The sequence below is a fragment of the Puma concolor genome, chromosome D2 (assembly GCF_028749965.1).
Source record: "Puma concolor isolate L17-30 chromosome D2, mPumCon1.1.hap2, whole genome shotgun sequence".
In the NCBI taxonomy this organism is placed as follows: Eukaryota; Metazoa; Chordata; class Mammalia; order Carnivora; family Felidae; genus Puma; species Puma concolor.
Window position 1 is genome coordinate 16293291 of NC_141677.1, and position 71937 is coordinate 16365227.

Here is a 71937-nt window from a genome sequence, read left to right on the forward strand (position 1 = left end):
TACAGAAATGTACTCATTTTTGTTCTATCTTAAAATATGTGAAACGAATTCTGCTTTACTGATATCGATGCACCTAGGGACCAGGGTACACATATAAAATGTATTTGGAAACCCTTTTTTTTTTTCATGTTTATTTTTGAGAGAGAGGGGGCAGAGGAGGGGCAGGCACAGAACCCAAAGCAGGCTCCTGGGCTCTGGGCTGACGCAGGGCTCAAACTCGGGAACCGCGAGAGCGTGACCTGAGCCAAAGTCAGACGCTTAACCAACTGAGCCACCCAGGCGCCCCTAAAATGTACTTTAAAATTTGCTCATGGTTTCTTTCCTTTTTCTGATGGAGCCCACAGCGCAAAGACCAGTGGACGCAGAGCAGGGGTCTGGGTCCGACAGCTTGCTTGAGCCCCGGCTCTGCTGTTTCTCGTGCGGGACCCTGGGCCTCAGAGACGCCTCAACACCCTGCTTCCTCGTTTACAGAGTGAACTTGACGGAAGACTCTCCCCCGTAAGGATGGAAAGAAACCAGGCAGCCCGATCAAGGGGCCTGGAGCCCGGGGGACCCTGAGGAAGCTTCCGTTATAATTATCACCGTCCCTGTTCAGGTCCATCCTTGTCAAATGGCAAAAGCCGCAGGCCTCCAGATAGCTCAAGCTCAGTGGGAGTTTCTAACCCTGCCCCTACGTTCTGACCCCAGGGGGCACCCTGCAGACTCCAGAGCTCTCCTGTGTCCCCCCCCACCGTGGTTCAGCCACGTGTCCCCTCTCATGAGCAGCACCTGATGCAGAGACAGATGCGGAGCCTGTGCGGGCAGGGGGGACGGGAGCCATCGTGGGGCTTGCGTGGAAAGGGGGTAGACCTGCGTTCCAGGTGTTGGTGGAGACTTGGGCCCATGCAAACGTGTCCCCGGTCTTCTCCTCCATGGGCTGTGTGGCCTTGGCTAAGTGCCTCCACCTCTCTGTTCCAGCTGGGATAACGTTAGCTGCCATCTAACATTTACTTGGCATCACAGGAGTTTACTTTTCATTTAGATTTGCATCCCACGGCCCGCGTACCCGATTGGAGCACAGCCTCCTCCCACCAGCTCCCGATCTGGGGCCCCCGGCTCCCTCTGTGTGGCCGCCCTGCCGTCCTCTCGGGCCTGAGATTGGTCAGGGTCCGGTGAGCAGATGGGGGGAGTGCGTGGGGAAAGCACGTTTGAGAAATGTCTTCCCTGGCCGGGAAGCCACTGCTCAGCAGTAGTCGAGAAATCTACTCCAGAAGGGGAGGAGGGGGACACAGTTTTGTGGACAGTGAGTTACCCGTCTGCCGCACTTTCTGGGCCACCGTTTCTTCGTCAGGAAACTGAAGAGGAGAACAATGCCTGGCTCCTGTGGCTGGCGTGAGACTGAAAGGTCGTCAGGCAACAATTATTAGCTGCTATTGTTAATACTAGGGAGTAGACCTTTCCATCATTGACCAAAGTTGAAAGGCTTGAGGCCTTGAGGATGAATCCAGATACCGTGGGGCCTGGGCTCTGGGGTTTAAGAAACAATTCAGGCGCAAAGGCCCGGCGGAGAGGTTATTTTGGAATGCAGGGCCTTCAACTGGCCACCCTAGGCCCCTGCTGATTTTTACCCACATGTGCTTGGGGTTGGCATGTCTGCTGTCCCCTTCCCTCCCCTCATCATTGTCCCCTGTGGTTCTCCCATCTGCCCATTGGTGTGTGGGTGTGTGTTTGCCACTATGGCACCCCAGCCCTCATGGCCTTACCTCTAAGCCCACCTAGACAGGGCACTGCCCTCCAGGGACAGACCCTATACCACACGGGTGGCCAGTCTATCAAACTGCCTGAGTCCCCCCCTTCCCCTCCTGCCCGCAGCCACACTTCTGCGGGGGGGTCTGGATCGGGGGAGGACCGTCGGCTCTCCCTTCCTCCTCCCCACCGTCTGCTGGGTCTCTCACCTGTAGAGTTCGTTCAGGAAGGAAGCACTGGGAAAAGGACGAGGGTCCCTTATGGGGCTGGCAGGTGCCACCTCGGGCCGGGACGGCTTACCTGAGCGGCGGGGGCGGGAGAGGAGCGCTGTCTCTCTTGTGGGCACCGGAGAGTGGACCCAGCCAGTGACGTTCGGCAGCAGCTGCAAGGCCCAAAGAGCCCTCACACTCTCTGTGGGGGGCACGGATGGCCCACGCCTGCCTCCTCTCTCCACCCTTCCCTCTGGGCCCCATCTCCTCCCCACCTGCTGCCTACACAGATACTTACCTGGCTAAGGAAAAGTCCAGCTCCTCTTGCGCTATCCCAGTCCCTTCTGTGTCCCGTCCCCCTCCTTTGCTGGGGAGGAGGCACAGCCCCGTGGACTTGGCTTCACAAAGAACCTGATTAGATGAGCCCCGCTCTGCCTCCCCCCGGGACACGGCTACCTGTGAACACCCCGTGCTATCCTGGAAAAGTGACAGGAGGCAATGCAGCTCCATTTTGGCATCCGGAGACCCTCCTGGAACAGGTCTGGCTGGTGCCCGGCCCCCAGCGTGGCCCTACGCTGACCTTTTCTGACCTTCCCTCTGTCTTCCCAGCCAGATTAGCGGGGCTGGCTCCAATCCCTGTCGAAACGAGGGCCAGACAGGCATGTGGACACCCCAGGCAGGCTCGTAACTTGGCACGCCCTCAAGATAAAGCACTTTACATATTTGTTCAATAAAAACTTAGCAGGCCCAAGGAGAAACTGATTTTTCTGCTGACGATCATAGAAACATCTTTCCTCCATCATTCCTTTCCACTGGCCGAGGAATTGATGTTCCAAAGACAATAAAAAGCCACATATCTGGTAAAACACGTCTCATTGTTTTCCGTGAATTCTCCCCTTTTCAATCTTCCCCACAGTTTCTGAAAGGCATAAACAAGATTTACAATGTAAGGAACACAAACACATTTTTAATATCACACCAGGCTTTATTTATTTCCAAGATTTCAACTGACTGTGTCTGTTAGCTTTTGGTTGATGGTGACTGCACCATAATATAAGAGAAAAGGCCGCCTAGATGAGAAATGTGTTTACTTCTTTCTTTTTCTTTTATCTTGGCTTTTTTGTTTTGTTTTGTTTCTTTGTTCGCTTGTTTGTGTTTATTTTTTACATTTATTTATTTATTTTTTTTTTTGAGAGAGAGAGAGAGAGAGAGAACATGAGCAGGAGAGAGGCAGAGAGAGAGAGAAAAAAAGAGAGAGAGAGAGAGAGAGAATCTGAAGCAGGCCCCACACTGTCAGTGCAGAGTTCAATGCAGGGCTTGAACTCACAAACTGCGAGATCATGACCTGAGCCGAAACCAAGAGTCAGACGCTTAACCGACTGAGCCCCCCAGGTGCTCCTGCTTGGTTATGTTTAAATGTCCAGCCCAGCTTAACCCACTGAGGTCAGAGTGAGAGCGACTTACACCCACACAGTTAGGTGAGGCGGGGCTCAGAGGACCTGAGTGTGCCAGGATTTTCCTGAAGATGGCTTTGTGTCCAACGGGCAGGTCCCCTGCTTGAGCTGCTTGACTGGGCCACCAGCCCCGCCAAAGTGAGCACTCTCCAGTCTCCTGGCCCCTCCCACAACCCGGGGGCTTTTCTTCTCTCTCCGGTTCTTGGGTAGCTGTGCACGGTCCAGCCGCCTCTCTCATGATGAGTTTCTGAATCAAATCCGGCTACTTTAAAAACAAATGCAGGAGGGGAAATGATCACCCAGATGCAAACTTGCCTAGCTTGAACCCAGGCCCCGGCCCTTATTAACTACGAGAACTTGGAAAGAAATTCAGCCTCCCTGATCCCAGGCTTAGTCAACTATAGGATCCGGACCTCACCGGATTATCCGCAGGACTCGGCTGGCCCCAAGAGGCCGGCAGCACGCAGATACTACCCCCCTTAGGCTCACTAGCCCTGTGGCTGTCTTCCTGGAAAGCGGTGTCAAAGTCCCTTACACTTCACATAAAGATCTCCGGCTGGTAACTTGTGGCAAAGACCGGAAGGCACCCAGCTGTCGGTTCTGCCCTCCCCCCTTCCGTGTGTGATCCCTTTAGGCGGAAGGAAGTTAAGTGACCACGAGTCAGCATGGAGTTGTTGATGGGGACCCTTCCCTGCACACACCAGCCGGACCCCATCTCCTGCGCATAATGTAATGACGTCAAAGGAGAGAGCTCAGGGAATTGTCACCATCCCAAACTTCGTCCCACTCCAGGGACAAAGGTAAGGACACCTGTCAGTCTCTGCAAAGGACAACTTCCTGTAGCACCGTCCGCTTCCCTGATCTTTTTGTCTTTCCTTTTCCCCATTTCCTTTCATAATTACAGTTGAGCCTTAAGCACCATGGGGGTGAGGCAAAGTAATGGTGACCGAGCCCCCATGTAGTCAAAAACCCCTGAGTAATGTTTGACTCCCTTAAAACTTAGCTACTTTTTTTTTTTTTTTTTTTACTTGACAACCTTTTTATTTTAGCCTTTATATCCCCTTTCCCAGGCTGCCTGGTATCTCTGACCCCACCCGACTCCGGAGGCAGACTGACCCCATCTTGTGCTCTTTTGGGGTGGGGGGGGGCGGGGGAGATAGGCATTGTACTTTTGCAGAGTTGTAAACCTGACCGGGATTGGGGTCAACACATCACCCCACCAGCTGGGTCTGGCCAGGACGTGGTCTCTGGGCAGCTCCTAACATCCCTAGAGACCCAGAACCTATGGACAAGAGCCCTGTCCCCACCCCCACCACTCAGGACTCGGGAAGGAGGTGGATGGGAAGCATCCAAAGACCTAGAGGCACCTGTCAGGAGAGCAGGTCTTGCTGGGGAGAAGGTAGAGAACCTGATGGGATTCTTGAGGTGACTCTGTCTCCAGCCCAGGCTCCCGGACAGGTCCCTTCCCCTCCCCCCAGCCAAGCCCAGAGCTGGGGCACCCCATCCCTTCCCACCAGCCAACAAGAATCAAAACCAATGAAAACACCCAGCTCTGTTGCTGTTGACTAGAAGCCTTACTGATAACATAAACAGTCCACAAACACAAGTGTCGCATGCTCTACGTATTAGACGCTCTATAATGGTGACAGAGTAGAGAGACGGTCCCTGGAGGCACACAAAAGTCGCAAGGCACTGGGGGACCAGAATTGGGCAGACACTTGAAGAAAGAGAGTGGAAAGGCAGAGGTATTTGTCTATATTTCTCTCAGTTGTGCCTTGGAGACACTCAACGTGACGTTGGGTCCTTGTGACCAGGCGAGGGGCAGAGAACACAAGAGACCAGCGCCCACTGTGCCCAGGCCTCGTTCATCTCAGAGTCGGGAGGAAGAGGCTCCGTAAGGTCAAGGCCGGCTATGCCACCACGGAGCAGGGCTGACCTCCCAGGGCCATTGGCCGTCCCGAGAGCCCGGGCGGCATGAGGCAGTGCCACCGAGTTCAACTCCCTGGCGACACAAACCGATGAGAAGACGGCATACGTGTGCCACATTTCAAAGAAGCAAAGAAAGCCACCAGCCCCAGTGAGCGAAGTCTATACTGCCGATTGGAATAATCAAGCGTCAGAAAAATCAATTCTACCAGGAACAGAAGACATAAAGAACCCTGAACTGCCCGCTGTGAGTTGGGGATTGATTCTGCACAGGTTTCCCTGCGAGAGAAATCCGTGCCGGGAATTAGAGGGTGCAGAACAACCATGAGCCAATATAACAGCTTGTGTGCCTCGTGAGGAAGTTGTAAAGACAGCGCTTCTAAAAAGGGTTAAGGAATACAGGCTTTTGGGGCGTTTGGGTGGCTTAGTCAGTTAGGCACCTGACTTCAGCTCGGGTCACGCTCTCATGGTTCGTGAGTTCGAGCCCCGTGTGGGGCTCTGCACTGACAGCTCAGAACCCGGAGCCTCCTTTGGATTCTGTGTCTCCCTCTCTCTCTGTTTAAAAACAAAAAAGTTTTTAAAGAAATTGAAAAAAAAAAAAAGAATACAGGCTTTTTACTAACGCATACTGTCAGCGAATAGAGAAAGTTCTGAAAGAAGTTGCCCAATAGTCTTGGTAGAAACATTCACAGGAGAGGAAAGGAGGGAGGCAGAAGAAATTATGACCCCGGTGGTCACGTCTGATGTCGGCCACAGGGGAAAATCATCACACACATCGAGGGTCGTCTAAATGCCCCAAAGGCTAAATCCCCATCCTGTTTATTTGAATCCAGCTGCGTTAAAAACGTGGCTTCGTGCCCCCTCTCTCCTACCCCAAATGCCCCGCTGGTAAAGAGAAATACTGCTAACTGGATCTGCTTGAACTTTCAGTGTGTTTCTACCTGCACCGCCCACAGAATATACGAGTAGAAGAATGCCAGAACATCCCTCGCGTTCCCACACGAAATCCCTGAGACAGAAGGCCCATCTCGAGGGTCCTACCATTATGACGGCCACCCCCGGGTCCTGGAGCTGCTCCCCAACCAGGGTTTGATAGAATTCTTTTTTACCTCCTTCCTTTGGCTCCCCCTCTTCTCCACTACATGCTGGCACATTTATTGCTCTCGGTGTGCCCTGCCCGGATGCCCAGGCTGTTCACTTCACCGGGCCACCCTTCGTGTCTCTGCAAAGCTGGGCCTTGCTCCAATCTTACGCCCTTAGGACCAAGCTTGCTACAGGGTGACGAACTAAATTAATAGTGGGTTAATGGGGATGGTTTAGGGATGGAGAGTCTGTTGGGAATCTCACATTGGAGACGCTGCCTGTGAGTAAGGTTGACTCAGATGGCAAGTGTTTCTTATGGTTCGACGCAGGGCGAAAGTTGTGGCTTCATTAGCGGCCCCATGTACGTGTATTAGAGACACGAAGGAGGAAGTCTAACTCAATATCTCTATTAGATTCTACTTAATATCTCATTTATCTCATTACTGATCTTTCAAAGGGAGGGATGGCAGTGAATTAAGCTCACTTGTGCGAATCCCTACATATTATCACCCAAAATTATCATGTTGGGTAATACATTTATTTGGCTGTAAATTACGGAATTGATTTTGCTGAAACGTAATTAGGCGTGCCTGTAAAATCCATACACACACTGCAGCTTATGTACTGAGAAAAATTATATGTAATAGGTGTACTCTTGAAAAGTCATATATAAATACAAATAGGTACTGGGTTTTTTTTTCAATTTTTTTTCTTATGTTTTATATTTGAGAAAGAGACAGAGAGCGAGTAGGGGAGAGGCAGAGGGACAGAGACAGAATCTGAAGCAGCCTCCAGGCTCTGAGCTGTCAGCACAGAGCCTGACGTGGGGCTCAAACCCACAAACCGTGAGATCGTGACCTGAGCTGAAGTCAGACGTTTAACGGAGGGAGCCACCCAGGCGTCCCTAAATAGGTCCTGGTTTTAAATGCACTAAGGAATATCACTGTTTAAACAAAGCCTATAATTATGCCTATTAAAGAGTGAGGATCCTTTATAAAATGATTAATCACCTCTAAATTTAGAATCTTGAAGCTGTTATTTATGGTACATTTCACCTAAATGTGCATAAACGCTGTAACTACATACGTATGTGGGCATGTGTATACATACGTACTATGTGATATATGGTAGCTTCAGAGACTTAGGGAAGGGGTGAATTTCTCCCCTCTGGTCCTTGCTTTTTTTTTTTTTTTTTTTTTTTTAATTCCTGCCCTGGGAACCATCCAGGTCCTACTGAAGGCCGGTTTATTTGGCTCCCCAACCTTCCATAAGAAGGATGCTCCCTGGGGACAGGTCACACAAACAAATCAGTCTTGCTCCCCATGGCCGGTAATTACAAAGAAGTAGGACCTCGTGGAAACGGAGTCCTACTGTTATAACATTTCCTTCCCTGCAAATTGTTCTTCTCATTTTGCTTCTGATTTTGTCTGGGATCAGGGAGCCCTGAGCGGACCATTTCAGACCCAAATGCTGCTTGCTCAGCTTGGTTGGGAAAAGGGAGACCTGTAACCTCATCGATTTGACTGCAATTTCCTGCCCAGCTTCCAGAACAGAGGCTTTCAGATTCTTTTAGCCAACTTATTTATTCTTTGGGCTGACGGTATCTGTAGGTCACTGACTGTTACTTTATTGCTGTTTTTATGAGCCAGTCCAAAAACTTCCAGGCTTAAAAATGGGAGACAATTACATCTATAATTTCTGGGCTGGCTGTAACTGCCACATAAGAATATGTTTTAGAAACACTCTTCTAATTAAGACGTCTGATTTACAGGAAATACTGTGCGACAATCGCAAAGTCAGTAGAAAAGGGGGGGGGGGGGCGGAATGGCTAGATTTTTCATTTTATACCTTTTTGACTAAATGATAACATTTTGGCAATGCTTTTTGGCTTTTCTTTGGAAGGAGAGTCTCTGGGCCTTGAGAGATGATCCCTTCCCACTGAATTAAATTCTGTGCCTTGGATGTTGCTTCTTGTCGATTACCAGGAAAGGCCTCTTGGATGTTGTCCTTCACCCCAAATATCTCCTTGCCCTTTCTTGTCTACCTCCATGTGGGTCATTACAACTTCTAACAGTCCTAGTCGTTACCAGTCATAGGAAACCCAGGGAGCTCTTATACACCCTGAGTGGAGATTTGGAAAATGTAATCACGAGATTTGTAAACAAGGAAGCTCCAAGTAAAAACAGTAGCAGAAGAGGTAGAGACTCACCCAGTGTAGAGATACGCAGCTACACGGAATAATGTTCAGTGATGTCAGCTTGCTCGGCACCCCCATCTGTGGCTACCCGGGGGGATGATCACCAGCGACCAGCCCCAACTGACTCTCTTAACCACACTGGGAACAAGCCTGGGGTTACATATTCCTCGGAGCAGGAAAGGAAATGCTGCACCTTCTTGCTGGCACACCCAGAAAAATGCCCTAAAGGCATTTCACATAATATTCTGAATATGGGGGGAGAAGAGCTAATCAGATTTTTGTTCATAAATTGTTGAGCTGGTGCATTTATTTGTACAGTAGAGTTAAAGTGTTAACGATATTCAAAATGGATGGCATGTGATGAATTTATAAATCACCTCATTTATATTTCATAGGCATTGAATTTTGGTCCTTCCTTTCCAACCATCTCTCCTTGATCCAAAAGATCTGTAATGTAATGACACCGGAGGAGCCCAGCATTGCCTACTGTCCGTTCCTTTTTTAGACACATTTATTGATTATTACTCTAATGTGCATTGCCTCCTTTGTAGTATGGGCAATTCTGATGCGGTAGGAGCATTTGGTCATAACGGTGGCATCCAGATGTCTACAGAGCATCTCCTTCTAGATCAGCTGGGTTCTTGTGCTAAAAAGACAATTTTGGATACAGCATATGACAGACGCAGAAAGAATGCTGAATTAAGAGGCAGGAGTCCCGGATTTGAATCCTGGCCCCACCACTAACTAGCTGTGACTCTGGACACAGTCACCTGAGACCCCTCATTTCGCAAATGAAAGGACAAGACTTCCTAGTCCTCATAGAGCCCTTACAGCTCTGAAATGTTATGTTCCTGTGACATGGAAGTTTTAATAATAGGGCACAGGAAAAATCAGTAGTGGCAAAATGTCTCTGATTTCCTTCAGGGGGGTCCGGGAGAGCTGAGTGGGAGAGCCATCTGGCCACGCTGGGAACCCCCTGGAGACGTGTTAAATCAGAAGAGTCACAGATGGGGGGGGGGGGGTCAGGAAACTAGAATTATCACCAAAGGGATCCAAGGTTTTGATGAGAAAATAGTCACGGAGCAGTGCAGCACTGGTGATTTGGGGTGACCCTGGGTTATGGGTCTGAGCTTGTTGACCTCAGGTTGAGGACTGACTCCAGGAGAATGGATCAGAACAGAGACCACAGGTGCTGGGTGTATCCTGGGGCCCCACTCCAGCAGATCCAGGTTGGTTAGCATGGAATGCACATCACTTCTTAATAGAATTGCAGGTGCTATACAACAATACCTTATTTTTTGAAATCCAGAATGACAATGACCACCGGGGCTCCTGGGGACTGTTTTCAGAGCGGTATTTCAGCATCGGAGGCTGGCTGAATCAACCTATTTATGCCACCCAGTTCTCAGTGATGAAGGGCACATCGTTAGCAATTAGTCTTTTGAGGGAAAGACGGATGATTCAATAAATGATGCTAGGATTTTGGAGAGAGGAAGCTAAGCATGTGGGGAAAAAATTAGATTCCTTACTTCATATCCTATGCCAAAATAAATTCCAAAAGAATTAAATATTTAAGTGAAAAAAAGGGCAAAGTGGGAAAAAAATTGAATTATCTCTTAAGACAAAGTTTAATATCTTTATTATATGAAACCTGCTTATAAATAATAAAAGAATTCCCTAATGAAAAAAGAAACAAAAGAACAGAGACAGGCAACTCGTAAATGAAGACATAAAATTGACCAGTAAACAGATGAAAAATGTCCACCCTCATAAAGAGATCAAAGTAAATGCAAATGCAGACGTTTGCAATACCACTTTAGTCCACAAGATTTTACTTTATTTTTTTTTTTAATTTTTTTTTTCAACGTTTTTTATTTTTATTTTTGGGACAGAGAGAGACAGAGCATGAACGGGGGAGGGGCAGAGAGAGAGGGAGACACAGAATCGGAAACAGGCTCCAGGCTCCGAGCCATCAGCCCAGAGCCTGACCCGGGGCTCTAACTCCCGGACTGTGAGACCGTGACCTGGCTGAAGTCGGACGCTTAACTGACTACGCCACCCAGGCACCCCTAATGTTTCTTTTTTTTTAATTTTTTTTTTTTTTTTTTTTGTTCACAAGATTTTACTTTAAATAGTACTAACTGTTGGTAACGATTTGCGGGAAGCACGAACCCCCTGTATGGGAGTCACGGCCCCTGGGTTGCATTCACGTGGAATATACTGGTAGCTGGGGATGGAGACTGGCCAGCTGTTGACCAAACCCATTTTCCTTTCTTCTGGGCTTAGAGCCACTGTCCATTTCTCAGCCTTCCTTGAAGAGAGGTGTGGCCATGCCACTAAATTTTGGTCAAAGGCATGTGGCCAGAAGTGAGGCCCACCAACTTCTAGGCCTACTTGTAGACATCAGACCTGTGACCCCATCCCCTCTTTCTCCCTTGTCTGCTTACCAGAAGCAGAGGACCCAACAGAAAACCCCCAGACCCTAGGAAGCCACAAGATAGAAAATCCCTGAGGAGAACAAGCTCCATCTCATTACCGTTGCACCGTTTTGTTCTTCGTGGACAAGGAATAAAATGCTTCTGTGTTAAAACATTGAGGATGGAGGTTTATTATTACGTAAACTAATAAGCACTGCTTCCAGGGATTTTCTTTTAAATCCTCCAAGTCAGGTGCTGTAATGAAAAACTTAAATACTTGACAATGACTTAGTGGTTGAGTGACAGGTTGAGAAGAAGATTGATGTGGTAGGCCGTGGTAAGATGTGGCCAATATTTAGTGAGTCTGTGGCCTGGAATGTCTTGGAAGGGAGACCTCAGGCCTCCTGAGCTCTCAGTTCCAGAAAAAGTGATGGCGGAAGTTCAAGTCACCTGCTAAATCTGAAGTTGGACAATTTTAATCCAGTGAAGAAATGGGCAGAAGGCATGAATAGACACTTTTCCAAAGGAGATGTCCAGATGGTCAACAGACACATGAAACGATGCTCAATGTCACTCCTCATCAGGGAAATACAAGTCAAAGCCACACTGAGATATCACCTCACACCGGTCAGAGTGGCTAAAATGAACAAATCAGGAGACTATAGATGCTGGCGAGGATGTGGAGAAACGGGAACCCTCTTGCACTGTTGGTGGAAATGCAGGTGCAGCCACTATGCAAAACAGAGTGGAGGTTCCTCAAAAAATTAAAAATAGATCTACCCTACGACCCAGCAATAGCACTACTAGGTATTTATCCAAGCGATGCAGGAGTGCTGATGCATAGGGGCACATATACCCCAATGTTTATAGCAGCACTTTCAACAACAGCCAAATTATGGAAAGAGCCCAAATGTCCATCAGCTGAGGAATGGATAAAGAAGATGCGGTTTATATGTACAATGGAATACTACTTGGCAATGAGAAAGAATGAAATCTGGCCATTTGCAGCAACGTGGATGGAACTGGAGGGTATTATGCTAAGTGAAATAAGTCAGTCAACGAAAGACAGATCCACATGTTTTCACTCATGTGTGGATCTTGAGAAACTTAACAGAAGACCATGGGGTAAGGCAAGGAGGAAAAATAAGTTACAGAGAGGCGGGGAGGCAAACCATAAGAGACTCTTAAATATAGAGAACAAACTTAGGGTGGATGGGTGGTGTGGGAGAGGGGAAAGTGGGTGATGGGCATTGAAGAGGGCACTTGTTGGGATGAGCACTGGGTGTTGTATGGAAGCCAATTTGACAATAAATTACATTAAAAATTAATTAATTTATTAATTAACTAAATTGGATAATTTTTATAAAGTATTATAGGAAAGAGCTGACCTCCAGCAATAATCACTTGGTTTTCCGGCAGAGATAGAAGACATGAGAAACGTCTACAAGTAAAAACTGAAAGGTGGAAAGGCACCTGGGTGGCTCAGTCGGTTAAAAGTCTGACTTCGGCTCAGGTCATGATCTCGCGGTTCATGAGCTCAAGCCCCACATTGGGCTCTGTGTTGACAACTCAGAGCCTGAGCCTGCTTTGGATTCTGTGTATTCCTCTCTCTCTTCCCTTCCTCCACTCTCTCTCTGTCTCTCTCAAAAATAAATAAACATTAAATTTTGTTTTCAAAAACCTGAAAGGTCGAAAAGTTGATATTTCTGGACCCCAAACAATAAGAGATAAGACTGGAAAGTTCTAGTCAGTCTTCCCAGTGAAACGGAGATTTGGATGGTGGCAATGATCCAATCACCCCAAATCACATCCAGGTGGGGTGCCCGGGTGGCTCAGTCAGTTAAGCATCAGATCTCACAGTTCATGAGATCAAGCCCTGTGTCGGGCTCTGTGCTGACAGCATGGAGCCTGCTTCGAATTCTGTGTCTCCCTCTCTCTCTGCCCCTCCCCTGCGTGCGCTGTGTCTCTCAGAAGTAAATAGACATTAAAAAATAAAAATAAAAATAAAAATTACATCTGGGTAGTCATGAGCTTGAGAGTAAAGGAGGCACAGAGAAAAGGTAGACTGGAGGGCTCTTTGAGGAAAGGCCCTCAGTGGGGCTGCTGGTCCATGGAACTGTCTGGAAAAAGAGAGTAAGCAGCCACTAAAGATTTGAGGAAAGTGTCCTACCATAGAAACCAGAAGACTAGACCATAAAGGTCTTTCATTTGAGACCAAAACAACTCTTGAGTCTTCACATTTGCCCTGTCACAGTTGGGTGGTCTCCTATCCTAACCTCGTCTTCTAGTTTCTGTGCTGTGATGCCAACCCAGCAAGGATTGCCCCACCCAGGGTTAGCTGATTGCTGGACACAGTAAACAACTCAAAAGGCTGCCTTTCCAATGCAAGCTAACCAGTCCAGAGCCCATGCCTCCAGCCACCTCCTCTGTCAGGTTTTCACTCTTCGGGACACTATGCCCCCGTCCTAATCGCCCAGGGCCGGGTCCCAGACAACCGGAAACGGCCCACACACCCAGTCTCCTGAAACTATTCCAGCTTGCCCTGCCTCCCCCATTTCTTCTAGTGGAAACCACTGTAAAGGCTCTCGGCCATGTCTCCTCTCACTCCCCCTGCCTCCTGGCTGACCCTGGTGCTTTCCTATGTGTCCCTCCATGGCTTAGTGTGTCCCCTCCTCCTGAGATCTGTGAGCAACAAACTCTCTTTTCAATGGCCGTGGTCTCCTGATCCGTTGGCCTTACTACACCTCAAATTTTCTATCAATACACAGTATCTTACAACAACTCCGGGGAGGCCAACTCATGAATACGAATTTTAGATGTTGCCATGGAGAAAAATGCACCAATGGGTTCCTTCCAACGAACATAACCTGGTGTAATTGAGGAACCTCCCCTGTCCCCAGGGTAGGGTGACTTTATAACGCCCACCTGCTGGGGTTTCAAAATTGCTACGAGCAGGTGGCTGCTCTGTGTGTCCGTGTTCTCCCCTCTGTTGAATGGGAGTTTTACTGTGTTATCCTGTCCCTGGTCCACAATTAGCTATTGGATGTGAGGAGGGGAAGACAACCTGTCTTTTGAATTCACAGGTTTCTGGGGTCATGAGCAGCCGCACAGGGTTCTGCATAGGAGGAGGGCTCATCCTAATCTCCGGCGACTGGGTGGGTCTTTGAGTTGTTCCCCACAGAAAGGTTAAGTTTGTCCCACGTGGAAAAGAAAAAGAGAAGAGAAATAAATCATTGGCGATCAGAAGGGCAGACCATGGCCCAGATGACCAAGTTCTTTTTAAGATTCTTTCCATGTCCTGGCCTCACCACTAATCTATATTTCGGTTTCCATTGGCAACGGTCCGAGCTCAAGCATGCGAGGGGATTGAAAAGATACATGTGAGTCCCAGCCCTGGCCCGGCCTCCTAACTGTCTTTTCCTAAGCAGGAGGTACGTGCAAAGGATCCAGTACAGGAAGCAAAGGCCCTGGAGACACAGAACCACGGGATCGAAGGAGCCTCGGTCCCCATACGACTGAGGCAGAGCCCTCTCAGCTGCCAGCTGACCCTTTATGTGAACAAAAACACTGTTTTCCCCCAAATTTATGTCACATGGTGAGTATGTGGAAACATACCACACAACTCACAGCCTGATAAATGTTTGATCGATTGCAGAGTAGTTAAGATCACAGGCTCTAAAGGCAGGTGTCCTCGGACATATTAGGTCTGCGACCTTGTGTGAGTTACTCAATCACTCTGTGCCTCTGTTTCCTCACTCATATGATAGGTATTCTGATAGGTATCTGTTTCAAAGGGCGGTGGGGAGGATTCAGGGAATTAGTATCTGTGAAGCTTTTAGAACAGTTAGGCTTCAAGATACTATGTAAGTTAACCACTTTTATATTATCCTAAGATCATAGTCATCGATTTTATTTACTTATTCAACAAATGTGTATGGAGCTCTGACCATCTGCCAGACATTCTGATAGGCACTGAGTAATAAACAGTAGTGAAAAACGGATGTGACCAAGGATTTATAAATAAGAATTTTTCTGCTATATTCTTGGTGCCAAGAAAAAAAAAAAAAGAACAACATGGCTATCCCTAAAAAAGAGATTATCAAATAAATTATGTTATATCCACGAAGGGGAATAAAATGTTGACACTGAACGGACCCAACCGAAAAGCTTCAGAATCCATGAAAATACGGAAAATATTCACAATGCAAATGCCTGCCTCAGGGCCTTTTTGTCTACTCGGCTTGCTGGTTGGAAAACTTGAAACAGAGGAATTGCTCCATAAGTCATCATTGAATGGGGCGTCTGGATGGCTCAGTTGGTTAAGCGTCTGACTTCGGCTCAGGTCATGATCTGGCAGTTTGTGAGTTCAAGCCCCGCGTCGGGCTCTGTGCTGACAGCTCGGAGCCCGGAGCCTGCTTCGGATTCTGTGTCTCCCTCTCTCTCTCTCTGCTCCTCCCCCACTTGTCAAAAATAAATAAACATTAAAAGTTTTTTATGTAATTTTTTAATATTTATTTATTTTTGAGAGAGAGAGAGAGTGAGCAGGGGAGGGGCACAGAGAGAAGGAGACAGAGGATCCAAAGCGGGCTCCGTACTGACGGCAGGGAGCCTGATGCAGGGCTCGAACTCATGAAATGTGAGATCATGACCTGGGCCAAAGTCAGCACCTAACTGACCGAGCCACCCAGGGGCTCCCACCATCTACCATTTTAATCATTTTTAAGTGCATAGCTCAGTGGCATGAGGCACATGTACACTGTTCTGTAAACATCATCCTCACCCACCTCCAGAACTTTTCATCTTCCCGGACTTCAACTCTGTCCCCGTTAAACACTAACTCCCCATTCCTCCTGGACTTCAAGCCCCCGGCTGCCACCACCCTACTTCCTGTCTCCACGAATGTGACTCCTCTAAGTACCTCTTGTAAGTGGAATCACAGTATTGGCCCTCTCGTGACTGGCTAATTTCACTTAGCACGTCTTCGGAGTTCATCCATGTTGTAGCCTGCGTCAGAATTTCCTTCCTTTTTATTTTTTTTAATGTCTATTTATTTCTGAGAGAGAGAAAGAGACCGAGTCTGAGCGGGGGAGGGGCAGCGAGAGAGGGAGACACAGAATCCAAAGCAGCTCCAGGCTCTGAGATGTCAGCACAGAGCCTGACGCGGGGCTCGAACCCACAGACCAGGAGATCATGACCTGAGCCGAAGTCCGACGCCCAACGCACTGAGCCACCCAGGCGCCCCGGCTTCCACCTTTTTTTGTTGTAAATAATATTGCTGTGAACATGGATGTGGGGATATGCGTTCAGGTCCCTGCTTTCCATCCTTTGTGCATACAGCCAGAAGAGGCATTGCCGGGTCAGACAGTAACGCTTTTGTAACTTTTTGAGGAATTGACATACTGTTTTCCATAGTGGCTGTTCCAAACCCTAGGACTCCGAGGAAGCCAGTCTGGTGACAGTTTTCTTAGTGCTTCTCCTTTCTGCCTTGGCCTCCCAACACTCCTCGTCTTAGCCCCCCCCCCCCCCCCCCCCCCCCCCCCCCCCCCCCCCGCTTTCCTCCACCCTGTGGAGAGGGCCACACAGGAGAAGCAAAATGGTCTTACAGCTGCAGGAGCGCGGTGTCACATTGAAGGCAAGACACTTTTGTGATTACTCTCTTCCTGCAGGAGGGGGCTAAGACCCTGTGGTTCTTTCTGTGAGTTGTAGGAAAACGAACGGCCGTGGCGTTGGCATCCTAGCCCTGACTCCACAGACTACTAAGAGCATCCCTGAGAAAAGTCAGTAGCTCAGTTTCCCTCTCGATAAAATGCTTTTTCTTTCTGGATCTCCGAACTGGGCTCCCGTTGATGACTCTAGCTCTAAGCATGCTTAGGCAAGAACAAAATGCTGTACAAACTCTTTCCGTTTTGTTAAAACGCTGTCCTGAGCAAGGAGTTCCATCTCACCGTTGCGCTAACGCTCTTGACCACAGATTGCATCCGGTAGGGGGCAGGCGGGTCATAACGCACCCAATGCTCCGTCCCCCTCCACCACCACCAGGGACCGGGGATCTAGGGTGCCACCAACATCCCTTCTCTCCCTTCTGCAGGAAGGTTGCCTCTGTCTGCGGCGCCTCGTCAGATTTTTTATGCTTCGAGGATTAAGCCTCCGAGGTGACACTTGCAATGTAGCTGAATCAGAAAAACAACAGCAACGCCACCGACAGCAGCCAACAAGGGAACTGGAAACTGAAAGGAAAATTGTCTTCTTTGTATCCAATGCCGAGCAGGTTTCTTTCATACTCCATGTATCTCTTCTCCTTTCCTCCCTTCTCAGAGGAAGTGAGGTTACACGCCACCATGTGTAACTGATCCCAGTTACGTGATCACGTGAGCCTCTCTCCCCTGTCCGGGGACTGATGGATTTGCATGAGGTTGGGGGCGGAGCATCCCAAATGACCTCCGCAGTTGGACCCGGGAGATTTCCCAGGGACCGTCCCAACCCCGGCCGGGAACGGATATGTCTGGGCTAGTGATTTCTCTTACAGGCATTTATTTTTCAGATTTACTCGGCTCGATCCTCAGAATGCGCAGCCGCCTGAACCGTGAGCCCCTCCAAGGCTGGGTGTAAACCCGACGACCTCCCCTAATTCTCGACCTCGGATCCACACACTGCCAGAGACACACGGAGCGGTGTGGCGGCCGCCCCCCTCCCACGGCCTTCTGTGGCATTGTCACGACTTGATGCCTTGGCAATAAATGACGTGCCCGCTCAACCCCCTCCCCAGTCAGCCTTCTTTCTGCTCCAGGAACAGAGACGAGTCGGCTGTGGATGGAAACTAATGACCTACAAACCTGGCCCTTGTGGCCACCGGCCTTTACAACTTCATTGCTGAAAACGTTTGCCGACTCCCGATTTTTCTAGGCGACGATGGCCTGATGGCTGAACCTGGACCTGTGGCACTGTTGCATTTTTGTCCCAGTTTACGTTTTTGGCCCCCGCCCCACCCCCACACCAGTTTCCCATTTGACTCGCTGCCGAGATTCTCCAGTGGAGTCTTGTCTTACTCATCTTGGTGGTATGTGATCAGTTGCCCAAGAACGATGGTTGGGAAAAGAAATGAGCGCCCCCGATCCCCACCATGATCTCCGAGCACTGTGGCTCTGGGGGGGGGTCTGGAAGCAGAGGTCCTCATACTAGTGAGCAGGTGCGTCAGGAGTCTGCGAAACGCCATGTGAGTCAGAACCCTCCAGCTGTAGAGTGTGGAAGAGTGGTCTCTCAGGCAGGGGTACTTTCACATTAGCCAAGGGGGACGGAGGGTCTGGCTTACCCCTGTTAATGCTTTCTCCCCGCAAGTTCAGGAGCCTTTGCCAATCTCGTCAAACCCAGCCTTCAGCTTCTCGGCCTTGAAGGCTCCCAGTCTTGCAGGTGGTCTGGCTTCCGGCACAGATGAGGCCGTGCATCGAAATCCCCTTTGGTGTTCTCTACATCCTTTCCGAGCTCAAGAAAATGAACACTAACGTCATCGCTATTTATGTTTTGCAATGCTAATGCCACAGTATGTCATACACAGTGTGAAACAAACGCATTTACCTGTGAGAATGCATTCGCTTAATTTCGATGCTAAATACGAAATGAATAATGTGATAAACACGATGTTGGATGATTAAAATGAATCCGTAATTTCTTGCAAGCGTTCGAGAAGGAAATTACAGGAAAATATTAATGCTTTTTATAATGATTACTTTGCTTGGGGTAAGCAGAAAGCCACTATTTCCTCCTGGGATATCATTTGTTCCAATTCAAAATAATAAATTTAATTGAAGGCCCTCGTGCCATTAAAAGAAAATAAACCATTCTTGGGGCGCCTGGGGGGTTCCGTCGGTTGAGCATCTGACTCAGGGCATTTTCCGGCAGTTCGTGAGCTCGAGCCCCGCATCGGGCTCTCTGCTCTCTGCACAGAGCCTGCTTCAGATCCTCTGTCCCCCCATCTCTCTGCCCCTCCCCTGCTTGCTCTCTCTCAAAAAATAACCACACATAAAAAATAAAACCATTCCTCTCCCCGGTTTTAGCACATGGACAACGTTTTTAGCTTTCATGCGGATCCGTGGAATTTTAGAACTAGAAATAACCGTTGACGTCATATGGTCCGATAGCTTGCAAAGAAGCAGAAACCCCGTCCATTCAATAACTTGTCCGTGGCCCTACAGGTAATTAGTGGCGGAGTAGTGTTCTGGCACATTTTAGGGAGAAATAATGAGAGAATAGATTTCCTTCACTGGTGTGTATGTCACAAAAGGTCTCAGCAATCATAAAAGAAAATGTTTTCTCGGGGTTAATTAATCTCTGGCCAAATGAATGTCTTTAATGTGGTGATACAGAGTGTTTCTCTCTCACGTGGCTTTCCCAAGCTCATTCTCCGCACCAGATCTCTCTCTGACACCCTCAAAGCATGTGAGGTGTGAGACTGCATATACTCTATAGGAAGATTCATCAGGGAAGGACACCAGCAGGTGCCCATGACAGTGTCTCCCACCCTCCTCCACATTATGTGCCATAGAAACCACTTTCCACAGGGGTGCCTGGGTGGCTCAGTCAGTTAACTGCCTGCCTCTTGGTTTCCGCTCAGGTCACGATCTCACAGTTTGCGAGTTCGAGCCCTGCGTCAGGCTCGGTGCTGACCGCGTGGGTCCACTTGGGATTCTGTCTCCCTCTTTCTCTGCCCCGCCCCTGCTTGCTCCCTCTCTCTCTCTCTCTCTCTCAAAAATAAACATTTTTAAAAAAGCTGATGAGGCTGCTCCTGGCTGGGGGAGGCTAATTCTGGAGGTCAGGGTGCCCCAAAGTCCAAGGACTCAGCCCCAAGGACTCAGCCCCAAGGACTCAGAGGATTGACACTTCACAACACCCTACCTGTTCCTGGCTATGCCATAGCTTGGTACAGGTAAGAAATGTGCCTGGACCACTGATGCCCAGTTCTGTGGGGTCATTCCCAAGACCCGCGCCTTGCAGTATATATGTGGTAGGAACGTATTTCCTGTTCCCTCTGTGTTCACATTTAGTGATCAGAAACTGAATTAAGGCTTAGGCATAATCTTTACTTAACCAGAGCCGAGCTGCTGAATACCCTGTGAGGTCACGTACAGAAAATTATTCTGGGGCTGAGTAGATTTAAATATTTCATTATTCACAGTGACCTTGGGCATGTCTCAATGACAGCCAGGTGAGAGCGCCAAAAGAAAAAAAAAAAATTAACCCTGTAGGGGAAGAGTTGGACAAGGAGCTGCCCCAGAAAGGCTTATTTATTTTATTCCTTTCTTGGTTCCCTGGGTAAGATATGTCTTTAAGAATTTTCATAGCCACAAGAGACGGCATTTGTGAAAAACTGCGGTGTGAGACACAGCCCCTAACAAGCGCACTATAGAGGCAACTTCCTTCTTTTCTGTCTGCGTCTTTATATAGTTTTTTTGTTTAGGGGCGCCTGTGTGATTCAGTCGGTTAAGCATCTGACTTGGGCTCAGGTCATGATCTCTCAGCTCGTGAGTTCGAGCCCCGCATCGGGCTCTGTGCTGACAGCTCGGAACCTGGAGCCTGCTTCTGATTCTGTGTCTCCCTCGCTCTCTGCTCCTCTCCCGCTCATGTTCTGTCTGTTATATATATATATATATAGTTTTTGTTTTTACAGACAAATGCATCTTTTGCCTTAAAGCCTTCAGTGATATGAGGAAGGATGTAGCATTAAAATGCGTCAGGTCAGTGAAGTGGGAAAAACAGTATGTAAAAAATGTTAGGGGTCCCTGGGTGACTCAGTCCTTTGAGCATCCAACCCTCGATTTTGGCTCAGGTCGTGATCCCAGGGTGGTGGGATCGAGCCCCTCATCAGGCCGTGCACTGGCCATGGAGCCTGCTTAAGATTCTCTCTCTGTCTCTGCCTCTTTCTCCCTCTGGTTCCCTTCTCTGCTTGTGGTCTCTCTGCCTCCCTAAAATAAAATAAAAACATAAAATGTAAGAATTTATTCAGGGCTTACTTATAGGCTAGCCACTAGTCTAGTTTCTCTGCCCATTGCTACAGATACGGCAAATCGCTGTACTCAATATCTATTCCAACTTTGCTCTGTACTACAGAGGCTGGAAGGCAAGCTGTATTTGCCAAACTTCCTGCCAGGTAAGTCTGGGAGATGGCCATGCACGATGCGAGCAGGGGAAGTTCATTGTCTGCTGGAGCAAACAGACTGTCCTTGGCCGGCATGGCAGAATTTCTGGTGTGCAGTGTGCATCGTCAAATTAGCTGAATGGTGGGAGCTCGTGGTAGTTCTTCCCTGCGAAATCAGTCCTGTGCCACATTGGGGCATTTTTCTTGGCCAGCTATGGTTCTCTGGCACTCCCAGAAATTCTCAAAGCTAATAAATAACTTTAATTTCCCATTTGCTTACAGTAGCTAACATTTATGCTGGGTTTTGTTGTTGTTCTGTTAAAAAAAAACCAAAACCCTAACTAGTGCTACAGTTAGTATCAGAAATGGCTGTAGGTGATAGAGCGCTGAGAAAATGGACATCTAGGATTGGTGACGTAAGGGTCCAGTTGACATCAGAAGGTGAAGCAGTTCATGGGATGCCCTGGTGGAGCATTTTCTTCCATTCTTATCGATGTTCATCTGAAATGAAAAGCCACTGAAGGCAAGCTTCCTGCTGTAGACCAATATGAAGGACAGAAAGGATATTAGAATGTTATGGGGCGCCTGGCTGGCTCAGTCAGTTAAGTGTCCGACTCTGGACTTCAGCTCAGTTCATGATCTCACAGTTCATAGGACTGAACCCCGCATTGGGCTCTCCTCTGGCAAGATGGAACCTGCTTGGGATTCTCTCTCTCCCTTGCTCTCTGCCTCTCTCTCAAAATAAATAAATAAAACTTAAAAAAAAAAAAAGAATATCGGAATGTGAGATAGACTGGTTATTTCTAACCGCTTGAAAGCTTAATGAAAGAAATCAAAAAGCTCAAGGTTTTGAACTCAACTCAACGCATAGTGTGCGGTCGGCTGCCTCCAGGGTGGCCTCACTGATCCTCATCTTCTGATATTCATACCTTGTATGATCCCCTCCCCTTGAGTGTGGGCTGGATTTGTTGACTCATTTCTAATGAATGGAATATGGCAAAGGTGATGGGATGCCACTTCTAAGATGGGGTTATAAAAACATTGTGGCTTCCATTTTGGGTGCAATCTCTTCCTCTCTTGGATGGCTCACCTGGAAGGAGCCGAGCGACATATCATGAGGCAACCCTGTGGAGAGTCCCATGTGTTTAGGGACCAGGTCCTGTCGACAACCACAGGAGTAAGCTTGGATGCAGACTCCTCCCGCCAACCCAAGTGAGTCTTTTGATGAAGGCAGAGCTCGAGCCCACAGCCTGACTGAAATATCACGAAAAACCTTGAGCCAGACACCCTTAGCTGAGCCACTTGGATTCATGACCCACAAGAAAGCTACAAGGTAATAAATATTTGTTGCTTTAGGCCACTGAGTTTTGGGTAATTTGTTACACAGCAATAGATAACTAATACAGATGTCTTTGAAGACGAAGTCGTTTCTTTGGTCGTCTTCAAAGAATCCCTTACTTGTGGTAGCCAGGGGGAGACACAGCTGAAAACTGAATTCTGAATTTGATTTTTCAAGGTGATGGGTTATAAAAGTCCCCCCTGCAGAGGGTCCTTAAATACTCAGGTGGACAAGAGGAATGTCCGCACATCTCTTTGCTCAGCCAATCCAGCGCTCACGCAGTGGGTTCCTGAATCAAGTGGCCATGGAAGCAGGAGGGACAGGGGGTCCCATGGGCTCTAAAACTGAACTGAGCTTTTGGGTTTCCCCAGCTACTTCCCAGCGGGAAGAAAATTGAGTACAACACCTTACCCCACGGGCACCTAGCTAACCTAGAGGCAGGTTTTATTTTTTACCCCTTCTGCCTTTGAGGAAAAAGGGATTCGTTCTAGATTTATATGTATTCTCGACATCTATTCTAGATTTAAATTTGTCTTATTTTCCTGCCGTGCTTCCACGTGGAACACAATCCCGATTATTCACCATGATAGTGTCTTCCACCATATGGCTCCTGTTCGAGGAACTCACTTTACAGCGAGCAATTGAAGGCAGGGAGCTGATACGGATGATGTTTTAAAATGTAGGCTTCGTTATTAGTCAGGGATGGTGAGGCCAACAGATCGGGAGACAATTGCCACCAAAAAGACAGCTTGTTTTCTACAGCCCGCCAAACCATGGGATGCGGATGGGGCGTCACACGGGGATGCACCAGGGTCAGCCAGGAGACAGAGAGCAAGAGCGAAATCATTGTTGACGGTCTTTCTTGTGGCCTCCTGTGAGGCAGGATAAGAGGGCTCACTCAGGATTGGCTGGTTTGAATGATTTCAGCAAGCTCTGAGGTATAGGGATGTCCCTAGTTGTCTGACGCCTGGCTCTGAGATGACCAGGGCAGGGGAAGCTTGGCCTGTAATGGAACAGCCAGATATAAGAGGCGGGGCTTCGGGGGTGGGGGGAATGGAGTGTGGGCTCTGGGTTGGTTGGCTTGCATATGAAAAGTACCTCAGAAACTAGTCTTTTACTATCTCTAAAAACTAGCTAATTTGGCAGGAACAGTCTCTTCGGGGTCAGTAAGACTTCAAACGTCAAAACGTCAGAATACCCAAAATAAAAAAGGCATGACGGGTACAGATAGCAATCTCTGCCCCAGCATGTATCCTTTTCCCTAGACAGTCTTGGAGAACATACAAATTAATGTGTTAAAGACTCAGTTAATTACAGCGCCGGGGAGACATTGCACGAAGTTCAAGTTTCCTCGTATAGGATGTAGTATACGCTTTTTATTGCTATTCTTTTTTTCACAGCCAGAATACAAGAATCCAGAGTGGGGGTGGCTTCTTGTGCTATTACAATTAGTGACTAACTTGCAAAATGTTCAGGTCTTATCTCCAGGACTCTAACCATTCCTGGATTCGAGTTGAAAAAAAAAAAAAGAAAGGAGTTCATTCCCTGGGGTCACGGTGTTCATTCTGTTGATCTGGAAGTTAAGATTGCCACCAAGTTTGTGACCTTCCTCATGCCATGCAATGGAAGGCAATCAATGGCAGGAGGTTGGATTCTGACCATCAAAGGAAAATGAACATGGGTCAGTATGAATGGAGCCAGGCAGTCCCTTAGGAAGCTTCCCTACACTGTCCTGTTGAGCTGTAAAAAACAGAAGGCGTTGGCAACTTATACCACCAAAAAAACAAAAACAAAAACAAAAACAAACCAAGGGGCAAGAGCATTTAGGAAGCAAAGTCTGGGTCACTTAGTAATAGCCTCAGCCAATTGAGGCCATAGCTGAAGGCAGAGAGAAAATGGAGTGAATAGTAGAAAAAGAACTTGTAAATTCCAGCTCGAGGCTTATGACCAGTTGTAGACACGAGGACTATAAAAAAAACTAGCCACCTTGTCTTTCATGCTTTTCCTTCCCATTTCCTCTGCTGTCTCTCAGTAGGATGTCAGTGTTGCCCAGACGCACAAGATATTTTGGAGGGAAAGGTTGGAAGATGGTTTCATTCATATTTAAGGATGGTTAAGTAGGTGCATATTAGCCTGTCATCTTAAGTATGAGAAAAAGAATATGAGAACTACCATTAAGATCCCAAAAGTATGGACTGGGGCACATAAGTATGAGCAGAGGAGGGGCAGAGAGAGAGGGAGACACAGAATCCAAAGCAGGCTCCAGGCTCCAAGCTGTCAGCACAGAGCCTGATGCGGGGCTCGAACTTGTGAACCGTGAGATCGGGACCTGAGCCAAAGTCAGACACTTAACCGACTGAGCCACCCAGGCACCCCCTAGTGAGAATGGATATTTTTCTCCAACAAATGGCTCTATTCCATTCAAACAGATCCTTATAGTAATTCTTTGAGGGATGTTCTATTATCATTGCTGTCATTTTATTACGAAGAAATGGAGGCACAAAATAGCTCAAGGTCCCCAAGCTAGGAAGCAGGAAGGTAGGATCGGAATTTAGGTGATTTAACTTTAAAGCCCATATTATGGTCCTCTGTGTTATGTTACCTCTACAAACCTAGCAGACCAGGAGTAGAAGAGGAGAGGAGAAACAGGTGAAAAAAACAGATGCTCCGAGAGTTTAAAAGATTTATCCACAGCCCAGACTGTAAGTGATAGATACCAGGTTCAAACACAAATTTATCAATTCAAATCCTGTATTCTTTCCACTGCACCACATTCAAGTTACTAATCATGCTTATTTCAAGTTCGGAGCTTAATTTGAAGGGAAGGCTATAGATCAGTTTAAGGGCAGGAGGAATCTTAGCATGGTGGGATCAGCTGGTTACTTCTGATGGTGCTGGAAAGCTTAATGAAAGAAAATAACAAAGTCAAGTTTTAAAGTCTTCACTCAAGGCATGGTTTGAGAACCAGAGAATCGAAAGAGTATTCATTCTCCATCTGGGCACCAATTTGGCAATTAATTTATTAAAGGTATGATTCGTCTGCATTTAAGAATATTAGATGCAATTGAACATGATCTGAATCAGCTCTCTCCACCACCTTTAAACCCATTTCACACCTGCTTTCATATTGCCATGAATTCCACACAGTTTCTGGTCCGTTATTGGGACTTTTTGTGTTTTCTAGAATTGTTATGTTTAATTAAAAAGAAACTACATTCTGTCCTTCAGAATTCTGTTTAATTAAAAAGACACTACATTCTGACCTTCACCTTCATTCAAGGTGAACCTTGAAAAGATAAGGAAATGGATAAGCTCCATCTGCCATCTTATGCTAAAGCATCGTAAGTAGCTTCTTTCTAGTGCAGTCAAGAAAATAAACTTGCCCAGAATACAAATATTTTATTAAAATGCCATGGTTTCTGAGAATGTGAATCAGTGAGATATGTCAGCTAAAAGTATATCTAGTTACTTTTTAAAATAGCAATTTGGGCCCTGGTTATGGGTCATAATCCATTGGCATTCGTTCTTTTTCTCAGATTGTCCCTGATTTGACCATGAAGAGAAACTTGAGGTTGGGTCCTTGTCCTTTTGTTAGGTCCCCGTCATTTCTTCAGATCTTCCTTATTTTCTGCCACTTCAAGACGTTCCAGGCTTCTCTGGTACTTACCCTGCCCTAGGACTGGATCTGAGTGGGACAGAAGTTTGGGGCACTAGAGCTCCTCATTGGTATTGGGGTGCTTTTGTTTCCCCACCCTCGTAGCTAATGGAACTAGGACTACATGCACAGTTCCGAACTGAATAAAGAAACCAGTGCAGGGGCGCCTGGGTGGCGCAGTCGGTTGAGCATCCGACTTCAGCCAGGTCACGATCTCGCGGTCCGGGAGTTCGAGCCCCGCGTCAGGCTCTGGGCTGATGGCTCGGAGCCTGGAGCCTGTTTCCGATTCTGTGTCTCCCTCTCTCTCTGCCCCTCCCCCGTTCATGCTCTGTCTCTCTCTGTCCCCAAAATAAATAAACGTTGAAAAAAAAATTAAAAAAAAAAGAAACCAGTGCAGAAGGGGAAGCTCTTCGTTGAGTGGATATTCAACTAACAAACGTAGAAGAAATGAAGAATGGAAAACCCCTGTTTGGCAAACCCCACAGAGATGATCGCTTCACGGGAGAATCATCAGTGGAGGCTAAAATCAATGGGCAAGAGTATGATGAGAAACAGGAAGTTTACATTACCTCAAGGTGTCTCCCCACAAGCCACTATTACTTACAAAGAGAAAAATAATCTCTTTGCAGTGAAGGGGCTGGCAACTTAACCAAGTGGTCAAAGTCGCCTCACCAGGAGTGGGACAGGCAAATTGATATTGAGCTCTCCCTAACGAGGCACACTAAATACACACGTGACATCTGCGGTGTATCTGCCCAGAGTTCAGAATCTGACTCTGCTTACAAAGAAAAAGCAGGCAAGCCCAAATTGAGGAATATCATCCAAAAGAACTGGCCGGGACTCTTGGAAAGTGTCCCAGTAATACCAAAGGAAGACCAAAGGACTGTTCCAGGGTAAATGACAACCAAACGCAATGGGTGATCCCGAATTGGATCTCAGATTAGAAAAACCTCATGAGATGCTTGGTGAAATTTGAAGAGCGCCTATAGACTAGACGCCAGTAGCGAATCAGTCTCACCTCCTGATTTCGAGAATTATCTTGTGGGTCAAAGAAAATCTTAACGTTTGGGGAATTGGGATAAGGGCTATCCCAAACATTCCCTTACTATTTGCCACCTTTTCTCTAGATCTGAAATCATTTTAAATGAAGCGCTAAAGTATTAAAAACATTTTAAAATGACATCCAGGAAAAACCATACAAGAGGAACCAAATGCCTGTTACGAAACGCTGCTGGCTACGTGGTTGATGGCGGCTCACACCGAGACCAGGGGGACCCGTGAGCTGTTATGTCCGACCCTCACCATTACTCTTACCAGCTACTCTTTTTTTTTATCATTCTTTTTTTTTTAATTAATTTTATTCTTTTAATTTACATCTAAATTAGTTAGCATAGAGGGCAACAATGATTTCAGGAGTAGATTCCTTAATGCCCTTTACCCATTTAGCCCATCCCCCCTCCCACAACCCCCTCCAGTAACCCTCTGTTTGTTCTCCACATTTGTGAGTCTCTTCTGTTTGGTCCCCCTCCCTGCTTTTAATATTATTTTTGTGTCCCTTCCCTTATGTCCATCTGTTCTGTGTCTTAAAGTCCTCATATGTGTGAAGTCATATGATTTTTGTCCTTCTCTAATTTCGCTTAGCATAATACCCTCCAGTTCCATCCACGTAGTTGCAAATGGCAAGATTTCATTCTTTTTGATTGCCGAGTAATACTCCATTGTGTATATATATACCACGTCTTCTTTATCCATTCATCCATCGATGGACATTTGGGCTCTTTCCATACTTTGGCTATTGTCGATAGTGCTGCTATAAACATTTTACCCTCTACTCTTACTTGTGAGTTACACATATTAGCAGCGAAAAGTCAGTCCCTGCATGATCACAGCAGAATCTGGGGGGCTAGACTCTCCAGAAGACCAGGGAGGGGGAGATTTTTACATATCCTCGAGAGTACCCTACGGCATATTTATACTAGAAAAGACAGTCTGAAATGTCTTTTTGTGTCCTTTTTGTCCGACAGTGTTTCAAAATATCATTTTGTTTGAAATACCTTTTTTAAAGTTTTATACTAAAAACAAACGTTAATCCCACCTCCAGCTACCAGAAGACTGCTCGCGACATTATAGATTTTGAGGTCATATTGAAACGCACAATCACTGCCGCTATTTTGATGAGCTATCATGTGTTCATTTTTATTTTATGCAGCTTGGCTGCTATGGCCTGGATACGTGGTAATATCTGAAGTAAGGGATATCTGGCGTAGGTTAGATTTACAATATGAAGAATAAACACTTTTTTTTCAGCGTGAGAAAATGTTTTCTGGGTTCAAGTGCTCGTAATAAAATGCAAAATCAGTGACATGGTGATATTATTATCGAATCCCTGAGGGAAGGGATTTTCAGGACTCGGGCTTTAACCCTGATGTCTTGTACAGAACCAGACTCACGACAGGTCCTCAAGGAGATTTGAAAATGATTTAATATTTGCTTGCCCTCAAAGTTCATTTGTTTTGGAATATTTGCCTCTACGTTGGCTTTTTTTTTTTTTTAACATCTGCCCTGGTTGTTCCTATTGGAATAAATATCTAATGCAACACCAGTAGGAGTCAGTCTTCTTTGAACACTAACTTATTTAATTTAAGTGTCCAAACTTTTTGATTTAACTACCAGACTTTTGGTAGTTTTCAGTGACTGCAACCTCCAGGGAGGGACTCTTGATGAGGTCCTGCTTCTCCGGCCTCTCCTCAAATCCTCCTGGATGGGGCCACGGTTGTCAGACGTTCCCTCTTTCTCCAGTAGCTCTATACACACTCAGACTATCATTTTTTAACCTTTTAAAATAGGGGCCATCTGCCACACTGAGTATACTTAATAAAGTCCGCAAGCCAACTGTTAATCTGTAAGACATAAACAGACATGTTTAAGATATTTTTGTAAATTATAAACCGTATCGCCGATTTAGCATAGGTACATACTCATGCCCGTGTACGTTATGCATACAATTCTGGGTGTATATATGCATACAGCTAGGAACCAAGTGGGGGAAGCTTGCACAGATGACATAGACACTTTGCTGAAATCATAGTGTCTTAGCTGTAATAGGAGCGGTAAAATCCCTGATTGCTCACAAAAGCTCCATTAGAACAAATGTATTTAATAGATTTAAGTGTCTGACACATTTTAACTGTTGGCGACCGGCACTGTGGAATAATGAAAGGCATATTGGATGTGAATTTAAAATACACGAATTCAAATCTGAGTTCTACCACTTTTTTTAATCTTATTTATTTTGGAGAGAAAGAGAGACAGAGCGTGAGTGGGGGAGGGGCAGAGAGAGAGGGAGACAGAATCCCAAGCAGGCTCCGGGCTCTGAGCTGTCAGCACAGAGCCTGATGCGGGGCTCGAACCCATGAATCACCAGATCATCACCTGAGCTGAAGTTGGACGCCTAACCAACTGAGCCACCCAGGCGCCCCATAGCTCGATCACTTTTTAAGGAGTCATTTAACTTTTCTGAGTTCCAGTTTTCTGTATCTATAGGATGAAGTAAATACGCCTGTCTTCCAAGTTCAAGTGCTTTAAAGAGGAAATGGATATAGCGATTTTTTTGTACATGTTTAATTGTCTTATTCAAGCATTCCTTAAAAAGGTATCGAGTGCCTCTACATCAATTGCTGGGGACACAGCCATGGGTAGGTGAGAGATTGTCCTGCCAGATGGATGGGAATCTTCTGGTAGAAGGTAGATATCGAACAAGAAGCTTTTATGAGGAGGACCTAACCTGGCCCAGTCCGGGGAATCAGGAGAAGCTTTTTTGGGTTGGTGCCTATGGGGCCGAGTAAGAATCAGAGATGGGGGTGGGAGGACAGAGGAGAGCATTCCACGCAAAGGGGGACAGCATGTGCAAGGGCCCAGTGCCTTGCCCTCACTGTAGTGACAATGATAATGCATTTATCCTAAACACAATGGGAAGCCAATTGCAATGTCACTGCTGTTGTCTCAACAGACTTTATTTTTTTAGAGCTGTTTTGGGTTCCCAGCAAATCTGAACAAACATTTCAGAGTTTCCAGTTTCCAGCTATTGTGCATTCTATGGGCTTTGATAAATGTATGATGTGTACATTCACCATTACAGTATCACACAGAATAGTTTTCACTGTCCTGATGTTTTGATAAGGGGAGAAACAGGTTCACAATTGCATTTTAACAAGACCTTTCTAATAGCAGTGTGCAGAATGGTTTGAAAATGGCCGAGAGTCAATGCAGGAAGTTGATCCGAAAGAGAGAAAATGTAAAAATAGACATTCACCACCTTGGGGGTTGACGGTGATGAGAAGACAAACCATTAGGACAAGGGAGGGCGACAAGATGAAGGAGAGTAAGACAGGAGCAGAGCCCAACGAGGATGGTGATGGCGGGAGTTGGAGCCCAGCAGGAAGGCAGGCAGGAGGTCCCACGGAGTGAGGTCTTCCTCTAACAGGAAGTTTCATGACTGCCTTCTGGAACGTTCAAATCATGCTGGTAGTTTACAGACCTTGTCTTAGTGGGTACCCTGTGGGTCCACACACTGCGGATTCAGAAGCCCATCGTGCCTGTGAAGACTTGTGTGATAATTTCACCACAGCTCACATACATTTTCTCCTTGTTTGCTTTTAAGACATTTGGAAAGCTCCTCAGCCTTTCTTAGGTTTGACTCTTCCATCTACTCCCCAGGTCCAGAAAACTGGCCTCAAGAATGATTTTCTTCTTTCAGCCTTAGCTTCCCCAGAAAGCCAGGAGGAATGGTAAAGCCCTGCATGAAGGAGGAAGCTCACATTTAACCACGGAGGGAGGGAGAGGATACAACCCAAGACTAGAATTGTCTTCATCTCAAACTTCAGATTTGGTAAGAAAAACCCTAAGGTGGGCAGATAGGTAGAAGGCAACAAATGCAAAGCTTTCGAATAATCCGAAGAACTCCCCGAATCACACACCTGCGATGGTGACCACTCATCTCCAGAAAAAACACATTTAATTATTAGATGTGAAAAACTTGGCTTTCAGAGGAGGTTGTTTGTTTGACAAGTACTTATTGAGCACCTGCAAATTGAAAGTAGACAAATTCTTTCTTCAGTCTTCCCTTTATTAGATTTCCTAAACTGGGAATAAATACTGGAGAGGAGGGGGTCTTTCCTCTTCCTTCCTTCCTTCCTTCCTTCCTTCCTTCCTTCCTTCCTACCTTCCTTCCTTCCTCTTTTCCTCTGTATTTTTTCTCTCTCTTCCTGTCATTTTATGTTATGTTCCCACTCCCCGCAAGGGCCTAGTGCTCTAATGTGTCTCCTACTTGAAAATATTCAACTGCTCTTTTCTCACCCAAAATATTCCAAAAATGGCCTACAAGGGATTAGGCAGAGAGGCCCAGAGGTGAGGTAGAGAAATCTTGAGGGAGTGCTTTCTCAGTGTCCTTGACTTCGTCTCTCCACTCCGCTTTGTCCCAGGTCACCACTGAAAGACCTTTCAGCCTCTCCTTTGTCTTGTGCAGGTGGAGCTATTTGGAAGGGAGGAGGGATCAAGGAGACACGTGTGTCCACCACACTAAATAAATAGGATACGAAGGAAGGATAAAATACTTGCTTTAGCTGTAAAAAGCATGGGACATCAACTAGAAACAGGTTCTGGGGCCCCACTGCTCAATTCAATTCCTGCCTCCTCCAATGATCGACTGTGTGATCTCAGGTACCCCATTTAACTTCCCTGTGCCTCGGATTACCCAAGATGCTTAGAATAAACATGTCGGCCCCATCCGGTTGCAGCAAGGGCAGTGTTGGTCACGTGATAAGTAGACCATCCTCACTGCTGCTGGAGAAGGAGAAGCGGTCTGACCCCTTGAGTGAACTGGCCAAGGCAGCACAAGGCAGAATCAGATGGAGGTGCTATGTCCTCTCTCTAAAAATGCCACGCTCTCCACCGTTTCTGCATGAGTGGAAGCCTCCCTGGGAGAGGCTTGGATTCAGGACTCTGCATTCCCTGCAGAGCTTACGCACAGGTGCACATCTCTCTCTCTCTCTCTCTCTCTCTCTCTCTCCTTTGGACCACCTTTTCCTTATCGTGTTTTACTTCTTTGCTTTCCAAAACTGGAATGTGTTTTCAACCAAAGTTCCCCTCAATTAAAAATACCACACAGCACATTTTCCTGGCTTGTGAGGAGTAATTTATGCCATTCACAGAGTAAGCGAAATATGTGGTTAAAATCTTTGAATGGCTCTGTAAGCAGAGTGTCTGCTCATTAGACAAGCAGATACATCGTGTGTCACTCCTCCTTAATAACTCATTCATTAACCACCAGCTCCAGCAATCTGAAATAATTATTTTTTTAGTTTGAATCTTACAAACAATATTAAGGGACAAGAGGAAGTCATGTTAATGGGCTGGTGACGATAAACGTAATGGAATGCTAGACTACCGTGACACAGTTGTGCAAGGCCCACGTACCAAGGTGAAGTGTAACAAGGTGCCCCACTGGCTCTCGAAGACACAATCAGTACAATCAATTTCACCTCACATTTATCTTGTCTTGACAATTATTGAGTCATTAATCTTCGCAGTGTCGAGGCATTGCCATCAATGGACCCGACTAAATGAGTATCCATGGAGATAGAGTGGAGTACACAACCTTGGCAGTGAGATGCACAACATCGCCTAAGAAATCCATGGGAAATGTAGAGTCAAACCAGTGAGCAGAAAGGAGAGATCAGAAGCTATGGTGCCCCGATCTCATGAGTTCTTCCCACCAAATCAGCTTTGGTTCCTGCTTCTTTCCAAAGCTCCAGCATGATAAGAACTTCTGCTAGATTAACCACAGGGAGGCTAAGCAAATTGACAGCAAATCAGGGACACCAAAACCCGAAAAACCATGAGTCAGTGTTTTGGGAATAAAACTTGATGTAGATTATTAAAAAAACAAACAAACAAACAAAACCCACCTCTAAGTCATCAAATAGAATCACATTCCATTTCTTCCACTATATTCTAATTACAGTTGGGAGGTCGGGGGGTTTGTCACCTTATTTTATGTGCATAGAACCTATGGAAGCTAAACATGGCCCTAGGGAGAATGGAATGGATGTCAGAATGAGCAGAGGGGCAGAGCAATGATGGCCAAGGTTTGAGTGAATACTTAGGATTACTATTGTTCCAAAAGGATATTTATTAAGGCACCAAGCCTGCCGTGTGTTACTATGGTGTCACATCTAATGGGAAGATCCCCATCAGACAGTATTCTAGATATTATTATGAATTGGATCCTCTAAAGACTGGCCGTCTAGACAAGGTCATCCCATCCTTCACTTACAGGCCCCCCAAAGCTGCTCTTTACCCAGAGGTGTATGGTAGGTGGGCCATTTTTCCTGTTCCCTGCCTCCACCCAAAAGGATGAGTTATTTCTAGGCACACAGTCCAAAGCAGTGAACTCCCAACTTTTCTGATTGTGTATCCCTATTAGTAAAAACTGTTTGAGTGTGGGGTCCCCATGTATTACTCTAAATGTAAACAAATATATTATGTTATGGACATTTGTTCAAAAATAGAAAATGTAAACACAACGGGGAAAAAAGAAATGAACCATTTCAACTCCTCCACCTTCTGGTTTAGTTCCTGCAGAGACCACAGAGGCCATAGGTTTGGGGCGGGGGGGGGGTGGGAGTCATCAGACTGGACATGGGGTCTGCTGGGGCTCTCACTGTTTGAAGTCTGGCATTCACCACCTGGGGTAGGAAGGACAGCAGGGAGAGTTGGGGACGAGGGGAGATTGCTGCCAGGGTCCTCCATGGAGCAAGGCCCTAGAAGGGGGGCTGAATGCCTCAAAGCAGATGCATTTAACTGGATCTGGTGTCATCACAGATAATGGGATTTGGGGAGGAGAGACACATAACTTCTGGAAAAATGAATCACATAACCCATGGAAATATTTGCAGACTGATCTCTCTCCACCACGAGATGCTCCTGAAAAGCATTTCCTTTTGCACTGTTAAACTGTCACCTCCACACTGTGCGCACATGCATTCTCCCGTGTGCATGTTTTGTTTTGTTTTAAAAACATAACATCTGGGGCGCCTGGGTGGCGCAGTCGGTTAAGCGGCCGACTTCAGCCAGGTCACGATCTCGCGGTCCGTGAGTTCGAGCCCCGCGTCGGGCTCTGGGCTGATGGCTCAGAGCCTGGAGCCTGTTTCTGATTCTGTGTCTCCCTCTCTCTCTGACCCTCCCCCCTTCATGCTCTGTCTCTCTCTGTCCCAAAAAAATAAATAAACGTTAAAAAAAAAAAATTTTAAAAATAAAAAATAAAAAAAAAAAAAACAAAAAAAAAAAACATAACATCTTACTGACAATGATGTCATCACCAAATATTCCCCAGATTTGGACCACTGGTCTTTTCTTGTAGGTGAAAAATGTCTAACTCACCATTGGACTTTACAACTCCAATCTATTTGCCCTGAGATTACTTATGAACTTTTAAGAGGTGTAAATTATTTTCGTGGTCATTCCCCCACCCCATTACAAAATATTACAATGAGTCTCTTTTCTAAGCCAGTATCTGTGGGACTATTGACAAAGATCTTGCCTTTGCCCAAACTCTAGCCAGGCTCCTCTGAGCTTGTCAAATAGGGCTCAATCTGGGCCTATACAAACATGAATAAAGACGGCTTCTAATAGCTCAAGGCCACATCCATAGGATGACCTTAACCCCCCTTGCAGTGCCTGCCGGAGAAGACTCAAGGTTGCCATAAGACGTTACTATTTGTTCCCTCTAAAACCTGAAGATAGGGCTACTGTCTTCCATTTTCTGTGGGAGGGGAGAGGTCTCGCTCGGTAACTGGCAGTTAGCAAACCCTGATGGGTTTCATATGAACCAACCCCCTCCTGTCAGTTCTTTGTAATTTTTCCTCGCCCTGACTCTACCTCCTGGCCCCCTGTTCAGCCCCACCTCTCTTCCCTCATTTTCCCTTTAGAATACCCAGTTGCCTCTGTACACGTTCAAGTGGAGTTCAGCTCCCTATCACAGTAGTATATTACTGATTAAAATCTGTCCTTACCACTTTAACTAGCATCCGGCTTTGTCTATCTTGGACACTGTTTAAGCCAAAAATAAGTTAACTTCAGTGGATCACAACATAGAAAAAATAAATAAACCCAGGAGATTTCTACCATCCATCCCACTGCCGTGTGGATTTCCAGGGAGGGATAATTGTCTGATACAGACTGAGCCAAGATGCCAATATCGATCTACATATAAAATATCAGTAAGGCTTAATTTCCTCGTTATGTTCATTAGCCAAAAAATTCATGTAAGTTGACCGTCTAGTATTTTCCGTCTGCACTCCCGTGGACCATCTTGCCCATCCACCAGTGCACACACCATACTTTCAGGCCCAGTGGTCTGAAGAGCAAACTTCTGTGCAGAGTAGCCAAATTAACATTCATGCCCCACGGACCACACCTCATAGGAGATGGATTCCATACGGGGTGATTCAGACTTTACCCCAGTTAGCCCTGGCCCAGAAATGCCAAGCTCTTTCACGGGCATGGCATCATCAGTACAGATGGTATTCCCATCTGACAAACAGGGCTTTCTTGGAACCACTGGCACTGTGCCCAGTAGATGAAAAACGCAAGCAGGACAGATTCAAGCCACTGTTGTCTTCTTAAAATAAGCAATTCATTTTTTAGGGAGTGAGAGCTATTTTTAATAGCATGAGTTACTTGGCAGCTGTTTCCAAAATGGCTCCCACAATTCTAAGAAGCTGTGATTCATCCTTTGGCCTGGCAAGGTCCTGGGTACATGGAAATTCCAGCAGGAGTTATAAATGTCACTTTTCATGCTCAGAGCTCACAAAGTCCTCTGTAGAGCCAAGAGTGAGAGTCGGCAAATTCCCTAACAATGGCAAACAAGAGCCAGTATTCAGCTGGGGGCTGGTCAAACACTCTTGTGTTACCCAGTGTCCTGTGGGAATCACAGACGTTAGGGACAGGAAAGCCACTGAGGTCTTTGAGTCCGGTCTCTGTGGTCTGGATAGAACTATTTCCTCACGGCTTGTCTTCTGGCGGGCATTTGTCTTTGCATTGGCTTGCATTACTTTTTTTCTTTTATTTTTAGACATAAACATATTTTAGAAAGTGATACAGCATGGGTAACTTCTTTTGGGGTTTTGAATATTCTGACGATTTTTATTTGTTTTTCATATTTAGCATAAAAATTCTTAAACAGTACAAAAGCATGGAGAGTGGGAAGCAAAAGTCCCCCCCCCCCCCCGCCAACAAAACCTTCCTCCCTCACATTTCGCAGTTATCGCTGCTGTAATTTGTCTTGCTTTGCTTTTTGCGTGTGAGTTCATTATGCCGTATGGAAGACAGATAAGGTGACCATTGTTACCAATTTGTTAGAGATTTTCCAAGCTTGTATATGCATGCACATATATTTGCATATTTAATAGACTTCTGTTTATGTTTTTAATGGGATTATACTCGTGCGTATTGATCTGCAGTTCCTATTTTTAACTTGGCCTTTCTTTCCACGTTGGCACAATTGCCTTTATAAGGGTTGCATAGCATATCTTTTAGGGAGGCATCATAATCTATTTAATGGCCTCCTATTAATGGAAATTCGGGTCGCTCCAGGTTTTGACTGATGACAATGTGGGACAATGCACACCTTAACGCTCAGCAATCTTAGCAGGTTGGTGAATGTCTAGCCAAGGGATCTTTGGCATGAGAACTGTAAGTGCACTAAATCTAAATATCATCCAAAAGCATTTGGAGGAAATTTCACCTTTATGGCCCCACCAACCGTCATCCCTGGGAGCACTGAGAATTATGTTGAATTTGCTTTTAATTTTTAAAACACACATGACAACAAACCCTACCATCGTAAACATTTGTAAGTGCACAGTTCCGTGGCATTAACTACCTCCGTATTGTTGCGCTCCGTCACCACCCTCCATCCACAGAGCTCTTTCGTCTTGCATAAATCAGACTCTAACTACCAAGCATGAACTTCTCATCCCCTCTCCCACAGCTCTTGGCAACTCCCATTCTGCTTTCTGCACCTACGGCTTGTATTCTTCCAGGAACCTCATATGAGAGGAATTGTACAGTATTTGTCTTTTTGTCCCTGGCTTATTTCACTTGGCATCCCTGTCCTCAGAGTTTATCCATGTTGTAGCCTATGTCAGAGTTTCCTTCCTTTTTAAGGCTGAGTAATATTCCATCGGATGGATGTACCAACGTGTTTTCCATTTATCCATCCATGGACACTTGTTTAACGCATTTGAATACTGACTTCACTGGAAAGCATCTGATTCTCGCTTTCAGCTCAGGTCGTGATCTCACGGTTCGTGGTTTCGAGTCCCATGTTGGGCTTCGTGCTGACAGCATGGAGCCTGGTTGGGATTCTCTCCCTTCCTCTCTCTCTGCCCCTTCCCACTCACACGCTCTCACTCTCTCTCAAAATAAATACAAAAACTTAAAAAATAATACTAAGATGGATAGATCTGAGAAAAACATACACCAGGCAATCACAGGTTTATCGTTCCACTGCCTTCCCTAAGCTCCGCCCTTTTCCCATAAAAGTACCTTAGGCAAACTCCTTCCCATTGGAGAGGCCATCACCACCCTCCTCACCGAACAAGGGGATTCTGCCTTCACCTCAGGCCCACGTGGTGGGCATAGCCCCTGCCACTGAGTCAGAGGAATGCATCTGGGACATTGTCAATACGTAATAAGAGGTCACTGAATGGCGTGATTATTCTGGTATTGTATTCTTGTGCATTTCTTTTTAAATTTCCATGAAACTTCGCAGCGCAATGTAAGAAATGCAGTCAAAGGACCTGTAGTTAAATTTGGAGCCCACTGCCTGTCTTCAGAGGGATGCTGTGGGTTTCAGCTACCCATGGCTTTGTCAGGTTAGATTTGGGGAACTCATTTTGTCAAAATTCCTGTGGGATTTTTGTCTGAATAACTCATATTGATTTTTTTTAAGTAAAACCTCCCCTCCCAAATAGTTATAGTTATATAACACAGAATCTTGGTTCCTTCTGACTTAGTGCCCCCAAACTCCCGACCCCACCTCATGGTCAGACTCAGAAATGGCAAAAGTGAGATGAACTATAAATTATAAATGTAACCCAGCTGCCGTGAGATGGAAAACAATAAATCTGACTTTCAAATAAAGCAAAGAACATTATTTTTTAGTTATAACTGAATAGAAATAGAGTGCTACTTAATTATTTTTATTGTCCCGAAAGCTCAGGCTTTTCTGTAGATACTGCCCCCAAGTCCTTTTGTTTATTTTTTAAAAGTTTATTTATTTATTTTGAGAGAGACAGAGACAGAGACGGAGAAGCAGAGAGAGAGGGAGAGAGAATTCCAAGCAGGCTCCGAGCTGTCAGCACAGAGCCCGACACGGGGCTCAAACTCACAAACGGTGAGATCATGACCTGTGCCAAAGTCAGATGCTTAACTGACTGAGCCACCCAGGCACCCCATCCCCAAATTCCTTTTAACAGCACCCTGAAATTAACAAAGTACATTAGGGCTGAGAGGACCATCGAGGCTTTGAGCAGCCTCTGGCACGCTGCATGCAGCCAGTAAATAACTACGTGCTGAAGAAAAAGGTGAAATGTGGACCACGTCATGTTACAAACCACAAAAGCTATTTATTCTGCCACTCTGTAGGAACCTCCATATTTAAAGCCACAGGCTTTCCCACGTATGCATTTTGCCAGAACAGAAGACATTGAAGTAATTACATTAGTTGATCAGAAACAATTTAGAAAAGATATTCATAGGAAAGAGCCCCCCCCCCACTAAAGACATTACTTCATATAGTTTACATACAACTGTTCAGAAATGTATCTAGCACCAAAAACGGTACACAATTACACCGCATTTTCTCACAGATGGTTTCCTGTTCTTTCATAATTTTTTTCCGGTTACCATTTTAATCTCTTATTATAAAGTTTTCTTAGAAAAGCTGACGGCCCTTCTTTCAGGGAAATTAACTTTTTTTTTTAAGGGTACAGGCTAAAGGAAATTAAGAACTTCCTGGTGAAATGACAAGTATTTATTTAGGTCCATGGATCCAAAAGAAATCTGGAAATAACACTGAAAATGGTTTTCAAGGTCCACCAGTGCTGGCCAGCCTGAGGTAGGCAGAAAGCAGACAAAACTGCTGGATAGGAGCCTGCCAAACGATGACTTTGCAAAGTCATCCCAAAGACAGTGGCCCTTGCACACAGAGCAGAGGCAGGAGAGGGGAATGGGGGCAGAATAGAGGCAACAGGACTCGGGCTTCTGTGGCAGCACTCCTACAAGCCAAGTGTTGAAAAGAAAAGAACTCTGCCCAGCCAGCGGATTTTTGGTGGCAAAGGACTCATCAACACAGCAGTGAAATGACCAAGAAATAGGCAGGCGCTGCCCACTTTTATACCCATCTCATTTTGTCTCCATTTCGGAGCAGCTAACATTTTCACCAGTAATCGGTTACAGGCGATTATGAAAATGGACTCATAGGCTTATGTTTTTATATACGTCATGGATGGATCAAGGCACTCTTTAAGACAGAAAGAAGAAATCAAATAAAATAAAACAGGCAGGTAGGTCCTCTTTATCTCCAGAGTAACAGTCTTTGGGGGAACCATAATCCACAAAGAAAGCCCATCACAGTGAAACCTTGGCTTGCGAGCATAATTCGTTCCGGAAACACGCTTCGAATGCAAAACACTTGCATGTCGGGGTGCCTGGGTGGCTCAGTCGGTTAAGTGTCCGACTTCGGCTCAGCTCACCATCTCGTGGTATGTGAGTTCGAGCCCCGCGTCGGGCTCTGTGCTGACTGCTCGGAGCCTGGAGCCTGTTTCAGATTCTGTGCCTCCCTCTCTCTCTGACCCTCCCCCTTTCATGCTCTGTCTCTCTCTGTCTCAAAAATAAATAAAAACGTTAAAAAAAAAATTAAAAAAAAAACACACTCGTATGTCAAAGCGAATGTCCAGAACTGTTGGCTCAGTTGTGATCATGTGATGTTTGGTGTCACGTAGCACTCGTATTACAAGACATCACTCGTTTATCAAGCTAAAATGTATTAGAAATGTTTTCTCAGCTTGCAGAACACTGACAGAACAAGTTACTCCCAATCCAAGGTTTTACGTACATCCCATGAGGACGGTTGGGCGGCGGGGCCCTGCGTGGTCAGCAAAGTCCACTGAGGAGGTCACACAGTGCGTGGAATACCTTCTGTCCCTATGTGGGTCCTTCACGGATGTGGCTCACTCTCTCTGGTTCTCCCAAAGTGAAGGCTTCAGCTACATCTTTGCAAGAAGGGAGAAGTGTTTGTTTTCTTACACCCTTCAGTGTCCTGTGCGTGCATGTGCTTGGGTGTGGGTCTTGCTTCCCTGCTTTCGGGAGACTTGGGCTCACCAGGAGATGGAGGAACAACAGCCCAAGTGGCCCTCGGAGGAACAACAGCCCGACTGGCCCGCGGGGCCAGCCCAAGGAAATAAACATGGCGGCACTTCCGTGCAGTGATCACATCATGATGACGAGACACGGCTCTCCATGGCAATAGCTGAAAATGGCAGGTTTGGGAGGCAAGAGCCCGCACGAGAGGGAGAGAGGTGGGTCTGAAGGCCCAGCATGGCAACCCCGGTGACAGTAATTATGGTTAAGTTCCTCGGAGGGAGAGTGTCACTAATCTAAGTTGCTGGCACAGCAAGTCAGACGCCTGCCTCCCACACCCCTCTTTCTCCCAGGATAATGGGAAGGGATTTCAGTCAGCGCTGGTAGCAAGGCTCGGCTCACGAGGCCTCCTGCGTGCCTCGCAGACGCTTGCCAGCCACCGGGCGTGGGGTCTGGCTGAACAGGGGGAGGAAGGCTCCATCGTGCTGGGCCTTTCGGAAGCTGACCTCCAGAGAGCTCACCCCGCGGGGCAGTCGGCGGCGACTGATGCTGTGGGGCAGCGTGACCCCAAGGCCTGGAAACTGGCTCTGTGTGGATGCTCAGGCCCCCGGCCAGCGCGACGGAGGGGCCTTCTGAATGGTGATCTGTTTCTCTTAAGTTTTTAGTTCCGGATGGCATTTGCATCTCAGAAGCATGTCGTATTAGGTGTTCTGGCATCCGGGGCCGTGTAGACTCCGTTGAGACTGCCCCACCCGGGGTTAGCCGGTTCCTAGGAGGGTAAACAGCTGACCTGGGAGCAAGGGTTTCAAATACAAGCTACCAATTTGTGGTCCACACCCCACCTCCATTCGCTATGGGGCTCTCACTCCGGGCCATAACTCCCCTACCCTAATCGCCCAGAGCCAGGCCCCAGACAATCAAGGGGTGGCCTTACACCCAGGGTCTGCAGAAATTATCCAACGCAACCAATTTTGAGCCTCTACACCTGTCTCACCTGTTCCTTCCCATGGAAACCACACTGTGGGCCCTTGCCCACATTTTACTCCGGCTCACTCTGCCTGCTGTCTGCCCCTGGCGCCTCCCTGTGTGCCCCCGAGGGCCTGGTGTCCAGTGCCCCGTCCACCTAGGAACCGTAACAAACTATCTTTTCTTTTTTACTTTTTTAAAGTGTGTTTCTTGGGAGAGAGAGAGCCTGAGTGAGCGAGGGAGGGGCAGAGAGAGAGGGAGAGAGAGAGAAAGAATTTTAAGCAAGATCCACCCTCAGCCCAGAGCCGGATGCGGGGCTCGATCTCACGAACCAGGAGCTCGTGACCTGAGCTGAAATCAAAAGTTGGACGCTTAACCGGCTGAGCCACCCGGATGTCCCCAAACGATCTTTTCAATGGCATTTATTTCCTGATTCATTGGCCTTGCTGTACCCCATTTTTTAATCAATACACTATATTTTAGAATAAATATCAGCCAAAATATGTCCCTGAGTGTTTCCACAAGAGTTGAGCATAGTCTCGATGTACCTTAGGTTTAAAATCTGGGCTTCCACACAGCCAACAATGGCAAAAATCCAAAACCGAAACAAAACAAACAACAAAAACAAACAAACAAACAACAACAAAACCGGGGCCAGTAATCAAGGCCCAGCACCCAAAAGGGGCCCAGGGCACATCAACGTCCAACCCTGTGAAGGGTGTTCTGTCTCTCCTGCAGGAACCTTTTTACCGATGGGGTCCAGCCTTCTCTTAATGGTCCTGGGCTCCTAAGCAAAATATTCCAACTTTTTTTTTTTTTTTTAGTTGACTTATTTATTTAGAGAGAGACAGTACGAGGGGCAGAGGGAGAGGGAGAGGGAGACAGAATCCCCAGCAGGCTCCACAATGTCAGCGCCGAGCCTGATGTGGGGCTGGAACTCACGAACCATGAGCTCATGACCTGAACTGAAACCAAGAGTCTGACGCTTAACCGACTAAACCACCCAGGTGCCCCAAAGGCTTTTATTTTTAATACTAAAAAGGTATATCATTATTTTCAAATATATTTATATGAATTCGTTGTTTGGTTCACTACTGCTGCTTTGGACGTTTTTCAGTCCATTTGGACGCCCTTGTGATAGTCGCCATGGCTCTTAGTTGGATTTTCAAACCCACCAGACGCGCTACAGAGCTGCCTCCTTCCCTTCTTCCTCCCCCTGCTTTTGCTGTGCTTTCTTCCTCACATTTCTCACATTCTGAAAACTCTAAAAAGTGGGGGAAAGGGCAGAAAATCCTGAAACACACATAGAAGTGGCCCCTTCCTAGAGTAGTTGTTATTAGGTCCCGTGTTTGGTTTTCGTTAAAAAAACAAAAACAGAAGAAATAAAACATTGGCAAGTAAAACTACAGATTCTTCTGTCTCCTCTTCCAGGCCGGTCACCTCCCTTCTTCCTAAAGCTAACCACTGTTTGGTGTCTTTCTAGCCCAGTTTTTATTCCTTTGCATCGCATACACATGAATCCTTGAACAAGATGAGCGTTGTGCTTTAAGCTTTCACATAAATGGTCTCATGCTGCTGGCAGTATTCTGCAGCTTGTTTAGTTGTTAAAGATCTACCCGTCTATCTCATCTCTTTCCGCAGCTTTTGATGATGATACTGTGTTCCAGCAGATGAATTGCCGCATTTATTCAGACAGTCCACTGATTCTGCAAGGAACATCTTTCCGCGTGTCTCACAGGCAGATATGCCGGGGTAACTCTGGCATATTCACAGACCTCGAGTGTGCTGGGTCAGAAATGATGCACGCTGTGAAATTGACAGAAAGCCTGTCAAATTTCTCTCCAAAGGCGTGGTCCGGGTCATGTCTTCGCCCACGGAATCTCGGCAAGATTCTGTCTACTGGGAGCAGGCTGTTGGGCCTCCGAAGTTTGTAGAAAAGCGAGAGAGAAAAACAAATGAGTTTGTTCAACTCCGAAGTTTCATGAAAGAGTGGCACAAACCACGAACAAGTTACTAATAGTACTGTTTCTTACAGAAACTTGTGCCCGGATGCAGTGCCCATCGGGTTTGGAGTTCTACAAACGTTTGGCGCCCACGGCATTGCCTCCAACTTATCCACAACCGTGTCGCTAATGTCTGCCTTTCCATACTTTCTCCTTTCAGGAAAAATCCTTTCTTTTCCATTCTCTATGTCCCCTGTAACATTTGCATGACCTAGTTCTTGCAACTATATACAGCAGTGACTATTTTAACTCCTGGCCACTCAGTGAAGTGGGCATAATAATATCTGGAGTGAATTGATAACTTTTTTGGCATATATGTCTACATGAATTAGATCCAGCCAGAGAGCTTATATTAAAGAGCGTCTTCATAACAAGGGCCGGAAGCTTTTGATCTATGGATCTCTAGCTCTCTGTTTAATAGGTTTTTGTTTGGGTGGGAGGGGTCACCTAGGTGGCTCAGTTTGTTAAGCCTCTGACTTCGGCTCAGGTCATGATCTCACAGTTCATGGGTTCGAGCCCCACATTGGGCTCCGTGCTGACAGCTCAGAGCCTGGAGCCTGCTTCAGATTCTGTGTCTCCTTCTCCCTCTCTGTCTCTCCCCAGCTTGCTCTTTGTCTCTCTCTCTCTCTCTCTCAAAAATAAATAAACATTTAAAAAATTTTAAAAGTAGTTTTCTTTTAATATCTTTACAAGTAGGGGGAGGTGACCAACTTCCCTGTTTTTCCTGGGACTGCAGAGGTTCCTAGGGCACAGGACTTCCAGTTTTAAAACTGTGAAAGTTTCAGGCAAATCAGAATGAGTTGATTACTCTATTCATATGATTGTAAATGCAATTAGAAAGTGTGCTCCCAAGGGGCGCCCGGATGGCTCAGTCTGTTTAAACGTCCGACTTGGGCCCAGGTCATGACCTCGCGGTCTGTGAGTTCGAGCCCCGCGTCGGGCTCTGGGCTGACAGCTCAGAGCCCGGAGCCTGTTTCAGATTCTGCGTCTCCCTCTCTCTCTGCCCCTCCCCCACTCACACTCTGTCTCTGCCTGTCTCTCTCTCGACAATAATTGAACATTAAAAAAAATAAAAAAATAAAAAAATAAAAAACAAAGTGTCCTACCAAGCCCCAAGATAGCTCAACCAGGGGAGGATGGGAGAGAGTAGGTGGTTTTAAGGCTCTCATGGGGATGCTTAGCTGATGATCAGCAGTGGTCAGCAGTCTGGCTGTAAGGTCTAAAGTAAGATCAGAAAGCTCAGGGTATGATTAGTCAAGATGGAGAGGGAATGAGAGTCAAGACCAGACATGAGCCAGCTTCGCCCAAGGTATCAGCAAGAGTCCCAGCATCAAAGATGGCATGATATACGTCCACGTCAAGGTTTCTCTTTTGCTCTTTCTTCTTTCTTTCTTCCCTTGCCTATGGACGTGTTCTCAAACAACCGGAATGGGTAAACCACGTTGGCCAACATGGTAAAGGAAGACTGCTGGGCAAGGGAGATGGGCAAGGAAATGGGTTAAATGGGTGATGGGCATTAAGGAGGGCACTTGTGATGAGCACTGGGTGTTACATATAAGTAACGAATCGCTAAATTATACACGTGAAGCTAATCTCACACTCCGTGTTAAGTACCTAGAATTTAAAGAAAAACTTCAAAAGGGAAAAAAAAAGGAAGATTGCTGGGTGATGATACAGCAACGCTAGGTTGATGTGCTGTATTGTACTGATTCATTCTCAGACGATGAGAACTTATTTCTCGTTTCCAGTTTTTCAAGATTTCGGACATATTGAGGTTAGGACAATTGAGGACTTTACCAACAATTGGTAATATCTTACATTTGCCTAACACTTTTAACTTCTCAAAGTGCTTTACATCTATTTTCTTCTAGTATTTGCTCTCTAGCTCCAGGAAGTAGCTCTTTTTTGTAGATGGACAAAAAGAAGACACAGATGACGATAAACATTATCCAAAACTCAGGGATGCAAACTCAGCCTAGAATCTTCATCTCCTAATTCCTCATGCTCTCCTAAATTGGACTGTGCTCCTGGTAGAAGGTACAGGAAATATTTTTTTTATATCTAATATCTAATTTGATGGTTTCAAACGTTTAAACTTGCAGCATCATATTGTCAAATAAAATCTTATATGGGACTCAAATATGTAAGACTTTTATTTTATTTTATTTTTCAACGTTTTACTTATTTTTGGGACAGAGAGAGACAGAGCATGAACGGGGGAGGGGCAGAGAGAGAGGGAGACACAGAATCGGAAACAGGCTCCAGGCTCTGAGCCATCCGCCCAGAGCCTGACGCGGGGCTCGAACTCACGGACCGCGAGATCGTGACCTGGCTGAAGTCGGACGCTTAACCGACTGCGCCACCCAGGCGCCCCTATGTAAGACTTTTAAAGTAGAAGTATCTCAGATTGGCATACAGTGCCTGAAACTTCCTCCAGTTCTCCCTTCTTCCCATAAACTTCTTCCAAACTCCTTGGAAGTCAGTTTGGAAACCACCAATGAGTTCCATTCCATTCATTTGCCAAATGAGGAAATAGCCAGAGAGAAGTCACTGGGATATGCCTCAGATTGCCCAGCTGAGTACAGGAAGAATTGGCATGAAGTCCTGTGGCTCTGGATTCTAAGTTCATTAGCAAGTCTTTATCATTGCTTGAGTTTTTCATAGTCTTCCATATCAAAACAGCTATCAGAACCTGTGGTCTTGTTTAAATTCTTTTATTCTCCTGGTTTCATTTGTGTTTGGTTTTTTGTTTGTTTGTTTGTTTGCTTGTTTGTTTGTAGAGCAAAGTTGAACATATAAATAAAGCAAATTATTTCACAGTTCACTCTTCTGGTTTGTTGGTAGAATTCTTTTCAAGCATTAAGGCAATCGCATGGGTAAGTTACCGTAGATAATATAAAATACACTTGGCAATATCACGTCTCCCATTTCCCTCGTATTGTGTCACGTCTAGGTCAGGCACAGAGTAAACATAATCTACCTCTTAAAACAATTACCCAAAACCAGGCACTTGCACTAACCATGCACCTTTTCATTTCTGGGGAAGTCTTTCTGGAATTTAGCTTTTGTTTCCATCTTCTTGAATGTTCTCTCTAGACTTTATTGTATAAAAATATATGTTTGCTACAGATTATCAGCAGATTCCCTAACTTTATTGTAACTGGCTTAACACAAGGCAGAATGACCTATGTGGGGAGACCTTGACATGTAGAAGGATTCTTGTGTCTGAACCTGCTTTGCTGCGTGTATTGAGTGTTGAGTTAATGCCATGGCGAGGCAAGGCATAAATTAAATCTTTTCAAATGGTAACTCTTCAATCCCTTTGTGAAACAACTGGTCTTCTCTCATTGTCTCCCCATTAAATGTCATCATCAAATTCAAGATGGTGAAGAAAATCCCTGGCCCGGTAAAGAAGATGCTAAGTCCAAATTGCATTATTTATGGAATGCAAGTATTACATCAGGAGTCAAAAGGATAAGAGTTTACTCAGGAGGTGGTGATGAATAAAAATGCTCAGCAAATTACCTGAGCTCATCAGCTTGGATTGGAATATCTCATAGTAGATAGTAGTCACAATAATGACCGAGTATTAAAGTCTTCCAACATGCTGGGCCCTGGGCTAAACGATTTATTCCATGCACTTGCATCTTATGAAGAAAGAAACAGAAAGGTTAAATTCTTTACTTTTTTGTGGCAGATCCAGGATTTGAACCCAGGTCAGTCTGGCTCCATTGTCTGAATGCTTAACTGTCCCCATGTTCCACAGCCTTTCAAACCATAACATTTCCAACAGCCCCCAGAGAGGTCAGGCATGAAATAGAATGAGATCTTCTCTTTAACCAATTTCAATTTCATTGAAGGAAAGATCATTAGGAACGAAAAGGGTACTTTGTGCAACTAGCTAGAACTTTTAATTTTTTTTTCAACGTTTATTTATTTTTGGGACAGGGAGAGACAGAGCATGAATGGGGGAGGGGCAGAGAGAGAGGGAGACACAGAATCGGAAACAGGCTCCAGGCTCTGAGCCATCAGCCCAGAGCCTGACGCAGGGCTCGAACTCCCGGACCGCGAGATCGTGACCTGGCTGAAGTCGGACGCCTAACCGACTGCGCCACCCAGGCGCCCCTAGCTAGAACTTTTAAAATACCTCTGAGATTCCTCACCAAGCTCCTTACGAGGTATGGATAAAGTTAAAAACAAAATCTTTAACATACTATTAATTGAATCTCACATTTATCAAGGGTTTGACCTTGAAGTGTCCATGCGCCTTATTTCCAGTCACTTTTGAACCATCACCTGCCAGTTTGGGATATATGGTCATATGATGTCTCAGTTGGTTGAAAGGAGAGAGGTCACTTTAGTTTAAGGTTTTACACGTAGCCAGAAGACATCTCACTCCCTGACCCAACTCAGGTAAACGACTTCATCATCAACATCCCACTGTAGCATTTCTTTTATGGAAGCCACTGAAAAGGGGGATTAGTTCTCAATTCAACTCCATTCTAATCCAATCCAATTCAGTAAACACTCACTGTGTTTGACATTCTGTGGGACACACACACAATAAGGAAAAGGTCTCTGCACTCAAAGAACTCACAGGCGAGGGTGCAAGACAATGAGTCTACATGAATTCCACCCCAGGAGACAGAGGCTGACACAGAGGCGGGATGCACAAAGGAAAGAGTGGTTGTTGACTCAACCAGGAAAAAGGGAGGGAATCCCAGAGAAAGCCCTCACTGAGCTGAGTTTTGTAGGATAAGTCAGACCTCATGGATGGATAAGGAGACAATGGCCCTCGGCGGGAATGGAAGGACGGATCGCCAAAACACAGCAGGTTGTTCAAGTAAGTAGTTCTGGAAAGGATCCTATTCACATGGTTTTAACCCATCCCTGTGCCCTTGACTTTGATCTACCCTCTACTGCATCAGGGTGTCCACCTACCCAGAGTCCCCTCCTGGCATAATTTACTCACAACCATTCACACCCAATCATGGTTCAGGGATGGACTGGTAAAGACCCAGGGCTCCCACTGCGGGGCTGGAGAGACTGAGAAAAGCTTTACATTCTATTTTTTTCTGACTGAGGCAAGACAAAAAGTCTTTCCCAGCAAGAGATTGTTATTATTCTTGGACCGTTCTCTATTTTTAAAATTTGGGCCAGAGCATGCCTTTTGCTTTGGAGTTGGGCAACTAAGATCATTCTACTTCCCAGACCACTTTATTTTTAAAATCTCCATCTGTATTGACTTTGAGCTTGAGCAGGATCTGTTTCCGAGATTATCTTGTCATGGTTCACAATGCTCTGGTGCCCTCTTGCTTTATATTGGTTGGCTTATAGGGTGTAGTGGTAGGTTTAAAAGCTACTTTTGAGGACTTTTCATCATTGTGGTTCCTGTCACTAAAACTCAGGACAAACAGGGGTAAAAAAAGAAGCGTCTTGGAGAGAAAGAAGAAAATGAATATTTTCCTCAATGTGTTTAGTCTGATAGCAAATAAATATATTTGGCAGGGTGAGGGTTACGACGTACACAGAGACATCTCGGCCATCTGTCCAAAGCTCTTCGAACGTGGTTACATCACACTGCAATCGATGGCTGGTTTTTGCTCTAAATATTTGGCAGAGGAGGTGATATCCCCCTGGGATGTCACAGCCCATCCACAGCTTCCTGCCTCGTTGCTGCTTACTGGTTCTCTATCAACAATTAGGATTAGTAGAGAACCCCAGGCTTTTGCTGGGTTAGTTTCCAACTCTGTAAGTTAAATCAGCAATTGAGGATGTCTCAAACTAGGAGCCCGCGTGGTTTTAAGGTTTCTTTTCTTAAGGTAGTGGGAAACCAATTCAACCTGAAAACAAAAATGCCCGAGGAAAAACTCAGAAGCATCTTCCCATGACAGCGAATATCCATCATTAGATTCAAGGGTTTACACACCGTGGGCCTCCGTCAGTCTCCTCAGTTTGTTAACAATTAAAGGTCCTTTCCCTCCCACCTGCCTGGAAGAAGAAAGAGTTTGAGTTCTAATCGGATATAGGTTTACATCAAAGAGTTAAGACAGGAAGAGAGCCAGGAGCCAGTCTCTCAGCTTTCCCCCCCTTGAAATTGAAGTCACTTTCTCTGTTCACCACAGAGAGTCTCTGTGATGCTTGTCACTTTCTGTATAGTCTACTGGGCTAAACGCCTCCCCCCTCCCCCAACCCCCCAAACATGAAAGGAAAGCAAATGAGCCTGTAAGCACTCCCGGATAATCACCCATCCTGGCCTGACCTCCTAGCAGCACAGCTCATTTATCTGATCATCTTTATCTCTCCTTTTTTTTTTTTTTATTATTTTTAATGTTTTTTTATTTATTTTTGAGACAGAGATAGAACAAGCGGGGGAGGTACAAGACAGGGAGACACAAAATCCGAAGCAGGCTCCAGGCTCCGAGCTGTCAGCACAGAGCCCAACACAGGGCTCCAACCCACGGACTGTGAGATCGTGACCCGAACTGAAGCTGGACGTTCCACTGACTGAGCCACTGAGGCGCCCCCATCTCTTTATTGACAACTGACCTAATCTGAAACATTTCCCTTAGGTGAACTTTCTTGTACGGAGTCAGTGAAAGGCGTGGGGCAGAATTTCAGCCCCTTCTGAAGCCCCACTGCCCAAATCATTAGGTGACCCCGCATATTCCCCGTTGCGTAGACACAGACACAGCCTGGCGTGGCGTTGTTAAAGTGTCTTTCCTTTCTCACCCCCCTGCTGGGTCTCAGGCTCTTTATCCACAGCTTTCTGCAGCAGGCCAGGGTGATTCTCAGCTAGGACCTGGGGTTGAAAACTGCTCGGATGGCCATGAGGTAAAAGAGCAGGGTTCCCAGATGCCCCGCTTTCCACTCCACTCCTCCTGTTCCACCCCTCTAGGATCTCTCGCCAGCACCAGATTCCTCTGGTGATTGTAGCGGACCGCAGTCAGCGTCGCTGCATATGGGTGACCACACTGAGCCACCGCCAGAGGTGCCGTTGTGAGAGGGACAGTTGGATGGCGATGCTGAAGAGTATTGGCGTTCTCCCCTTAGGAGGGGGAGGGTGTGGCACTGACCCCCACCTCCAAGGGGAACAATCACTGCTGTGGGCCAAGTCCCCTTACTCAAGCTAAGCTGGGGCAAGCTGAGGACTGAGTCCAGTTCAGTCCTGGGGCTACATTATTTCTTTAGCTGCATTTCACACCGGATAGGTCTGAACTATGGGCATCATTCCTTCGGCCCATGTGGGGTCCAGATGTACATGGTCAAAAGGAATTTTTTCTTTCTAGAGACTTTGGAGGGATCAAAAACTGCTGCAGATTCCAGTGTGTTATTTACATGCACTCTTTAGCACTCCATGACCATGTGACAGGTGCCCTGGGATTTGCAAGTGGAGTCTGGAAAGGAGCGGATTCAAGTCACAGAGACAGACTGACAAAAGTTGCAAGGGCCTGACAGAGGGTAGACAAAGAGAAGTAGGAAAGAACCGAGGGCTGACTTTGGTTAGGCCCTTGGTTTGGTCACCTGTTGGTATAATCTGCTCAAAGGGAAGATGGGAAGAAAAATATCCTCTGGACTTGAGAGAACTCCATCACTCCATGTGCACAGCCATCCATCGGCTTCTCCGTGGACAATGGCTGCAACAGAAATGTAAGACAGAAAAGCCTTACGTGTTCTTAGAACTCCTACTTTCAGGCGGTCCTGTCTTCTTGTTTCTGTAGACTTTCATCTGCAGTCTCACTTACCATCTTCTGTTCCCCATCTTCACCTCAGGGCTCGTGGAAAGGCACAGAAGGCAAGGGCTGAGAATCAGAGGGACCGTGGTACGGAGCTCCACTTTGTCACTCTGTACAGTGACAGAGTTGGGGGTTATTACTTAATCTTGACTGTTCTGAGTTTTCTCATCTGTCAAATGCGGGGATAACAACGTGAGGGGGGACAACGATGGAACACCACTGTAATATGTGGTTCATTGTACGTAAAGGTCTTGAGCCTAGTGGTCGGAGCAAAGAGGTCACATTCTTTTGCAACCTGCTTTTCTTTCAGTTTCTATATTATGAGCATCCTTTTTGTGTCCCTCTATACAGATAAACCCCATTCTCACCCTTAATGACTGCACTATTTTCCATCCTCCGGTGTCCCTAATATATTCAACAGGTGCCCCAAATCATATTAAGGTATGTTATGGTCGTTTTAAACATTTCTACCTGTATTTATTGTTTGGGCTGTAACTATATTGGAGAGAGGTCTGAGGTAGCCTCAACTCATTTGGAAACTTGACAATAATTCCTTGAGGCAGGTACCACGATCTCACTTAATAGATGTGGAAACTAAGCTTCAGCGAATAATTTCTTTGCTCAAAGCCACGGAGCTGCAAATGACCAAGCCAGATTCTAAGTCAGCATATGTATGATGCTCAAGCCCAGCCCACTGGGTTAACATTTTGCATGAACCCTCATGAAATTCTGAACCCGGAAAATTATTTCTCATCATATAATCCATTCTCATCCCAAAGTTCTTCCTAAGTATGTAAGGATTCAGACCTTTTGTATCTTGCCCTCCTTTGCGTCTTGCCCTCTGGTGACCGGCCTAGGGCATAGCTCTCCTAAACCTCCCTGAGAGGGGGTTTTGGTGTACCAACGCTTTATTAAAATCACAGATTTCCTCCCGTTCTTCCCACATTTTCACGTGCTGCACAGAGATTTGTCTGAAAGTAGTGCAGTCTGGCCATCTGCAGCAGAAACCAAGCATTCGACGCTCTATTTACAAGGAAAATACACTCTGACTTCATTAGTAGCCTGGCCTCTGAGGCCTTGACCCTGCAGTCTGGGAAGATGCATGTAGAATTGGGTGGGGATGGGGGGGTCTCACCAAACACACCGGCTCAGCTGGACCGCTTCTTCCGTGGGTCCTCTCTAGGCACTGCACCTGCGCGCTCCCCTGTCCAACCTCCCGGACCACCCACAAAGTGCCGTCAGATGAATTATTCCATCTGATGTCAGCCAAAACCATAGATGTGAAAACCGTGGCTAGATGACATCATAACTCGAAATGTGAGCGGGACAAGGTCAATTTTCATCCACGAAATGTCAAGCAACCAGCCTGACTGATTGTTTTTACTGACTTGACGGGATCGATAGGTTGTTAAGTCATTGTGTTGACACTGACTGAATCAATATCCTTTGAGTTGGAGGGAAGAAGGCAGAGAATAGCAACCAACATTTAAGCAGGAAGCATTCGAGGTCTCATGTGTGTGCCCTCCTGCCTTAGATTCCCTTCTGACCTCCACCCTGCGAGGTGGGCACTCTTATTGTCCCCATATCCCACATGAGGAAACCGAGTTTAAGAAAAGTTACGCATCTTGCCCAAGGTCATCCAGGTTAGTGACCTGCCCAACTTTGAGCCTTGTGTGTAACTGTCAGACTCAACGGCTATCACTAATTGCTTGGAAAGCACTGCAGATCCCAGCACTTGGTGTCCCATGCCCCACCAGCCCTCCAGGTAAAGGGCGGAGAAGGAATCAAAACCTTCACTGGGTTCTCTAGTGACAAACAGTCAGCGATGACTTCGTTACACCACATTTGCGGGGCTGGCATAGGGTTTTCTTGCGTGACCTAGTGACAAGAGTATTCTGGAAGTCGCACACAAGCTACAGTGGCTTTATTTATTTGGATTTTCATGGTTCCGTGCTTTGAGGTTGGAGGTGGGGGATAGAAGACCTTAAGCCTTGAAATACTCACTCTGCTGGACGCCTCATGTGCACGGCTCTGCCTGATGTGGGTGTTTGTAGATAGTTATTTCCTCGCCTGTGTCAGAATCATTTGAGCCCCTGTACTTTGTACTTGAAAGGATCTTCAAAGGGTGACATCCTCTCAGAAGTCTGGACTTCAAGCTTCCTTTTGCCTGCTTTCTGCAGTTGCTTAACAACATTGAGGGTTTGGGTGGATCATCTTTTCTCGGCCCCCACAGACTGTGGCCCAGCCTCTCTTGCAGACCCAGAGGGTCCTAGCACCTGCCCCTGGTCAAACTGTCCCCATGTCTAGTTGGCTTTGGCAGGAGAGAAAAGTGGTGTTGAATTTTCAAAACATTTAGGGGTGCCTGAGTAGCTCGGTCAGTTAAGTGACTGACTCTCGATTTCAGCTCACGTCATGATCTTGTGGTTTGTGAGTTCAAACCCCACATCAGGCTCTGCACTGTCACAGTGTGGAGCCTGACTGGAATTCTCTCTCTCTCTCTCTCTCTCTCTCTCTCTCTCTCTCTTCTGCTCCTGTGTGCTCTCTCTCAAAATAAATAAATAAACTTAAACATTTTTTTTAAAGGGACAGTCCCCTGAAATCTGGGAGGACTGCCTGGAGGAAGCCTGCTTTTCTGTACTGCAGTTTTGGAGGGAAAGGCAGCCTAGCCACCTTTGCTGGAAATACAGTGGGATAACCCTTGCCGTCAGCACCAGCACCGTGACCAGGAATAGTGAAGGGTGTGCCAGCTGCGGAGGGCGAGAAGACAGTGGATTGCAGTAGGAAAAGTCATAGACTAGGAGACAAAAGATTTGGATTTTAGTTGGTGCCCAGCAGTTCCCGTGTTAGCTAAATGCATTTGCAAAGCAAAATCAAAGAATGTTACAAGTTTGATAGTTGAAATCTCAAAACAACAACAACAACAAAAAAGAATCAGTTATCACAGGGAAAAAAATAAGAATTTTGTCTCACTTCTTCATGCTTGTTTTCTGGTTTCACATTGCATTTTATTTGCATTCTGGGGACTTGAGTGCTGGTAGGTGGCACACACACTTTTTGATGCCCAGGACATCTAGAGGTCATGTCACCCAGGCTTTATCCGGGAATGTGCCATTATCCATGTAACTCTGGGCAAATCTGTCCATCTCTCCGAGGCTTGGTTTCCTTCTTTGTTGTTGAACAAGGTTTGGTGGGGGTCAGGGGGACAGGTGGAAGTCAGATAAATTTTCAACTTACAAAGTAGGGGACCCCAATTAATTTTGACTCCTGTGTGCTTCCTCCAAGAAAGAAAGATTGCTGATACTCACCTGGTTAAATGAAGAGCCGTATTCTAGAGGACTACATGGAAAAAATTTTCTTCTGGAATCAGTGAACCATCTTAACTTCAGACAGAGGCCACTTCGTTGGAATTTGGATTCCACCAAAACATCAAAAGGGAACAGAATGGACCTAACCTTAGGAACTACTCCCAGACATCAGTTAACACCTGCTGTTGGAGATATGGGAATGACACTGAAATATTTCCAGTGACAACTTCCTTATGGGTTCAGGTCTAGAAAACAAAAGAACACTTGAAGACACAGACCCACAACTGAGCTTCTCAAGCACTTCTGTCCTTGTCAAGCAGTGACTCAGGGGACCTGGGTGTCCCAATCCTTCCTCCATCAAGACAGCTGATCTGAAACCATTCTCCAGAAGAACGTTCTCCTTCTCATGGGCTTTTATTCATATAAAAGATTATGGTGAAGATTGGTAAATCTTCATTCCTTTAAAATATAGCCTCTGAGGTGCCTGGAAGGCTGAGCCAGTTAAGCATCCGACTCTTGATCTCGGCTCAAGTCACGATCTCATAGTTCATGAGATTGAGCCCCGAGTTGGGCTCTGGGCAGACAGCACAGTGCCTGCTTGAGATTCTCTCTCTTCCTCTCTCTCTGCCCCTCCCCTTACTCATGCACATGCTTTCTCTCTCTCTCTCTCTCTCTCTCTCAATAAATAAATAAACATTTCTGGTGTCTTGTACCCAAATGACAGAAATTTATGCCAACCCTCTTCTGCCTTGATATTTAACCTTGGGGAAAAGTTACCCCACCTACCTACATTTGTCAAACTAGCCAGGGAGTCCCCACAGAGGTGAAGAACTCACAGAAAGAGTGCTCGGTAAATGTTGGCTTGCCTTTTATGATTATTTAAGAAGTTAACTGAAATGAAGTGAAGCTACAACAGTCGTGCTTGTTCGAGCACACTCGTCTTGCTTGCCCCCGCTTGTCTTAAAATGCCTTTCACGAAACATGTAGGCTCTTTCAGTTGCAATAAAAGCACGGGCCTTCTGGGCCCGCTGTCTTTGCTTCCCCTCTCCAAACTGAATGCTCTGTCTTCAACCACTGCCTATTTACCTATTTCACACATATACATCTGCTGGTAGCAGGGCACGATTACCTTCTTGCTTCCAGAAGTATGTCATGTGCTTTTGCTGATTGTTTCAAAAACACACGCACCATGCGTGGCACGTAGCCAACACGGGCCGGGATGAAGACGGTGTTGGGAGCTGGTAATAACAGAGTGCCCTTGCAGAGCTCATGGTGAATAATCTGGTAAATTAGAACTTAGATACCATGCCACATTGTTTAATAATGTTTCGTGTGTTTGATCTTCCCTTCCTCACTGGTTTCTAGGTTCCAGAAGGAACGTAGAAGGGTAGGCATTTTTCATCCTGTCTTAGGTCCATTTTACGAAGCCTATTCTACACACACAGATGAACATAATAACTAAGAAGAAAGCCCCTTCTCCCAACTTCCTAGACTTACTATGGAAAATGCTCTTGTTACATCCTGGTAATTTAGAAAAGAGCTCTTTGAATTTTCCAGCTCACTGAAAGAATTCAATTGGCCTCTGCTTTCCAAGACAGATCAAAAGCCTGCTACCACCCATGCCCCGCCTCCACAGCTCCATGCTCTGACAGCTGCCTTTCCTCCGGGTCCTGCTTTAGTCACAGCTCCGTTTGGAATAATTGTGGATGTGTCATGGCAAAATATCAAGTGAAGGGACTGGTGAAATGAGACAAATCCCAAGTCATAGGACGTAAACACGTGCGTGCCCACCATCTGTATGATGCACTTGGCATTTGTAGCAGCAGTCCGACCAAGGCGTGGACCCTCTCCTGGAGCGAAGCCTTCACTACAAGGTCCCGGGCAGGAAGACTGTGTCCTCTTTAGAACTGTCCCCTGCCCACACAGTACTGTGGTAAGTAGAACAAGTGATAACTGATGCCTCTTGATTATGGAAATACCTCCTCCTGGGCCAGTCCATTCTTTAGTTTGCATGGAACTGGGGGAAGCTGCCAAACTTGTTCAAGGTCACAAGGTAGGGCATGTGGGGACAAGGATCCATGCTCTTTCCAAAATCTTTTCTGCCCACCTCTTAGTAATCTTCTCTCACCTGCCAGGCATCCCCTAACGAGCTTTATTGAGGGGACATAGAAGGAGGCGTGGTTCAGTGTATCGTCTAATGTCACACAGTAGGGGACCTAGTAACTGATCTAAATATACGTTGAAACATGATGTAGGATAAAGATAGCATTATAATTAATAGGTGAAGAATGAACTTTTCGGTAAAGGTGCTGTGACGATTGATTATCCATATGGACCAAAATAAATTTAGAATTCCTAACTCACACCATGCAATTCTAGACATAGTCAAGGCCAAATATGAAATATATAATTGCAACCTCTGAAGAAAAGAGGCTGGGTTACAGAAGTGAGATACTCTGTCGATGGCTTTTTTTGTTCTTTTCCAGGCGTGGTGGCGCAGATTCTGGAAAGGACGATACCCAGAGAACGCTGCCAGGCCGCCTAACCGGCCACCTCAAGGAAAGCTGTAGACATTTCTGCTAAGGGCTGAATTTACTGGGGCCCCTCTTGACCTCGTTTCCTTGAAGTTTGGAGGAATCCGTGAGGGTGGATTGATTCCCTTGTAGTAGTCATTCTTTAGGGTACAAGATCACTGCCACATCGCAAAGTTCCTCATGCTGATGGGGGTTTTTGCAAACCTGGTTTTCAATGTGTTCTTAGGTCTAAGACATAGAAATCAATGGGGGACCTCAATGCCCCTTGAGATGCTGGTAACAGTGGCTTGAAACCCTCAAGCCCTCATCAGACATGCCTCACGTTCCCCAGAGGCTTTGCTCTCGTGGCTACGTTAGACTCTGTTGCCTAGCACACGGCCTCCGCGAGGCACCTTTTCAACTCAGATCCGGACCCCAAGCTCCTGCTCAGTTTCTACCAGCCAGCCTTCTCTCTGACACACCCAGGGAAGCCAGATGTTGACTAGAGTAGCTGAGGTTTGGGGAACAGGGAAGTTGGCCTCAGCACCAACACTTCAGAGGGAAAAGTTCTCTGTGCCCTGGGCCACCCATCACTGCACAGATTCACCCTCGCTCACCCTGTCTCCAGCCCCATCCATCTTGCAAGCTGCTCTTTCTATGTCTCCTTTTCTACTCCATTCAGTGTCTTTATGTGTGTATGTGTGTGTAGGTATGTGTGCATGTGTGTGTCTATATATGTGTATGTGTGTATAACAGAGGGGTTTTTTAGGGCAGTTTTAGGTTCATAGCAAAATTCAGCAGAAAGTACACAGTTACCCTATACCCCCTGCCCCCACACTTGCACAGCCTCCCCCACTATTAACACCCCCACCAGAGGGTACATTTCTTACAATGGATGAACCTACACTGACAGAGGATGAACCTACACTGGATGAACCTACACCTTCAATGGATGAACCTACACTGACACATCTTTCTCATCCAAAGTCCAGATTTTACATTAGGTTTCACTCTCAGTGGTGTCTTCTAAGGGTTTTGACAAATGAATAATGGCGTGTATCCACCACTGTGGTCCCTCCTACAAAACAGTTCCACTGCCCTAAACATCCTCTGTGTCCTGTCTGTTCATCCCTCCCTCCCCCCAAACCCGTGGCAACCACTGATCTTCTTACCATCTCCATAGTCTTTTTCCCAGTGTCATGTAGTTGGAATCCTACAGTGTGGGGCGTTTTCAGACTGGCTTCTTTGACTTAGTCATAGTCATTTAAGTTTCCTCCTTGTCTTTTCACGGCTTGATAGCTCATTTCGTTTCAACCCTGAATAATATTCCACTGTGTGGCTATACCGCGGTTTATTTATCCATGCACCTACTGAGGGACATCTTTGTCCCTTTCAGAACCTCCAGGCTTTGTCAACTGTGAACCAAAGCTGCTTTAAACACCTTTGTTATTCAGTTCCTTATTAGTAGAAAAATATCAAGTAATTCCCCCCTTTCCTATGCACAGCCCCCATCCTTTGCCCTCTGGTGGTCTGGAGCCCACTGACATAGGTGTCCTCAGGGTCAAATCCACCCCCTGCCCACCTCATGTGGGATTTTCAATGAGTGCTCTTGAAAAAAAAAACGCTCTCTACCCCACAGTGGATGCTCAAGTTGGTCATTCAGGTCTCTTGTCTCACTGGTTCACAGATAAAGTAGACTAATCCTTATAGTAGGTTCCTTATGCCCTACTTATCCATTAGGAAACTCAGAGAGCTTGAGGAAAAGCCATCACAACTAGAGGGTAGATTACACATCGTGTTGGGTTGGCACAGACACTCTGGGTGTTCTCTCTGCCGAGATGCCCTCGGATCCTTTTCACAGCTGCGTGCCTCCAACCCCCTGCTCCTGCCTGTGTTGCTGTCACCAATAACAGCAAACTAAAAGGAGAAGAGAGCTGACTTAGCCTGGTAAGTGATGTCTATCAAAAGCCCAGAAAAACTTCACGGGGAACATTTGGACTTCACCCCTTTCTCACCACTTCTAACTTATCTTTGGAGATCTGACTGCTACAAGTAGAAAAGGAAGTGAGGGGCGCCTGGGTGGCTCAGTCGGTTAAGTGTCCGGCTTTGGCTCAGGTCGTGATCTTGCGGTCTGTGAGTTTAAGCCCAGCATCGGGCTCTGTGCTGACAGCTCAGAGCCTGGAGCCTGTTTCAGATTCTGTGTCTCCCTCTCTCTCTGCCCCTCCCCTACTCATGCTCTGTCTCTCTTGCTCTCAAAAATAAATAAAATATTAAGAAAATTAAAAAGAAAACGAAGTGAAATAGGAGGTAAGAATTAGATATAAAGAGAAAAATACTGTCCTTATTTTCAGGTGCAATGTCTGCATATGTAATCTAAAGAAACAGGAGACAATTTATGGGAGTTAATATGAGAGTCCAGTAACATGGTTAGATACAAATAGTCCTAAGTCACACAGTGGGGAGCCCAGAAATTGATCTATACACACACTGAAACTGACGTAAGAGAAAGGTAACACTGCAACTTTTAGGCAAAGAATGAGTTTTTCAAAAAAGGTGCTGTGACCAATACGCTAAAATGAATTTAGAGTTCTTATCTCAGATCTTAAAGACTAAGTATAAAATATATAACTTTAACATGTTGAAGAAAACATAAAGGAACATTTTTGTCACTTCTGAGTAAGGAAGTGTGTCTTAAAACAAATTTTTAAAAAAATGAGATAGATATTTGATCACCTTAAAGAGTTTAAATTTATGAATATTAAACACTCTCATCATTAAAATAAAAATGGAAGCCAAGGAGCACCTGGGTGGCTCAGTCGGTTAGGCGTCCAACTCTTGATTTCAGCTCAAGCCATGATCTCAAGGTCGTCAGATGGAGCCCCTGCACTGGGCCCCATGCTGGGTGTGGAACCTGCTTGGGACTGTCTCTCTCCCTCTCCCTCTGCCCATCTCGCAGCTCTCTCTCTCTCTCTCTCTAAAATAAATAAATAAATAAATAAATAAATAAATAAATAAATAAAAGTGTTAGGAGATATCGCAAAGAATTAGTAGTTAAGACATATACATGTAGGTATATATATACACACATATATAACTTAAGATATATATATACACACACACACACACACACACACACATAAAATTCAAGCTATATAAAGTACGTATTTAAGACATATAAAATGAGTTTAAGATTCATGTATAAATTTTTATGCATAATAAGAAATGAACAAACTATTTTTTTTCAAAAAGTATAAAACAAATACTTCCCAGAGGAGGGAGCCTGAATGCCAATGAGGATGTAGAAAAATAAGAATTCTCATGCACATAGACCAATAAATTGGTACGATGCTCCTTTGGAGAGTAATTTGGCATTACTCTAGTGCATATATCTAGTGTGTTATTCTGGGTTCTCCAGAGAAACAGAACCAATAGGATACATATATATATATATATATATATATATATATATGGAGAGAGGGAGAAGGAGAGAGAGAGAAAGGGAGAGAGGGAGAGGGAGAGAGAGGGAGAGAGACAGAGACTTATCATAAAGAATTGGCTCATGTGATTATGGAGGCTGAGAGGCCCAGATCAGCAGTTGACAAGGTGGGGACCCAGGAGAGCAATGGTAAAGTTCCAGTTCAAGTCTGAAGGCCTTCAAATCAGGAAAACTGATGGTGTAAGTTTCCATCAGAAGGTAGACGATCCATATCTCAGCTTGAGGATGCAGAGAGATTTCTTCCTTAGCCAGCCTTTTGTTCTCGCAAGGCCTTCAGTGGATTGATTGGGTGAGATCCACCCACACTGAAGAGGACGAACTGCTTCACTCTGTCTAGTAATTTAAATGTTAATCTCATCCAGAAACATCCTCACAGACATACCCAGAATAACGTATCACCAAACATCCGAGCACCCTGTGGCACAAAGTCATAATTCCACCCCACGTGACACCACTCTATACACAACTGGAATACACTAACCCTGTTCCCAGAAGGGGAAACAGAGTCTTTGCGTGGTGTTTGCTTTTTCCTTAATACTTCTCCCGTAACTTAAATACTGTGATATATAAAGTTAATATATCTTATGTTACACGATAAAAGAATAGGGGAGGGAAGAAAACAAAGACAATATATATTACATATATAATATTACATGTTATGATATATAATACATACACACAAACATGCTCGTAATAGAAAATAAGCCAGCTGTCCCACTTCTACATATATGGGTACGGTAAATGTCTGCACATCTGTGCAAGGAGACACGCACAAAACTGTTTATTGCAGCATTGTTTCTAATAGAAAAATGCTAGAAACAAACTAAGTGGCCATCTTCCGTAGATATCACATCTTATAGGCAAACAACAGAATCCTATTTAACCATAAAAATGAATAAACAAGGGCTAAAGATGTAAGCATGGATAACCCCAAAAGACGAAGTTGAGTGTAAAAAGCAAATTGCAGGGGCGCCTGGGTGGCTCCGTCAGTTAAGCGGCTGACTCTTGGAAACAACGTGCCCACAGCGTGCAACCAGAACATGGAAAAGACTCGTCATCTAGCCTCAGAGATTTTTCCAAACCACCTTCCACTCCTTCACTCAGGTCTACTGCTGTGTTGTCTCATCCTACTGAGTCCGAGTCCCTTGATTGAATACATATCCCATTTCCATACACACCATGCTCTGAAGGTCTCTGGCTGTGACCCTGGACACTGCCTGATGGACATGATTTGGTAGTTTTCTCCTGTTCCTGACATGGCAGTTTGAGGCAAGAGATGCTCTTCTCTTTGACCCAGACTCCAGGACGCATGCTGGCCAGAAAACCCACTGGATCTCCCCAGGCAGAGACACAGGATTCTGGTTAGCCCTGACACATTCATGCCATCAACAGGCTGTGTAGACCAAAGGGTGGGATTTGATTGCTTGATGGGCCATTCAGAGCGAAAAAGGGATCGTCCAGATTAGAAAAGGTAGCAAAGTCTGCCAAATCTAAACTACCACTGACCTCATGGAGAAGCCAGAAATCCCACAAGACCCTGCGTGTGCAACTGCCTAGGTCACTGATTATACGTTTACTTCCAAATTTCTAGAAATAGAAATCTATAATTGCACTTGACATCTACCTCCAATGTCTCAAAGCGCTCATGATCAGGAAAACCATGGAAAACTTCCACCCCGGAGCAAACTACTCATCATCACCCCGTATCATCTCTTAACCTCTGGTTCTAGATCCCACTTTCATGGGATTCCCGGGCCACCGTAACAGAATGCCACAGACCGGGTGGCTTAAGCAATGGAGATTTATTCCCTCACAGTTCTGGAGGCCAGAAGTCTGAGAGTAAGTCGGCAGGGTTAATATCTCTGGAGGCTTCTCTCCTTGGCTTGTCAATGGCCATCTTCTCCCTATGTGTTTACATGGTCGTCCCTCTGTGTGTGTCTGTGTCCTAATCTCTTCTTAGAAGGACATCGGGGTGCATTAGGGCTATCGTTTTCATTTAATCACCTCTTTTTTTTTTTAATTTTTTAACTTTTTTTATTTATTTTTGAGACAGAGAGAGACAGAGCATGAACGGGGCAGGGGCAGAGAGAGAGGGAGACACAGAATCGGAAGCAGGCTCCAGGCTCTGAGTCATCAGCCCAGAGCCCGATGCGGGGCTCGAACTCACGGACCGCGAGATCGTGACCTGAGCTGAAGTCGGACGCTCAACTGACTGAGCCACCCAGGCGCCCCTCATTTAATCACCTCTTTAAAGACTCTCCAAATCTGGTCGCGTTCTGGAGTACTTACTGGCGGTTAAGAGGGAATGCAGTTCACCCATGTATTCTTGGGCCTCACGCACACTGGACCCACAGTAGATTCTCAATAAATATTTGCTGCATTGAAACCTGTGGTTAAGATATCTCAGATGCTTTTTCCTTGGGCGGTAAGTGACGGTAAGTTTATCTGTAACCATTTGGTTTTTCTGGATCACGATCTCACTATTTGTTACTTTAAGGATGAGATCGCAAAGCAGCAAACTAACAGGGCAAAACCCCCAAAACGTGCACTATTTTAGGGGAAATATAATACAGCTAACATACTAAATTGTAAAGAATTTTGCACGGTTGAATTTACTGAAGGTTTTTCCGATCATAATGCTATAAAATGTTGTGAACTTCGAGAACTTTGCATGAATGAAACATGAGAATACAAAGTAATTGGCCCATTTCTGGTTTGTATAGGGTTTTTAAAAAGCTTGTTTTCCTGATGGGTAAGTCTTGTTTTTCTTAAATGTGTAAATATCATGTGCCTAATGAACTTTTGCTTTTGCTATCCTTAGGGTTTTAACTAGGATCTTGCCAGAATTGTTTCATAGCCAGAAATAACAAGTGAAGAACCATTACAATGCAAATCCCTCCAATAGAAATAAAGATGATTATGGGTACCTGGGTTGCTCAGTCAGTTGAGTATCTGACTTTTGATTTCGACTCTGGTCATGATCCCAGGGTCGTGGGATCAAGCCCTCTGTCAGGTTGAGGCTGGAGCCTACTTAAGGTTCTATCTCTATTGGGGCGCCTGGGTGGCTCAGTCAGTTAAGCTTCCGACTTCAGCTCAGGTCATGATCTTGTGGTCCATGAGTTCAAGCCCAGCATTGGGCTCTGTGCTGACAGCTCAGAGCCTGGAGCCTGTTTCAAATTCTGTGTCTCCCTCTTTCTCTCTCTTCCCCCGCTCATGCTCTGTCTCTCTCTTCTCAAAAATAAATAAACGTTAGTATGGAAACCAATTTGACAATAAACTTCACATATTGAAAAAATAATAATAAATAAATAAATAAACGTTAAAAAAATTTTTTTAAAAAGATTCTCTCTCCCTCTGCCCCGCTCCCCTGCTTACACACGCACTCTCTCTCTAACACAAAAATTTTTTTAATTAAAAAAAGAAATAAAGATGATTATTAAAATGCACACAATCGTCCATTATTTCAAACCCAGTGCAAGTTCTTGTTGGCAGGTTAAGTCTTTGATGGAGGCTAGAAAAAAGAATGGAAAATATGAAAAGGATTGGAAATAGGTTTAAATGAAAAAATGGAGGGAAAGAATTGGAAAGGAACCGAATAAAAGAAAAGAATGGAGAAAATGAGAAGGGAAAATGAGGTAAGGAGGGAGGTAGAAGTAAGTCATTGAAAAATGATGATAAAGGTGTCAAAGTGTCTCTGGCAATAGACAAGAATCCACTTTTCGGGGGCGCCTAGGTGGCTCAGTCAGATGAACGTCTGACTCTTGATTTTAGCTCAGGTCATGATCCCAAGGTCATGGGATCGAAGCCCACATTGGGCCCATGCTGGGTGTGGAGCCTGCTTGGGGGTCTCACTCTCTCTCCTGCTCATTCTCTCTGTGAAATTAAAAAAAAAAAAAAAAAAAATTCACTTTTCAGAATGGCCTCTGTGTGAAAATGAAAACATGACGCACGTTCCTGTGATGTCCCTTCAGAAATACTTCTGAGATGACGGTTTATTGGACTAGAGAACCCCACGAATCCCCTCCCATCCACAAAGCATCTGGTGAAAAACAGCCTCCAAAGATGGTCAACCATCTGATATTTCTACATCAGCTCCATGGAAAGAGAGTCTTTCAATTAGTGACAGGAATTACGTTTGTGTGACCGCGGACAGTGTCCCCCGTATGGAAGTGATTACAACGCTGTATATGCCCCTTAAAGCCAAACGATCCGCTGTTTTTAGTTGCTGGTATCAGAAAAAATAGCAAGACTGTCCAACAGATAATCCCCAAATCGTGACAAGTAATAAATCTGCCTGCTGAAAGATCTTTAAGAAAACTTCCTCTGGAGGAAAGGAAGGACGTGGGAGGTAAAGCCACATCTCCCAGCTCAAACTTCATATTTTATCCTTGTTAAAATATGAGACAGGACAACGCTGTGAAGCCATCTTTATCGAACCTGAATTTTCAATGCAGTGTGCTGTGCGAACGAGGCTGAAAGCGAACAGTGGGAAACCAGCACATTTCTGGGCAATTGTTATTTTTGAAAAAGAGTGGAAGTAATAAGACATCAAAACGGTCTTTTAAATTTTGTCTTCGGCATGAAGCTTCTACCCTGCAGTGGGGAAATATAAACCTCCAACTGACTTTGTTGATTAGTGGGAATTTATAAGCATATAATGTCATCCCTCGGAAAAGTGGGCACCTTTCTGCAGACGGCAAAATGGAAACTCGGTCAGCCAGATGGAGGCAGCTTCCTGCAACTTACTTCTGGGAAGGTCATATGGTGGGGGCAGGGGGTGCTGGTTCACAGATACAAAACCACCCTTCGATGAACCCCGACCCTTCTGTGATTCGATCTCGGCTGTTTGCTGACATGAATTTGGAGTTGGATAGGGAGAATGGAAAAGGGGACAGTACATTATTTGAACTTTCTGGATCTTCTTATGAATTGAATGATTACCACGAGGTCTTACTTTTGTTTCCACTTCTTAAATAATTCTTATTCTTTAAAAAAAAATGTTTATTTATTTATTTGAGAGAGAGCACACGCACAAGCAGAGGAGAGGCAGAGAGAGAGAGGGAGAGACAGAATCCCAAGCAGGCTCCAAGCTGCCAGCACAGAGCCCGATGTGGGACTCGATCTCACGGACCGCGAGATCACGACCTGAGCAGAAGTAAGAGTCCAATGCTTAACCGAATGAACCACCAAGGCACCCCAACAATTTTTATTTTTTAAATGTATTCAGAATAAGTCTATAATTCCATCCACACCCATGTTCAAAACTCAAACTTCAAAGAAAAGAAAACTCAAATAATAATGTCTATCCTTCAAACCCAGTCCTCTTTACCACCTTCCCACCCTTCCTCTCTCTGAAACACACCCCAAACCTAAAGGTTCTCTTTAAGTCCTGTCCTCAAATTTTTATACCATTAACCTCCTCATGGGGGGTTTCCTGACAAGGCATCTGCCGTGACCTTGAAACGTTTCTTTTGGTCTGTGCAAAACTAAAATGACCCTCCATTCTTTGAGCACAGTGGAATCTCCGGGAGGAAGTAGTGTATCCAGGCTGCTACTCTGATTTTTCCAGATGCACCGGCAGATCTTCGTCCATGTGGTAGTTTGACGAAAATGTGGATGTCAGTAGTCCTTTGTTCTCAATACCGCTAACGGGGAACTAGAGCGGGTTGCCCGTGACAATAAAAATGCCCACAGTTTTCTGCAAAATTCGAGGGAACGGAAACTCTGTGAGTGAAACGAGAATCTCCAAAGTTTATAAACGTTACCAAGGGTGGCACCGGGCCCAGACTCGTGCCGGCAAACACCCATTCTGAACCCCACACATACGCGGCTGGAGTGCAACATACTCCTCGCTGCAGAACAGAAAGAAGGAGTTGCTTTTACTTATTTATTTTATTTTGTAATGTCCCTTGTCTCAGTAAGATCTACTGATACTGAGCCTCGATTTTCCCCAGGCACAAAAATTCTTGTATTTTCCCCAGGCACAAATATTCTAAATATTACGAACATTCTCTTATTTATTGAGGAAAAAATATCTCCAATTTATCTGAATTTGCCCATTAGTTCTATACACAAGGTGAAGGGCAGTATTCAAACGAAATCCACGCAGATTGAGTCATGTACCCACCTTTCCCTGAACCTACACACACCTGCACGCACACACTTCTATTCTAATACTTCTATTTTTCTCTTTTACGGGAAAAGATGAGTAGGGTAAATTCTTGGCGACTGCACGCAGATGTCAGAGATCATTCCTGCAAAACGGCCGTAGAGCCACTTGCCCTGGGGAGAGAGGGAAAGGCATGTCTGCACCAGACAGTCTTTGGGCTCTGTCTGTCCCCTGTCCCCTTCATTCTGTGTCTCTCAGGAGATGTCCCATGTGGGTCTGGAGGGTCCCTGAGTCGATGTGGGGCACCGCAAGCCTTGCTTTGGTGGGAGAGTTGGTGGTCCCGAGTCTTCTGTCCCCAGCTGAGCAATGACCCCCTTGGAAACCCCGGCCTGCTGAGAGCCTCCTGCCCGGAGGAAGAAACCAAGAAGCCTCTGACTTACCTGCCCCTAATGTGGTCCTCTTGCTTTGGTGTAGCACCTGCCGAGATACAGGATTCCTCCTGGGGATGAGCAGGTACCCCAGAACTAACCTGAAGATGGGTCAGGGCCAGTGAGGTGGGGGTCAGAGAGAGACAAAGTCAGCAAGGCTTCACGTGACCTTAGCTTCTGCCGAGGCTGAACCTAGAGCTGAATGGACTCGAGTGAGAATTAGAAATAATTTCCTGGTTGAAAGGTCAGAAGACATTAAAAGTGGCTATGGCGTGGCCATCTTTAGAGATTTGGAGGGGCAAATGAGCTTAGTCAAATCTTAGGAATAGTACAAATTGTAATTCAGCCCCAAATCCTGCAGATACATTTAAAATCTCTTCCACCGTTTTATTTCTACTCACCCGGGAGCACATGACAACAAATCTGGGGCTGCCCAGGGCTCCGTTGCCAATTCTGGGGGCTAGGCGCTTTGATTTTCCGGGAAGCACTTACGTTCCTCTGTTTGAACCATTTATCATAAATTGTGCTACAAGAAAGTTCTGAAAGAGAAGAAGAAAGGCAGGAGATGAGGTTGGGGAGGGGTTCAGGGGCTGTATTATGAGGGCCAAGGTCAGGGCTTTGAACCTGAAGCAAAGGGAGAAGGCAGGAGGTACAAGTCCAGGGGAGTTATTATTGGTTTGGACCAAGACGGCCGCCAGGAGATGCGAAGAGGCTGGATTTGAGATAGGGCAGCCATGCGCTGCTGGTGAATTGGGTGGGAAATGGTCCCGATGTCGGAAGCTGGTGCCTTGGATTTGAACAGTGAATGCACTAGAAGAGAAAGGGGGCCTCAACCTATTAGTCCCTACTATGCACGTAGCCCAGTATGAGGTACCTTATCTCCCCGAGTGGGAAGGCCAAGTGAAGGGGACTTGGAAGTCAGGCAGCCTGGGGCAAAATCCCAGCTGCCTCTCTTTCCAGCCGTGTGACTTTCAGTAAGTCAGATGGCCTCTCTTGGCCCAGTCTTCTCTTTCGTTCAAGGGCCTGGACACAGTACCTGCTGCAGGGGGGATTGCAGTGAGTTCTAACGAGGTCATGCATGTGAAGTACATGGCTGGAGCCAGGAACGCTGTGGCTCCCATCTATACTGGTTATGGCTAGTGTTTACGCCCTTCAACAGCTCTGCAGGGTGGGGATGGGACCCCCATTGCATAGGTCGGGATGCTGGACAAGAGCTGAAGTCACAGGGTCTGGGTTTAAGTGTTCCTCCACAGCCCCTTGAACAGATCTCAGGTTAATATGAAATTTAACCCGTGCTCACAAACTTGCTGATGTCAGGCCAGCATGTGCGTGAGCGTGGGTGGGCTGGTCCATCCCTTTCAAGAGAAAGGGACCCTGCTTCCGGGTCATGCCCCTCTCAGCCCTCCACCCTCTCTCTCTTTTCCTTCTGTCTCCCTGGAAAGCTGGAACCTAATTTCTGGAAAGCAAGTAGATCACCGCTTTGCTTCCTTCCTTACTTTATACTTTACATTCAAGTCAGCTCAAAGCCTCAAGTCTTTTCAGTGACTCAGCAGGTAAGTTTTGTTACCCTTTTCTATGGAAAACCCAGAGTAAAGAAGGCAAGAGCCGACCTTTCAGTGCATTTCTTAGAGGTAACTTCTAAGCAGTGCCCCTCCAAAAATTGGAAGACTCACAGTTTTAAACCTATTTAGCAACACTTCAGGGAAGGCAATCATTGCTGTGCTTTAGAAAGAACAGTGTGGGGTGGGGCATTGTGGAAGAAGGCAGAGTAATGCAGGAGGAGAACCGGGGCAATGACCTGAGTGTGGACAAGCCTGCTAACAGGTCACTTGCCCTTTGTGGGCAATGCGAGGCTCTGTTAGAACCACCCGCAGAAGAGATCCAGGCCGGTGGGGGATCTGGTTTTCAAAGGCAACTGGGAAGCGAGATTAAAGTGCTTGCAAAAACTCTCACGGAAATGGTGGTTTTCCCACCGACACTGTATCCAAAATCCCAGAATCATGGATTCACTTTTTGCATTAAAGTTTTGCCGTCACTTGGGAAGAAGGTTTGCCGTCACTTAGGAAGAAGGTTTGCTAAAGAGCCATGCATCAAGATCAAGTTGTTCATATAGAGGATAAAAGAGGGGCTACTTAATGGCTCATAATGGCATGTTGGCCACATAGAGTGGATCCATTCGGTGACCTACCATGAAAGCACCAAAGACGATGACAACGGACATCTTTATTTGTTGACATGGAAAAACAGTCAGGATAGATTGTTAAAAAAAAAAAAAAGAATTATGGAAGCATGACCCCATTTTGGCTTAGAGAGAGTTCTCGAATTAAGCAGATTTCACTGCACGCTTCCTGCAAATTCACTCTTGAATTCTAGATTTTCTTTTGCTTCTCAAACTTTCCAAGTTTTCAACCAAGAGATTGATTTCGCACTTTAAAATATTAAAGTGGACTTAAAATATTTAAAATGCAAGCCATCCATATGTCATTACTTATAAGTCACTTAGAAGACGCTTCATAAGAATTGTTTTACTAATAGACACTTTAAAAGGGCATTGGATCCTGGATTGGCATATTCTGGTGGAAATAAAAATCTCAAGTGTCAAGAATAAAGATAGCTGAGAGGAGACTGAGAGACCCAACAGTGGGCAAGACGTCTTCCATCACGCTACTTGGGCAGGAAAATCTTGGCCCGTAATTCTGAGTCGAGCTAATCGTAACAGGTAGACAAAAAGCCACTTCTCAAATCGCTACAATGAGCTACTCCATGTAAGCACAGGGTACTTCAATCCACAATTAATACAACTTTATAAACTTGTCTCCACAGTCTGTATTGCTCTCTAAATGGCAAAGCTGTTTGTCTTATGCTCTAGAAAATCTGATTTGGTGTGTTAATGCTGGGCCGCACATTGATAATTCGACTTGTTTTCTCCAGGACCACTTTTCTTCCTGGAACTCCGTTAACATGACAACCTTTGTTAAAGGCAGTGCTCTCCTGAGCCATTATTGGAAATAGTAGTAGGAGACCGATTAAATAATTCCGACGGGATACTAAACTATCACACATACGGATAAGAAAATACATAGATCCTGTGTGCTCGCGTGGGAAGTTAATCATAGAGCAATACGTGGGTGTGGAAACAGGAATTTTTTTGAGCACTGGTCGTAACAAATCTTGCTCATACTTTTTCTGTGATCGCACGGCTCTACAAATGGATTCCTTCTAGCCCGACTTCCGTTGAGGCGTCCGCAGCTACTTTTCTCATCTCAGTCTCTGGCTGCTTTGAACTCCTAATATATTCTTTAAAGCTCCGTAGCTTCCCTTGGATGTGCTTCCTTCTCCCCTACTTCTGCATTTTGAATTCTGAATAAAAAGAAAAACAAATGAATAAGCACAACCACAAAATAGCTCTGTAGGTAAGTTTGACTAGTCCCTGGTGAATTCACATTCAGGGATATGCCTGGCCTCTGGTATTTATCCCGCTCAACGACTCCTAAGTTGTTTGGTTGTTTTTTTAATTTTTTTAAATGTTTATTCTTTTTTTTTATTAATTTTTTTCAACGTTTATTTATTTTTGGGACAGAGAGAGACACAGCATGAACGGGGGAGGGGCAGAGAGAAAGGGAGACACAGAATCTGAGCCATCAGCCCAGAGCCTGACGCGGGGCTCGAACTCACGGACCGTGAGATCGTGACCTGGCTGAAGTCGGACGCTTAACCGACCAAGCCACCCAGGCGCCCCGTTGTTTATTCATTTTTGAGAGAGAGCACGCAGGGGTGGGGAGGGGCAGAGAGAGAGGGAGACACAGAAGCTGAAGCAGGCTCCAGGCTCCGAGCTGTCAGCACAGAGCCTGATGCGGGGCTCAAACATAAATAAAACCACACTAAAGCACATCAGAATCCAAGTGCTGAAAACCAATAATAAAAATAAAGTGTCAGTGCTTGCTTCGGCAGCACACATACTAAAATCGGAATGATACAGAAAAAACTAGCATAGACCCCGCACAAGATGGTGTGCAAATTCATGCCACATTTTTAAGTGTTGAATCACTAAGTTCTACACCTGAAACGAATATTACACTGAATGTTAACTAACTGGAATTTAAATAAAAACTTGGGTGGCACCTGGGTGGCTCAGTCAGTTGAGTGTCCGACTTCAGCTCAGGTCATGATCTCACAGTTGGTGAGGTCGAGCCCCGTGTCCGGCTCTGTGCTGACAGTTCGGAGCCTGGAGCCGGCTTCGGATTCTGCGTCTCCCTCTCTCTCTGCTCCTCCCCTGCTTGCACTCTGTCTCTCACTGTCTCTCAAAAATAAATAAACATTAAAAAAATAAAAAAAAAATTTAACAACTTGGGGGGAACCTACTATAAATAAACAAATAAATAATAAACAAACAAATGTTAAAAGCAACCATATGGAAAAAACGCATTGCCCACATTTGAGATAAAATAAATATTACTGCTTACTTGTCATCAAGAAATAAGTCAGAAGACAATAGAATGAGATCTTTCCATTGTAAGAAAAAAACTCAATCCAGAAATCTAGCAAGAATTTCCTTCATATCCTTCAAAATTGAAGTCACCAGACCAAAATGTAACAGATACATTTCTTTCTACTTCTCCTGCTAAATTATGATTTAAAAAATAACCCTTAATATTATAAATAAAACATATGTAAGAATATAAAAGGTAGAGAGAAGAAAACAGACCAGCTAGAGATCTGAGGACCTAAGGAATTGACATGTGGTGAGTTCTTGTGTTTTCTTTTTGCCTTTCACATCCCAGACTGGGTGTTGAAGAAATAGGCACCATGGCAATGATAAACAA

The 71937-nt window shown here is 45.7% G+C and overlaps 3 long non-coding RNA genes and 1 other non-coding gene across 4 annotated transcripts in view; 2 read left to right on the plus strand and 2 right to left on the minus strand.

The window, feature by feature from the left end:
- Positions 1-17002: 17002 nt before the first annotated feature.
- LOC147575805 (uncharacterized) lies at positions 17003-17765 on the plus strand. Its single transcript, XR_015241969.1, has 2 exons — positions 17003-17297; positions 17553-17765. It is a non-coding gene; the product is annotated as an uncharacterized LOC147575805 (long non-coding RNA).
- A 24754-nt stretch (positions 17766-42519) lies between these two features.
- LOC147575806 (uncharacterized) lies at positions 42520-60092 on the minus strand. Its single transcript, XR_015241576.1, has 4 exons — positions 59885-60092; positions 51273-51432; positions 51052-51164; positions 42520-43443 (listed from the first exon to the last, which is right to left on the minus strand). It is a non-coding gene; the product is annotated as an uncharacterized LOC147575806 (long non-coding RNA).
- Positions 60093-64943: 4851 nt separating this feature from the next.
- LOC147575807 (uncharacterized) overlaps positions 64944-71937 on the minus strand; it is a 22603-nt gene continuing 15609 nt past the window's right edge. The window contains exons 2-4 of the long non-coding RNA XR_015241577.1: positions 71237-71412; positions 70296-70474; positions 64944-67653 (exon numbers count right to left, since the gene is read on the minus strand). This is a non-coding gene — a long non-coding RNA (uncharacterized LOC147575807). The remainder of the gene's footprint in view (positions 67654-70295; positions 70475-71236; positions 71413-71937) is intronic.
- Positions 71050-71155, plus strand: LOC112851593 (U6 spliceosomal RNA). Its single transcript, XR_015242123.1, has one exon. It is a non-coding gene; the product is annotated as a U6 spliceosomal RNA (small nuclear RNA).